The 72,089-nt window shown below is 40.7% G+C and overlaps 1 protein-coding gene across 1 annotated transcript; it reads left to right on the top strand.

Annotated features, from left to right (window-relative positions):
* Positions 1-33,951: 33,951 nt before the first annotated feature.
* Positions 33,952-69,876, top strand: LOC124268200. The gene is made up of 15 exons (XM_046703229.1): positions 33,952-35,438; positions 53,799-54,534; positions 54,988-55,057; positions 56,386-56,466; positions 56,755-56,848; positions 58,422-58,646; positions 60,951-61,150; positions 61,357-61,454; positions 62,103-62,138; positions 62,975-63,079; positions 63,993-64,105; positions 65,365-65,607; positions 66,497-66,628; positions 68,143-68,209; positions 68,778-69,876. The coding sequence occupies exons 1-13, from the start codon at positions 35,269-35,271 to the stop codon at positions 66,513-66,515; spliced, it is 2,190 nt and encodes a 729-aa protein (XP_046559185.1). The 5' UTR covers positions 33,952-35,268; the 3' UTR covers positions 66,516-66,628; positions 68,143-68,209; positions 68,778-69,876.
* Positions 69,877-72,089: the final 2,213 nt, after the last annotated feature.

Genomic DNA, 72,089 nt, shown 5'->3' with positions numbered 1-72,089 from the left:
AACACGTGGTTGGGGATTCTGCGCCATTGCTCTTGCAAGGCAGCGCCAAGTTCCTGCAAATTCTGAGGTTGGTTCCTAAGACCAACATCGCGGTATGCGGCCGAGCATTATCATGCTGGAACTGTAGACCTGGGCCATGAGCCGCCATGAAAGGAACGAGTTCAGGGGTGAGCACCTGGTCGCGGTAAGCAGCAGCTGTGAGGTTTCCACGGATGACCAGAAGTCGGGAACGGTTGTTCCCACAGAAAGCACCCCACACCATGCAACTTCCGCCCCCGAATCTGTCGACTTCCTGTACACAACATTGGGCATACCGTTCACGACGTCGTCTCCAGACTCCATGCCAGCCGTCCGCGAATCTGAGGGTAAACCTGGATTCATCGCTAAAGACGACTCGATTCCAGTCTCTCTGGGTCCATCGGAAGTGACGTTGGGCCCACAGCAGACGTTGACGTTGATGAAACGGCGTCAATATTGGCCCACGATATGGACGTCGAGAATGGAGATTGGCAGCCCGAAACCGATTTCGAATGGTCTGTGAGGACAGTCCACCTCTAAACATCTCAGCCCTGGTTCGTGTAGCCGGCAGAAATCTGTCACGTAGGTGACGTAGGACGATTTGACGGTCTTCTGCTCGTGACGTCACACGTGGACGACCCAACCTTGGGCGATCAGAAGTGGTGCCAGTTTGTTGTAGACGACCTCGCAGTACGACGGCTGCATCCCATCGCTCTTGCGACGTCAATAACTGATCTTCCCGCTTGCAACATGCCAACGGCACGTTCACGTTGCACATTTGACAATCGTGGCATTTCAAGTACCGTTAGAACTGTGGTTTAAAAGTGTTTTTTCAATTCTTGAGGCCAATGCAAACACGTGCATATGAAGAAAACTTCGATGCGAAGATCACGTGATCGACTGCACGTGCAAAACCCTGATTTGGCACTAACGTCATTTGCACGACGAATGGATGGGTTTGAGTGGGTTTTGCTAACGTTTTTCTAGAGTCGACAGATAGGGATCCCATTTCGGATGCATAGATGTATTATCAGAGAAAAATTATTAATTTTTTTTCAAATTACATTTTGTGAAGTTTCTTTTTTGACTCAGTATTTGACAATACAATGACAACTATTTGACAGTACACACACCCGAATGAAAACCTAAATGGGTTGTCAATAAGTTGTCGGTTGTCAAATTGACAACTTATATATTCATCTCAGGCACCGTCCGACTACTTCAGGCACAACTTATTAGTTGTCAAATTGACAACATTTTTTTCACTAAGTTTGTCGATACAGCAACAACCCGTGAAGATCTGGGTTAGAATTGGTCTTCAGCAAAACATGATTGTACTGACCATGGTTTTACGCGGATTTTCGCAATAGTCCAGCGATACCACGGCGGGGGTCATCAGAAATGGGCTTCACATGGTGTACCCATGTAGGGACCGCCCACTTGCACACACAGTAATATATCCATACAAAACAGTCACCGGTAACACAATGTCGCACTGAATAAAACCCTGATATGAGCAATTCCTTATTCATTCCATTCACATTATAAGTGTACAATCTGAGAGTAGTGAAAGTGAATCAGGAATTTCCTCAGATTCCAGTCCGGTGGAATAATACGCACCGTTGGCAACGTGATTGCTACTGGAATTCCGCAGTGTAATGGGGAATACAACGGATTGTTATGGGAAGTTCCGTTTTGGGTAGGTATTTACTTTAGCTCAGGAAAAGTTAATTTCACTTCTTTTAGTCGTGAAAATGCACAATGGTGTAAACATGATGATACATCTTTACGGAATGGTTGTTTTTGCTGGCATTAATCATGGCAATTAAATGTTTTAGGCAAAATCGCTGCTGATTTGTTTAGACTCAAGGTCTCTCAATGAAAAGAAAACTTGAAATATCCTAATGTGGACAAAATAATCCATTGAATCTTATACCATTGAAAACCATCAATATTCTTTGACAATTTCATATCATACTAACACTTATGATTGTTTTAGTTGTTGATAATTGATGTTGATTAGGGGAGGGTGTAATTGTTTGGTGACGGTTTGTTACTACGTTAAGTATAACCGTGCTCCGGATTGTGAATGTGCATGTTACGGGTTGTTATCATGGCAAGTAATGTTAAAGCATAAAAAAAAATGTCTTTAGCACTTTGACAACAAACAGTTACAGATTCGTCAATATGTAAGACTGACTGACTGACTGAGTTTGGTTTTATGCCGCTTTTAGCAATATTCCAGCAACATCACGGCGGGGGACACCAGAAATGGGCTTCACACATTGTGCCCATGTAGGGAATCGAACTTGGGTCTTCGGCGTGACCATTGGCACTGTGGAGCTATCGGGATTAGAGGAGCTTTCTCTGCATGACCGAAGATAACATCATGATGTTCCTATTTCTTTTAATGTTCTGAGACCAAGTGCGTCCAGTGACTTTTCCTTTCTTCCGAATGTTTTGGCATTCATCTGTTCTTTGTTTTGTGAACCTGCTTTCTTGACAGTCTTCATTGTGTAAACTCAAACATATGAAGTTTTCTTGTTCATGCAAGTCTCGAATGTTTGTTTCACAGAATACATTTCGACTTTTGTTCAATTCGGATTGTATTCCATGCAACCCATCACGTGATTCCACTATCGACTCGATTACTCCGGACATCTCGCACAGCGATGTTTGGATACTGCTTATTGCATTACTTTCCCTCGAGTTATCTCCACTTAGGGATTTGAATCTGTCCAAAGCTAAGGTTCTCATGACCTTGCATTGTCGCAGTTCCTTGAGGCGTTTTGAAAGTATGACATGGATGCTGTTGATATGCGTACACATACAACCCCGCATTTTGTTTGGGATATCTTTGATGAACTCAATGTCATGCATGTTACTGACCTTCTCTCACACACCCTGTATATGTTCAAGCTCTTTCTGTAATCTTTGTTGTCTGTCTTTCAGGGTTGGTTTGTCCTCAAAGCCACTTGGTGTCAAACCGATCTGATGTTTCCCCATCAAAGCAATCTTTATAAGAGCAGTTCTTGTTTTGTTCTGCCAGGGCATCTAAAAGAGCTGTAATAATCCCGGGTTTGATGTCCATTGATAAACTGCTCGCATCAGAGTTCATGACATTTATGCTTGGGACAGCAACGTTTATCCTTCATGCAAATGGGTCAAAACTGCCTTGGTTAGACTCCCCTAGAACAACTTGTCCTGAATGTGTATATCCACACATAAATCGAATGAAACGACCATGAAATAACCAGTAGCCGATTTTCCATAAATCTTTCACCTGTTTACTGTATCTCATATTTGTTGTTGTACTTGCTGAAAACCACTGTGCAACATCGAGGAACAATTTGAAAGCAATATTATCGGTAACATGACAACGAATGGTATGGATTTACAACTTCTTTGATATTTACAACACGACGTTTCTGGGTTACTTCTTGCCCAGTTATCAGCTGAATGACAGAATATGATTACGAGCAAAATATATAGTATGTACAGGAAGCCAGTGAGATAGTAGTACAGATTGAGATGTACAGAGATCAAGTGGATTAAGTGACGTGTTTTGATTGAGATGTACAGAGTTCAAAGAGATTAAGTGGTATGTTTATGCAATTGATGTACAGAGTGTTTATACAACGAAAAGGATTGGATATGCATGACAGGATTGATTGGAAACTTATGAAAACAATGATAGGAAAACATATATATGAAGACCCACATCAAAGCATGTACGGTAATTAAGGGGAACATGGAAAAACATAATTTTTATACATTGATTGCTTTTTTGTTCTATGCACCACGCATTCGGTAGGAAACCACCCTGATCCCGGTTAATTTCAGGTTTGGAGCGGTGGATCCAGATGGCCTCCATCACCTTCCGCTCTCCGGGCGGACGCTCTAACCACTACACCACGGAGGCGGTTTTTGAGAAACGAAAGGTGCACACGAAAGGGGGTGGGGTTTGCACACTTCATTATCACCCGTTTTCACGAGAGTTTCAATGGTCATTTATGATCAGGCATACCTCATTGCCTGACTGCACGGTAAACTGACAGTCCATTCCGAGTAGCATCAAAAGCATGACGAGGACTACTAGGCAAATACAACTTCTTTATATGCCTGAATGATAAAGACCAGTTCACTTTTCCAGCATAAGAATCCTAGATAATAAAATTGTAAAAATAATTAGATAATAAAATTCGTTGATATAATTTGCATATGTAAACAACCGTCAGATGGCGTGGTATTTCCGTTTTGCCGATGTTTGCACGTGCCGCGATAATAGAGAGTCCCAGTATACTCACTGTGGTACTGACTACTCAAACCGCAGAGAATTTGTTGATAATATATTAGATGCGACTGTCTTCAAAGTCATTTTCTATTCTTTCTGTTAAACAGGACATTGTATAACCTTTCTATATCTGTACACGGCTGATGATGAGCATTAATCGCTGGATTCTCAGGCACATTCTGGTAGTAAATCACTGGGTGGGTGGGTGTGTGCGTGCGTGCGTGTGTGTGCATTTAAAAACACAAAACGTTACTCATATCACATCTGTGTCACCTAAATAGATATGAGATATTTCGGGGAAACCTAGAAACATGGCTACAAAGTTGTTGAAACATTGAAATAATAGAAACTAGTGGCAAGATCCAAACAATAAATTTCGCAAAATAAACACAAATGGTTGAAATAACGAAAAATCGATTTTAGCCAAATAATGAAACTACCAAATTGGCAGCAGTAATTGTTCGTACATCCATACCGGAAGTGTCTTGTACCGTTGAAAAAAGATGGTCAAGTGATGTGTGGGCGAGTTACTCACAGTGTTGAGGTGTTTGTACCGTTGAAAAAGATGGTCAAGTGATGTGTGGGCGAGTTACTCACAGTGTCCCCACAAAGCAATCCAAGAAATCATTGACACTGCGTATGCCAGTACGGCCTGAGCAACAGCAACCACCCGACGTCGGAGGGCGGCGTAACTACACGTCACACGTTCGGACCACCCATTGTAATAAGGAAAGTGTGCGATCAAATACCTAGTACAACTTACATGAACGGGCAGTGGGTGTCATATAACAAATGATCATGATAAAATCAACAGAATCAATCTCATTAACAATTTCTCATCAAACACACTTGTTTAAACCGGAGTTATAATGTGGTGATATATATGTGCTGCATTTGGTCGATGTTCTCTCTCAAATGTATTTTCATTCAACTTTATCTTAATATTACAATAAGATATGTGGCCACGTGATCTGCATAAACGATTCGCAATACGTCATGAAAACGCAAACCGGAAGCACGTCATTTTCCGAAGAAGCGCGGGTCTGCCGATAACCATGGTTGGTAATATGACAAGAAGTCATTTTATGAAGTAACAACTGCTGAAATTGTACATATTTATATATCGCTATTGTGAAGTGTTAAATCTTCGTTTGTGAAGGTTCTTATCAGTGCGTATCAGTTAGTCAACTGACCTATAGATTGTTTCAAATTTTGATATGATCACTGCATGACCGATTTGTAAGTAATCAGTGATAAACATGGACTTACGCTGGTATAAAATCACAACCTGTCATCTTAATATCTGATAATAATAATAATACTAATAATAATGGCTTCCTTTTGCTGCTCAGGACCAGTCACTTCCCACTCGTAATCGCCTAAATGTGATTCTTAAAGAGAATATTAACATGAAATGTCGACTTTGCAATGAATTCACAGAGACTGTCCAACACCTTGTCAGTGGATGCCCTTCCTTGGCACAAACATCATATCTTAAACGACATGATGGCATGGCTCGCTGCTTTTACTACCGTCTCCGACATGCCTGTGGCTTTGACTCGAGGTCCATCCATGGTACGACCCTGAACATGTCCAGGGCGTCATGGAAAATGATGCTTTCAAACTTCTGTGGAATAGGCCCATATACAGCCTCAGAAGAATTCCTGCCAACAAACCTGATCTTGTCCTTTTTGATAAAGCCAATGAATTTATATATATCATTGAATTTTCTGTCACAGGAATGTGATTGACAAGATCAAGGAAAAGCATGATAAATATGCGGACCTCGCCTTTGAAATGTCTCGCTTGCATCCCAAGTACACTGTCGTCAGGCTCCCCATTGTTCTCGGTGCCCTTGGTTTGGTACCTCCTGATCTTTTGGCACAGATCAGGAGAGTGCCCGGGTTCTCCACCGGGAGTACAGCTCTTCTGACACTCTGGGTAATGCAGAAGGCTGCAGTGTTGGGGAGCCTTCATATTCTCCGGAAAGTTCTTGGTGGGTTCGACTAGGCAGCGTTTCCTGGGAGAAGTCCCATTCGCTGTCTGGGCTGCGTGTAGAGGGGGCAAGGGCCCTGAGCTGATGATGAGCCTTACCAGCCTGACTGTGCCAGGATCACCCAAACCCTCTTGCTGCATATTATCTTTAATCTGTAAAACATAATAATAATATAATTTTGCACATATTTATTTATCGGATGATCCTCTGGTGATGCATGTGAAGACTCATGATGAAAGCAAGGAATTCCACAGCTATTTTAAGCGTGCCAAGGTTGTTGGACAGAATCTGAAATTTGAGGTTGACTTTGCTGATGGCGATGTACTGCTGGACGGTACAGCGATGGGAGTAAACCAGGTGAAGTCCTTCACCAAGTCTGCCCAGAGTCGGTCTTTTGTGGATAAGCTTTCTGAGAAGCCATTGCATCGTGTGTACATGCAGTGTGTTGAACAGAATAGCAATCCCTCCGACTCCTTCGCCTGGATGAAGTCGGCTGGTCTTAAATGTGAAACTGAGGGCTTCCTTTTTGCTGCTCAGGACCAGTCACTTCCCACTCGTAATCGCCTAAATGTGATTCTTAAAGAGAATATTAACATGAAATGTCGACTTTGCAATGAATTCACAGAGACTGTCCAACACCTTGTCAGTGGATGCCCTTCCTTGGCACAAACAGCATATCTTAAACGACATGATGGCATGGCTCGCTGCTTTTACTATCGTCTCCGACATGCCTGTGGCTTTGACTCCGAGGTCCATCCATGGTACGACCCTGAACATGTCCAGGGCGTCATGGAAAATGATGCTTTCAAACTTCTGTGGAATAGGCCCATATACAGCCTCAGAAGAATTCCTGCCAACAAACCTGATCTTGTCCTTTTGATAAAGCCAATGAATTTATTTATATCATTGAATTTTCTGTCCCTTTTGACAGCAATGTGATTGGCAAGATCAAGGAAAAGCATGATAAATATGCGGACCTCGCCTTTGAAATGTCTCGCTTGCATCCCAAGTACACTGTCGTCAGGCTCCCCATTGTTCTCGGTGCCCTTGGTTTGGTACCTCCTGATCTTTTGGCGCAGATCAGGAGAGTGCCCGGGTTCTCCACCGGGAGTACAGCTCTTCTGACACTCTGGGTAATGCATAAGGCTGCAGTGTTGGGGAGCCTTCATATTCTCCGGAAAGTTCTTGGTGGGTTCGACTAGGCAGCGTTTCCTGGGAGAAGTCCCATTCGCTGTCTGGGCTGCGTGTAGAGGGGGCAAGGGCCCTGAGCTGATGATGAGCCTTACCAGCCTGACTGTGCCAGGATCACCCGAACCCTCTCTGCTGCATATTATCTTTAATCTGTAAAACATAATAATAACAATACTGGAAATTTATATAGCGCTAAATCCAACCACTAAGTGGGTGCTCAAAGCGCTACAAAATAATAATAATGTTTGAATAGAGTTAATAGTGCAGTGAAAAGAGATGCGTTTTAAGATGCGATTTGAACGCAGCAAAAGATGGGGACAGTTTTAAGGAGAGGGGCAGTTCATTCCACAGCGTTGGAGCACAAACACTGAAAGAACGCTTTCCATAAGAGGCCAGTCTATAAGAATTAGTAGTACTAGTGCAATCATTTCCTGATTCTGAACTTAAGCCTGAAGATTGCTTGCTGTGGCATTGGCTAGTGAGTGAGAGAGTTTAGTTTTACGGCGCTTTTAGTAATATTCAAGCAAATATCATGCTGGTGACACCAGAAATGGGCTTCACACATTGTATTGTTTTCGGCGTGACGAGCGAACGCTTTAATCACATGGCTACGCCACCGCCCCTTGGTTTGACTAGGTACTCACTTTCTGGGTCGTGTTCCATAAAATGATTTTGGTCCTTATAAATATAGATCGTAACTCCTGTTCATTAACATTACCTAAAGATCAACTCAGCGATAAGATCACTTAATCGAACGGGTCTAGCATAGAAACACATTGTACATGAAACAGTGTAGACGCACAAACCTGGATACTACACATGTAGTTATAATATAGATGATATAACGCTACTCAAAACCATTAACCGTAACAGTGTTCTTGTTTTCACACAACTGCAACATATATACTAGTATACACAGTGAAACCATCCAGCAAAGTGTATCCTATTGTATATTGTACCTTACATATAATTGAGTTTCTTCTAAACGTTAAGGGGCGGCGGGGTAGCCTAGTGGTTAAAGCGTTCGCTCGTCACGCCGAAGACCCGGGTTCGATTCCCAACATGGGTACAATATGTGAAGCCCATTTCTGGTGTCCCCCACCGTGATATTGCTGGAATTTTGCTAAAAGCGGCGTAAAAGCGGCGTAAAACTAAACTCACTCACTCACTCTAAACGTTAAATACTATGAAGTTACGAACACGTTTTAATTGAGTGTAAATGACATATTCAGTAACGACTGAAAACTGCCTGACCTCAACCGAAAAATAACTGGTTTCTACTTGTAAAATCAACTATAAATCACATCTTGGTGAACAACCGTTCGTAGGGTTTAACAACCATGCAAAGACTCCCCAGAGCCTGTCCTAGACCTACATATGTACATGCTACAAGACGATAGGATATCAATCATGTTAATTTCATCCCAAAACACGAACTATGGACCAATCGAAAAGCGATTAGGAATCTATGTTACACTGATTTTATTCACATGAAACTACGACGGTCGTTGGTCGTGTTATCGGTAATAATTCACGGTAACACTGGAGTCATTTACCGATACAGATTACAACGACGCCCCGGAAGCTCAGAAAACTGCATTGTGGGGCGGAAAGACGTCATCAACTCGATATGATTAGCTAAGAGGCAATGTAGGTCATAAATACTGATGTCGGTAAACAGGTCAGAGGTCAAAAAGGCTTCGTGCATATCAATTGGCAGTAGTTATAAATAAGCACAACCCAGTGATACGAAACTAAAATATACGAAACTAAAAATAACAACTCCTGCTTTGTCAGAGAGAAATTATGGCTGGATGTATGGCATGTATATTTTTGTTTCAAATCTTATTAAAAGTTTTCAACTTAAGTATCTCTGTCTGTGCTTACTAACGTATGTTTTACAAATTTGGGTTGATCGTACGTACTGTATGTGAATTCATTGAACAATCCCAAAGAGGTGTTCATGATTTAAGGGTCATGAGATGTTATTATGTAAATGTCACCTCCTACACATTTACGCCTGTATAGCTGATAGCGTAACACTGATCACACTGTTTGAAGCTGTTGATTGGTGGCTGATATACATGTAGGTTACCTGCAAACTAATCATTAGTATTAAACCCGGAAATGTTGCAAACTTCTACCGTCATACTATTAACGTATCGTTAAAATACAAACTTTTCGTGATAAATCTTACATTAGATTCATTGTTAATGCTGGTTGTGATACCAAGGGCTGGAGCCGACTTAAATGAGCGAGTGCATGTCGTTATACGCCGCAGACAGCAAGCACTGTTTCAACTTAAATATATCCGCTTATGAATAATTGCCTGTCGGTCAGGTTGATGGTGCTTTCCATAATAATGAGCAATGTCAAAGGAGTGAATGAGTGATTAACATTTAAAGTCACATGGCAATATTTCAGTCAAATCGTGACTTTGAAACTAACAGAAAAAGTGAAAAAAACATCTTTGCCAATATGAAAACCTGTCAAGAAGGATAGTAAAATAGCTTGACTATCAGAGCTTTTGATTTAAAACGTAATCATAAAATGGTATTTTCACAACGCCACAATATAAAAGTGGGCTATATATCGCAAACAACTAAAGGTAGATCACCACACTAGAGACCATTGGGACTTTCACTACATTTGCTACGTGAATGGCTCCCAGTTGGAATTACACCATTAAATCAGCTGTTTGCGATTATGGACAACGCTAGCCGTGAACTAAAATTACACATATTCTACGATTAAAAACCTAGAAGCCTTAAACTTACTTTGAAGGTCTTACATGCCCTCTCAGCAACGTCAAAGGCCAATTTATGGGGTGTTTTTTGCCAACTTATTACCTTGGGTAGATCGCCACCTCTAAGAGAAATTTTATGAAATGTAGTACCAATTGTTTAGATTTGTATAGCTGAATATTTATATATCTGGTATATTGGGTTTTTGTTGATTTTAATGTGTACGAATGACCGAGCTGACGTTTTCGTGGTTTCCGGCAATATTCCAGCCTGTAAATATCTCATACATTCTATTCATGTACACAATCGAACCCCTGTATTTGCTTCAGCATGCGTGCAATCAACAAGCTGGTTATTATATATATGACGTACATACAAAATAAAACGTCCTGCTGAAGAGGTGCCCAATGGGTAGTCTAATGGTCCCTCCGAACACCGGGCTCGATCACCTACATGGGCACAGTCTCTGAAGGCCATTTGTGGTGTTCCCAATCGTGTAGTGCTGGAGAGACGTAGAATCACACTCACTCACAGACAGAGTATCATTATAACACGGGTAGCCAGTACGGGAGGGTATAAAGCGAGTGAGTAAGAGATTATGATGTGTTTATAGGAAAGTTCATGACAACTTGTAACAAAAACGTAAACATGGTTACAAACCATCGAAAATAAATACACTACCCTGTTTTACTTGATCGAAAGTATAACCTCTTACAAAAAATCATATCTGTACTTGTGGATCAAACTCCAGAAGTTTATTGTATTTTCACCTCAAATGTGGTAATTGTATTGAAATTTCTAAATTTGGCATACAATTGATCTTCATGATAATTTTATGGCAACACAAATGACACTGTTGTTTACATACTGATTGTAAAATTTGAGGCAACACCTGATTGAACGTGATATCTATGAAACCATTCAAATGAATACACTGAATGAATAAGTGTTCCGTGGCCTGCATGTTCGTCTCTCCAGTTCAGAAAACAATGTGCACGTGCATTACAGGTTTTGGTCGTGCATGCAGGTGAAATGCATTTCGCCTTACGTTGTTTTGAGAGTGGTACTGTGTAAGTTGATGATTCAGTAATATGGGTCGCAACCAGTTATCTGAGGCCACAAAATAACAAATTGTAGGCACGATAGAAGGTGGCATGTCCTTGCAACAGATTGCAAGGTACGTTAGTGTCTGTCACAGCGTCATCAGCACGTTGCTGAAAAAAACACCACAGGAGAGGTGAAGTCAAGGTTACCGCTGGTCGAGATCGACCCTAAAAGACCAATTTGAGGGATGATAGACGGCTGCTACGAATGACACGTAAGGAACCATTCTGGTCTTCAAATCCACTCCGTCAATGGTGGCAGCAAACGACGGAAGTGAATGTGTCACGGGAGCTGGTCAACAAACGTCTCTTAGCTGCTGGTCTACGAGCTCGTCGTCCAATGAAAAGGCCCAGATTGACCGATCATCACATACGCCTTCGTCTGACTTGGGACAGGCACGTCAAAATTGGTCTGATGAGTCCAGGTACGACCTGTATGTTGCTGACGGACGTTTACGTGTCCAACGTCATCCCAACACTGCACTCAATCCTCAAAACATTCTGAAAACGGTAGCCGGTGGCGGCGGATCGGTCATGGTATGGGCAGCTTTCTCACATGATCAGAAGGTGGACATCAAAGTCATACAGGCTCCCTGAAGTGTGGCTGTGACATCATCGCGAACACTCTGCTGCCTTTTCTGCATGCCAATCCTCATGTTGCGCAGATCTACCAGGACGACAATGCACACCCTCATCGTGCTGGCATCATTACCGACCTTAAGAGGCAGCATAACATTGAATCCCTAGATTGGCTAAGTGTAAGTCAAGATCTTAATCCGACCGAACACGTGTGGGACGACATTGGTAGGCGTATTTCCGCCAGGAACCAGTCCGTGGCCGACATTCGAGAACTCAGACAGGCCGTACTAGACGAATGGTACAATCTGCCAATGACTTTGTTCATAAACTCGTGCTATCGATGAGGAGACGCTGTCATGCTAATGGCGGATACACGCACTACTGATGACCCAGTTATTGGTTCAAATGTCAATTTCAGGGATTCCATTTCAAGAAGTTCTATTGTTCCACAAAACATTACAGAGTTGGCCAGCTGAAGACATTTTTTTATGAAAATGTGAATACCTTTTGTTATGTCCATTTTTTGTGAATATACACAATGGAATAAGTGATCTTGATTTCATGAACATACTGTGTTGTGTCGCTGCAGTTACTTTCCAGATAGTGTAGAATGTATTCACGTACCATTTTTGAAAGTCACGTTACATTTTGCGTACCAAACATGCATCTGAAAGCTTTCGTACCTTCAAATGTGAGGTGTTACTTCAATTGATTGATTTAGTGGTCAGACTGTATTTGCATATACTGAGAGAAACAAATAAGGGAACACCCTTTCATCGGAGGGCTCCTGTATTTTTATTCCCAGATTTTCGCGCATTGTGCAAGCTTGCAAGGAAACCCGGAAACGAATAATGTGTTTCACTTATTTGTTTCCCTGAGTATAGAAGGAGTGACACTAGGAAGCTATCGGAGCTTTTCAAACATTCATACAGATTGCATTCAGTCAAAAATGAATGAAAGAAAGAAAGAATGATGAATAAATCTACGTCCTTCTTACCTTCGGGTCATTGTGGGGTCCTGAGAATATAACTGTTTAAAAATGTGTGGCCACATTCAGCATAACCCATCATGTTTAAAGTTGGCACTAATTATTGAAAATAACGTAGTCAATTATAATTACTTTGTACATTTTCAATAATTTAATTTATTATATTTTGCAGTTTAATTTTAATTGGATTTACATTTAAAAAGAATAAAACATAAGAAATAATCCGATAACAGCTGATTCACCCTGCATGCTGTCTACGATAAAACTCCCGGTTAAACAACTTTTTCTGATTTGTGTTGTAGAACCTTCAGACAGACGCTCTATTGAATGGACGAGGAGGCGGTCTTCCATTGTTTTGTTTGTTTGTTGTTTATTATTCCAGCTATATGACGACGGCCTGTAAAAGAAAGGGTCTGACCCACACAAACAGTGACTGACTTCATGAAGATGGAACTACGCAACAGCCAGCGTTTCTGACAACCAGATCCCGCTTGGAGTATGTTATGCCATCTTCATGTTTTCACCGTGCTTCGTCTTTATTATGAAACCACATCATCTCACACATACATCACCACACATACAGGGGAGAGAACGGGACCTTTGACTTCAAGATTTATGTGCAAACCCCTTCTTCAAAATCCTGGAGTGAGTGAGTGAGTTTAGTTTTACGCCGCTTTTAGCAATATTCCAGCAATATCTCGGCGGGGACACCAGAAATGAGCTTCACACATGGTACCCATATGGGGAATCGAACCCGGGTTTTCGTCGTGACGAGCGAACGCTTTAACCACCAGACTACCCCACCGCCCCTCAAAATCCTGGATCCGCCCCTGACATACTTACTGTTACGAACCCCATATCTTCCTATGAAACCAACCTGTTATTGACACTGTCCGAACCAAACACTGTTAAGCCTAAATAGTTCAGCAAACTAACCCCCAAGCAGTGGGTATACATGTGATTTGCTGAACAAAGTCTAGAATTCGTATTGTAAAACGAGTATCTCCAAGTGTTATAAAACTAATAAGTTGTCAGTCTGTCTAATATACCCCTGGGTTTGAACATCATAAATTCACCATACTGAAATATCTAGACTTGCTGTGAACCTCATATTATATATATGTATGCTGCTGAAGACGTTTGTCTTTTTGTTTGTTGTTTAACGCTGCATTCAGCAATATTCCATGTGTATAACGATGGTCAGTACATAATGGAGTCTGGACCAGGCAATCCAGAGGCTGAAATCATGAGCATGGACCTGCGTAAATTGGAGTGAATGAGTATAGTTTTACGCCGCTTTTAGCAATATTCCAGCAGACGCGATAACCATTAGGCTACCCCACCGCCCTCGCAAATTGAATACGATTGCATGCATTAACTGAGCCTGACCACCGATCCCGTACGTTGTCTGGAAAGGACAAGTGTTGGTTGCCAGTTCCAACCAATTTCTAACTCTGATCTTGACGGGTTTCTAAGCAGATATTAACAAAACAACATTTATAATACCTACCGAAACGCTGTGCTTCTTCATGCAGCTTGTATTTGCTGACAGTTTTGGAAAACATGTCAATGATACATACAAGGTCACACCGAGGTCGGTGAAGGCGCGGTATGCACGTGCACCTCGTGAGCAGTTGATGTTTCACTTATTGTATCGCTCAGTTGTGTTGAGTGAGTTAATGTTAATGAATGGGTGTTACGTCAATATTTAAGCACGAGTGAGTGAGTGAGTGACTATGGGTTTACACCACTTGTAGCAATATTCTAGCAATATCACGGCGGGGGACACCAGAAAATGGGCTTCACACATTGTACCCATGTGGGGAATCGAACACGGGACTTGGCGTAACGAGGGGCGTCATCAATTTTGTACGCAAGTACTAGGCGGGGTCATCAATTTTGTACATTTGAATGTGAAAAAAAAAAAAATATTTGGGGTGGATAAGGGGTGTCATTGATTGTACATGTTCCTCCATAAAAGCATCATTCCTCCAGCCATAAATTATGAACGATACCGGTCACTCAGGCTTTATAAAAGGTATATATCAACATTCACTCGATTCACTGATGTATAGGGGCGGTGGGGTAGTCTAGTGGTTAAAGCGTTGGGTCGTCACACCGAAGACCCGGGTTCTAATCCCCACATGGGTACAATGAGTGAAGCCCATTTCTGGTGTCCCCCCGCCGTGATATTGCTGGAATATTGCTAAAAGCGGCGTAAAACCAAACTCAGTCAGTCAGTCAGTTATAAAAGTCCTGTCAGATATCGTCCATACTCATCACCATGTAACTCATCACATCGAATACAAGAGCCGGTTCATGCTTACGTGTGAGTGAGTGGGTGGGTGTTAAACGTCACTATAAAAGTATATCTACATGCTTATTCACACATCACGTGGCAAGTCCTGGTTCAAGCAAACTCCACTTGGCGTCAGTGTCATAAATTGTTCTAGGGGCCGGTGGGGTAGCCTAGTGGTTAAAGCGGTCGCTCGTCACGCCGAAGTCCCGGGTTCGATTTCCCACTTGGGTACAGTATGTGAAGCCTTTTTCTGGTGTCCACCGCCGTGATATTGCTGGAATATTGCTAAAAGCGGGGTAAAACTAAACTCACTCACTAATGAAGTGTGGTATATACTCACTTATACACACAGTGCTGCAGTTGTATGACTACGACCAGTAAATAACTGTGAATGATCAGTCAAACAAGGACGACATTAAGCGGTATATGGCTCGAGTTATACAACAGTGAGTGAGTGAGTTTTGTTTTACGCCGCTTTAGCAACATTCCAACAATATCAAGGCGGGGGAACATCAGAAATGGGCTTTATACATTGTACCCATGTGGGGAATCGAACCCGGGTTTTCGGCTTGACGAGCGGACGCTTTAACAACTAGGCTACCCCACCGCCCCTATACATCAGTGAACTGAGTGAATGTTGACATATACCAGACATAGCAATACTACAGTTATATCACTGCGACCAGTAACAACTGAGAAGGAACAGACAAACGAGTGGTTGATATTATGAACAGCTTCCTACTCCGTAGCAGGACGATGACGTCACGAACCAACGCAGTGTGACCACCAGAACAATTTAGTGCGTGAGTGAGTTTAGTTTTACGCCGCCTATAGCATATTTCAGCAACATTACGGCGGGGGACACCAGAAATGGGCTTCACACATTGTACCCATGTGGGGAATCAAACCCGGGCCTTGGGCCTGACGAGCAAACGTTTTAACCACTAGGCTACCCCACCGGCCCCCAGAACAATTTATGACACTCTAACGCCAAGTGGAGCTTGCTTGGACCAGGACTTGCCACGTGATGTGTGAATAAGCATGTAGATATACTTTTATAGTGACGTTTACATGAGATTCATGAGGAGTTTATTCAAAGCAAACAACCTTCTGCACTTCGTCTACTTTCTGTTGGTGGTGACGATGACACTTCTCCAGAAAGATTTATGCGCGCAGGTGATATTTTATAGTCACATTATGTGAACTGTGTTTGCAGGTTTGCATACCATTGGAGGTGAGTGGTCGAGAGGAGACGGTTAAGCATGGGGAAAGATCACTAACACGATCGACAAAATGTTTGTCTACATCTAAAGGATTACGCGGTTTTGTTTGGATTTTATTAGTGTTGTTTTGCATTCACAATCGTTCCGAATCTACGATGGCCGGGCAGCGATATCGGGTTTCCTGAACAACTCCCTGGGAGTGTCCTGGTGTCGTCACCACAATGTCCTGGCAAAGAAGACGGATAAGCAGGCATGGTGCCCCACGTGACGATGTCAAGCACGTCAAGCACCAGCGACACCCGGTGTCTGATGATATTTCTGCTCAACTGGCGGAATGGGTGCGGAGACAGATGTTAAGGAAAGAGTAAGTAATTCGAAATCATTCATCACATATCTTATAACTTTTTGAAGGAAGGGCGGCGGTGCTGTGTGGAAAGAAGTTACCTCCCTTAGACGTGACAGGATCTACTGGTTGTTGGATTGAGCTCGAGATCTATGTCTTTGGTCTATATCCGTATCCATGATTCACCAAAGTGGGAGACCTGTGTTAAAACGTGAGTCAGTCAGTCACTCACTCACTCACTCACTCACTCACTCACTGAGATATGGCTCAATGGGGGGCAGTTCTAAAGCGATCAGTTGTCACTCCATGACATAACTTTAAAATTGTTAAATCGTGAAAAGGTAAAGTATTCACTCACTTTGTGTATATACCCTTCATTTTCAGTGCAGAATGTATTGTATCACGAATATTTTCCGACCAGTCTGTATTCACAGTTACTTCTTCGTGATATGACAGATTATTCACAAACTTTTCATTATTTGGCCACTGAATACCTTCCTCCAACACAACGACGAGACAAGATAGCAAAATCTAACAACTGCCCAAATGAGCTGAACCTCAACGCAGACACACCCAATTTGTTCCATTAAAATGTTAAAATATACTTTTCTACTCAATAACCTTTTGAGCCCAATATCTCTCTTCCTTTCGCTATACCTTCCATCTCTATATTCCACATTCCCTCCCATCCCACCCGGGAACCGGGGAGATCCGGGTTAGAATGCGCAAACGTTGGTCTTCAGCAACCCATGCTTGACAACGGACAAGCTAGCCATTAAACGTCATCCCGTGAAGATCCGGGTTAAAATTGATCTTCAGCAACCCATGCTTGTCAAAAGAGGCGACTAACGGGAACGTCTGAACGCCCCCAGTTGCATAGATCGATGCTCATGTTGTTGATCACAGGATTGTCTGGTCCAGACTCAATTATTTACAGACCACCGCCATATAGCTGTATTATTGCTGGGTGCGGCGTTAAACAAACAAACCAACCAACACTAAACCCGCCCTATTACCCTCCAACCCCGCACACCTATCGCCACGTAGCTGTCCCATATTGCAATGTCTACACACCTGAAAGGTGACACACACAGCAAAGTCTTCATCAGCACTGTCGCCGACAACTCGCAAGGTTGCCAGGAGCTTATGGAGAGGTGATCTAGTTTTCAAGAGGTCTGTAAGCTCGAGCGAGACAACGTTAGTAATTAGATATCTCAAAATGATACGTTTACTTTCTGTATAATTTACAATACTACCAATGGTATGTTGACTGGTGTTTAAGTGAAAAACCAATATTCATTTGACCCAGGATCATAGGATCATGACATATCTAAGGAACGCAATTATACACACCAAATGCCTGAGAAATTACATGCTTGCAGCGAGAAGTGTGAGCGAGTTCCAGATTCTCACAGTCGGGCACAGACACATTAACATTGGTTATCAGGCGTGTTTCTACAAGAGGTTTCAAATAACTTTGTAACTTTGGTAAATACGTTATTGGTTGTCATTGTTTAAGAGTTCTTAGTTCTTAGAATATCCCTTGGTACCTTCTTTGGGACAAGGGGGCGATGGGGTAGCCTTGTGGTTAAAGTGTTCGCTCGTCACGCCGAAGACCCTGGTTCGATTCCCCGAGTTCGGTTCTCCTCTTGTTATGCGTGAAGCCCCTTTCTCGTGTCCCACGCAGTGATATTGCTGGAATATTGTTAAACGCGCCGTAAAACCATACTCACTCACTCTTTGGGACCAGTGTTTCATCAGGACTGATGCCGTAGACTGTTGTGATATCTAAAACAAAGGTGTAACGACAGGGATAGAAATACCCTTTTTTCTAAGTGTGCCTTAGGGCACCAGACAAATATTTTAGGTGAGCCTTTCTGAAATTGAGTATGTTCACATATTTTTAGAATAAATGACAATGATGATGATTATTTAAAATTTATTGTTAAATAAAGAAATGGGTTTATGAGCATTCAAATATGTATGGTACATGTATTATTCAATTTGGAAAAAAATAATTGTTTTGGGGATTTAATGACTAAATGTGAGTTAAAAAATTAGGCGTGTCAAAAGGGCACCAGAACATTTTTTAACCGTGCCATTTCTGTATTTACCGTGCCATGGCACACTAACATATGGGGTATTTCGAACCCTGAACGATAACCACGTAAGTGATCCATGAAAATCAACAGTGATCACAGAATTGTCCATGTTCAAATATTAACATCAATATGCAAATGAATTTCAAAAAAGAGAATGAAAAATAATATACAAGGCATTTCAATGCGACAAACCCTCTGGTCGTCAAACTGACAATGTAATAATCAACACAATACCGGTTTCAATTAATTCTCTGTTTTACGTCTTAGAGCATGTATTTGACCTCCCAAACAGATTTATATGAATAATGTTTCTCTCCAAAGCAAATGGGAGCATCGCGGTGGCAATGACTAATTTTTATTGTCAACGCGTAGATGCGGTGACTGGGGAACTAGCTCATAACTCAGACGAACAATACGTGTTGACGAAGGAATATGTTGAGTTCAAACTTCTTTAGTTGGTTCCACAAGACATGACATTAACAAATATACATGAATGAGGTGAGCGGAGTTCCAGCTCAATCCCAGGGCGTTTCCTACGAGCGGCATTATCCTGCTCGCGGTCGTCCCAACACTGGCAGTCGGAATACCGGACTGGTGACAATATAGATGTGAGCTTATACAGTTTTTGACAACAATGGACAGACAGAGAAACAATAGCATTTCCTTGGACGAGTTGATGTGATGGCAGACACGGCCAAGGGGGATGACCAATTAAGGCGATAATTGTCATATACAGTAATTAATGAAATTGACAGAGTGGTACAGGGTGGCTGACAGGTGTCCTCCCATTACGCAGACAGCCAGTTCGCAGACACCTTAAAACAACAACATTTACGGTTCAGTGAACAGATTATCTACTACCTGATACCTACAAATTATAATGGAATAGTCTAAATAAAAACACAGGAACAAACTGAAGCTATATATATATATATGAGACGAGGGCACTTAATTACGATTTATTAAGAATAAATATTTAAAATATGACGCATCATGTCAATGTGGCCATGGATGTGAGAATGTTTTTCAATTACTTACTTGAATGTCCATTGTATACTACTCAAAGACATAAACTGTTACAATCTTTAGAAAGTATTGTTAAAATTAGAACACTGATTGGTATTAATTGTATCTTACATGGCAATGCAGGTGTCTCATTTACTGCAAATCAGAATGTTTTCAAATACATGTATGTACATATCTATATCTCTCCAACAAAAACGTTTTCTCAGTTAACTTCTTTTGTACATATGGTATTATTGGGAGGGGTATTTTCTATCAATAAACACAATCAAACCTCTCAGTGACAAACCTGTTTTTATATTCGATAGTAATTGATAGTAAAATCAATTTTGAGAAGAGAAATCATTTATCTTTTAATCACAACAAAGTTCTATTTACAATCAAACTTCTCAGTAACGAGCCTGTTTCAGGTTCACCCTGCTCTACTCACTAGACAGTGGACTGTTCCATGTTACCCTAATTAACCTTCTAGTTCAGTGTCTGTCAATTCGGTGTCTGTCAAATGGGTGTCTGTCAATTGGCAGATAACCCAGACCGGCTGACAAGACTACTGCGGTAGTGATAAGGATTAAGAATGCAGATTAGCGTCATATAACTAATTCTGATTAAGTCCCACGTGGCTTGGCTACATATACTACTCACACTTTGCTAAGGATCACAAAAAATCACAACTGTACTTAAACGTAGATTTATAATTTGAAATTGTATCCATTTGAAATTGGATAAATAATGATATGGTAACATATTTATAGGCAAACAGTCACTTTAGTCTAACCTTATGCACGTGATACATGAGTAACCATAGAAATTGTTTTCATGGCACCAGTCAACCATTTTGCAAATCATGGAACGAGTCATTGACAAGTACACAACACCTGTCAATAGCAGGTATGGGTTCCACAAGATGAAATGACAAACTGAAACCAAGGATCCATGCTTACAATAAGCTTAGATGTTTAAACCAAATTTTACCCGAAATCATAGTTTTCTGTTGAATCCATGATTTTATCCTTAGGAAAGTGTCAAAGTATAGTTTTGGTCAGAAATATTTGGACGATGGCGGTCCTAAAATAATCGCTATTACATTATTATACGGGCGCTTCTCTGAATTGGCAATCTTGTATATATTTTCGCTCATGTTCCTGATGAAAGTGGCCCAACATAGAAGAATTCCCCGACACCTCGTAGGGACAGAATGTTAATGGTGATAATTGTCGGAAACCTTGCTGACTGGCGTAAAACAACATTCACACACCTATTTCTCTCAACATGTTCGTATCTCGAAACTACAAATATTTTCCATCTGATTTGTTTCGTGAGTGAGTTGAAATTCTTTTCGTCACTTCGGCAATATCTGATCTCTTTAACTGCTACATATCGGTTATTAACAGCATAATCACATCATATGTTTTGTCCTGAAATCAGCCGTGTGTACAAAATCATAATATGGCACATCAAACCTATAATACATATCAATTAATCACCTATCATAAACTCGACCTGCTAATCAGTACAGTATGGGCAATGGAACATGTATGTAATGTTATGCTAACTAATACTGCAGTGATTCCAAATATAACTCGGATAAATCCATCAGGAGACCGATAATCTGAACCTGCTAATCAGATAATCCATACATATAGCATTAGTGAGGAATCTCGACTGACCACTCTCAGATCTCGATGTGACGGAACTGTACGAGACTTTCTGGTAGTTGCCTCAACGGTTTTGGTCGCCTCACCAACGTGGAATAATGGGGACATTTGGGAGGTAGGATATTTTATTATTCCATTTGTGTTATTCTCAAAGACCCGAGAATGTAAATGACGTGCACGTCGGTTCAAAAATCGGAATAATAATATTGTAGCGTCATTTGCATTCATTTGCTAATGGAATTTGGCGCATGATATATTATCATTATCTGTGGGGAATTGAAGCTGCTTGTTTCTTTTCTAATTCTCTTCGATATGACGGTGTCCTGGGAACAATCGATCTAAAATACTCGACAAACTAGTGGTTGATATAATGTGCAATATCCCATAAACGCGGGAATGACGATACCCCGATCCAAGTCACAGAACCAGATCCACCTAACTGCCCACTGTTACCGTATAGGTTACAGTGGTTCTATACGAACCCGGAATCCAGGTAATCGACTGAGAGGTGCACAGAAGCGATGTCTCTGTCTTTTTGTATTGTACGGTAATATTTCTTTTTGATTAAAACCACTCATACCAGGTACGAATTCTACAGGAAATGTTTCAAAACAGCAATACGTGTTTCCTATGATAAAATTGGAAGGTTTTGTTTGCGGCAGAGTGCAGGCCATGCTACAAAATGTGTCAAATCAAGTTGTGAATATTTACTGGCGTACATGCTGTTCACCCCTTCGGGCCACCACCCCATCCTCGCAATGTCCACAGCTCAGGATCCGCCACAGACATGCCACTTTTAACTCGCTCTTGTAACAAGACGCACATCCTGGACAAATTGCTTTTCGTCGTGACTACTCGCGTTACCATGGCAACGGATTGCCGTTTTCGTGTCTGTTAAAGAAAATAGTATAATCATCGATTTCCATGATGTCAAACGTAAATAACAAGGTATGCATCGACCACCATTTACCTGTCTCGTTTGTGGAACAATATGACGACCAGTATAGCTATGGCCGCCTAAGCTTGTTAAAAGGTAGGTAAAGTGACGATATGTTGTTCAGTCACCAGCACACTATGATATGATTGTTGCTACAAATATGTAGTTGTCTCTGACGAGGCCTAACTTGAAGACCAATAATTTCCGGAATAATTGTTCACTTATTATGCGATAATTATATGATTTGATTTGAGTGTTGTTGTTGTGGTTGTTGTTGAAGTTGTAGACGTTGTGCGCGTCCATTTGTTACTGGTAAAGGAGGATGGCGCGATCATGGGGGGAGGTTGGGGGAACCACCTGTGATAGAGAATTCCTGAGAAACAATCTTCGCCATATGAACACGTGTTAATTTAATCTGGGTCGACTCATCTTGGACATGTTGAGAACCAATAAGGACATATTTAGAAATTCAAATATGTTTATACAAATATATTCATGCTTTTAGATTTCGATATGCTCTTGATGTACAGGTGTGATAATATGTCGTCTTACCATCGTGTTAAGATAAGGTTCGAATTAGTGAACACGTACCAATACGTCAACATGGTTATATGCCAGGCTGTCAGAATGATTTGACAGCTGTTCATGTATCATCGTATGATTACTTTCCACTATGTTAAGATGTTTGTATTGAAATATATTCACATTGTTAGATACCAGTCTGTTAATATGACTACATACCAGTCTCTTGATATGTATTGTTAACTGATACAAGGTTCAGGTCTATGCTTGTCTCCACCTAGGAAGGTTTAAGGGGACAATAGTAAACTACGTTTATAACAATAACGCTTATGACGAACTGATGGATATAACGAACTGATGGATATAACGAACTGATGCATATAACAAACTGATGGGGATATAACTGACTTTATAACGAACTGGTGGATATTTGTTTACTTTAACGAACTGATGAAACTTTTTTGTCCTGGAACAAATGAACAATGCACTGCGTCCATTTGAATTCGTTACAGCCGTAATTTACTGCTCCTTTTTAGAAAATTACTTTGGAGATAACTTTGACAACAGGCAAACCACAACTGTAGATCGCCTATGCTTAATATCTATACGAATAGCCTAGCCTATCTATCACAGTGCGGACACTTTAGGGGATTATCATCGGGATGAATCAGTATCATCAGGATTCATTCAGACAAATCTTCCATGGGAATACTCGACAATGTACACGTTAATATTTGTGGAGGGGATCATGTTTAACATATTTGTGGTGGGGATCATGTTTAATGTTGAGTGTAACAAATAAACTAAAACATGTATGACTGCATAGGTTGGACAAATAGATTAAAGCAATAAAACTAAGAATTACAGAACTTACCCCTAGATAAATATTGTTGTACACTGGTATTTTCAACATTAACTGTTCTAATTATACATGTATCTTTCGTGACAATTACCTTTTGTGTTTGAGAGTAAATGTATAGTATCTTAAACCCACTCGGGATTTAACCAGGGGTCTGTAAGTAGCTTAGTTTTGTTGCTAATTAGACTTACGAACAAAATCAATACTGATAATCGGCCAGAGCTTGAGCAGAGGAAATACCTTCCCCGAGGATATTTCATGTAATAATAGGCAAGAAGAGTTTTGTCATGGGTGCGTATCCTTGTTTGGGGACGTGACGTTGTATCTATGAACCTGGAGAACTATCTTTAGCATATTACAAGGATGCTGTAGTTTACACAATGCTGCAATATCCGTAACTTGTGATGACCGTTGTACACATTTCACATATTTTCGCTGTCAGCAGAGACCATATCTATTATATGGTCTCTGCTGTCAGTATATGTACTGAATATCCCTGAATGTCCTTAGCCCCACGTAATGTCCTAGAGTGTACCAACTAGAGGTACCAGAACTTCCAATCCAGTTTTAGGTCTGACCAGCGTCCGGGGTGCGAGGGCAAACCCATTCCATTTGGTACCAAGTTGTTTTCATATTCCGCAACTGAATATCGATTTCTTCTGTCTTTAACAATATGCTCATTTTATATAGTGGTTTATTCAGCAAGAGACGTAGGCCATCGGCCCATCACACAGCAGTTGTACAGCAGCCACAATACATATTGCCTACATTAACAGATTTTTTCTTAATTGCATAGAATTCTCAACATACATAGCCAACTTTCTTATAAGATCACTGTTCTAACTTGACATTAAAAGATTAAATTTAGCTAATGTTGGAAATACGTAGTATTTCCTAGGAATAAACTGTTCACGTAGATCGACATAAGCCTGGCATACTAACCAGAAGTGGTACTCATCTTCGACATAGTTCATTTTACAAACATCACAAATCGTTTATTTCTTGGAACATTTGAATATCTGCCCATCTCAATTTTAGAACTACATCTAAACTTGGCTAAAGCGACACGGAATTTCCGAATAGTTATATGCTTAATATAATGCTCTGGATGTAAGTTTGACTTGTACATAGAATAATTATATGTTTTAGAACCTTGTGACAAAGATGTATGCCAAACTTGCTGATAAATACATTTAGCTCTATCCATATATTTTGATAAAAACGACTGAATATTATCAATACACTGGTTATCCCAAACAGCCAAATCCCGTTTATATAAAACATTTCTCAGTTTTGAAGCCTAATTACATTTACCATGACTTATATCTAATATTAACATGTTACAACATTTTTTGGGCAGGCGTGAGTTTGGCATGGATAGCAGTTTATACCAATATTTTAAACAAGGCTTATAGGCAAAGATATACCGGGTATCTCACACACTCGCCACGAACAACATGGTTTGAAGCTGACGTTTTCACACCAAGAAAATATTGACATGCTTGAACATGAACTCCTTCAATAACACTGCTAATCTTACATTCAAAATCAAAGTCGTCCCCATATTTCTGAACCATACAATAAAATTGACATCACTTTACTTTCAAAAACCTTAAATATCTATAAGATAAGACACATTCAATAACATTGCCATCAAAATACCATTTTTCGCCCCTCGAAAGAACTCCACCGTTTTTAAAGACAAGCACTTTAGTTTTATCTAAATTTACAGTTAAATTATATTGGTGACAATACTGTTGTAACACGTTAATTCGATTTTGTAACCCTCCAATCGTGTCAGATATAAGCACGGCGTCATCCGCAAACAGGTGAGGTGAGGTGAAATTGGGTTTTACGTCGTGCTTGAGAATATTTCGCCCATATGTCAACGTGCATGCGTGTGTATGTGTATGTGTGGCTGCTTGTACTAGCACAGACTGAAGCTGGTTTTATAGTGCTAGCCCACTGAGATACCATGCCCCAGTGAAGCATGAATACCCCACTCAGACACATTATACTGACCCAGAGCCGACCAGTCCTTGTTGTACCCATTAATGCCGAGCGCCAGGCAGGGACCAACAAGTACAATATTTTAACGTCTTTTGATATGACGCGATCGGGATCGAACCCGCGACCTTCCGCTCTCCGGGCGGACGCTCTAACCACACCACTATACCACGGTTAGGTTCGGATCCACCTAGGTTGTCACATAGTATCTTTGGAGAAGATACTTAGATCCACATTGTCTCAGTTCACCCAGCTGTAAAATGGGTACCCGTGAGGATGTGCGGGGAATGTGAGTGTTTAGTTCATTGCGCCTTACAGGCAGCATGGCTGTATGATCCCCAGGGAGTAGAAAGAGTATCGGAAAGTACGATAGTGTCCTATGACCGGGGATAGTAATGTACGTAGCGCCGTGAGCAGGCAATGTGCCTGGATATGAGCGCCATATAAGCAGACTATTACTATTACTAAAAGAAGCGAATGTTTCATGCACAGGGAAAGAGTTTGTAAGGAGAAGGCCAACAACTCATCCAACGATTTCATGCATTTATCTGTGTCGTGTCGTCAGCAGAATAGACGCTGTGTACACGGATTAGTAGTTTCTTGGGACGAGCGCAGACGACTTCAGTTTAATTTGGGTCAAACCAGTTTAACTCATTTTTTACAAACGTTAAAGGTCACATGCAACCAAAAAATCAAACATAATTAAAACACAATTATCACTTATTCATGACATATAATATACATTGCTGGTTATGAAAAAACATATAAACAAAATTATAAGCGTACAATCGCAAATCAAAAGTGCAATATTGTGTACTTGGGTTTACTTCCCAAGAAACGAAGCAGCCGGGATACCGAACCCAGTCAGAGCGGGTGGGTGTGCACTCAAGTGTAACGGCTGGTTCATTTGCAGATGCCCTCACGGCTCATTGTGTGTGTATATATAGAGATGTTGGGTTTTGTAAATACATGCTCATTTTTTGTGTACAAATGTATAACATTTTACAATCAACAGACATCATAACATGTCATGTGTTCAAGTATCACACCTGCCTGTCTGTGTAATTACATAATGTGACAGAGACCGAACTCGGGCCATAAATCAATGCATTTTGTTTATGGTGTATAACCTGATTGGTGTTAAGTTCAAATTGCATGTGGTCAGTGATAGCAGCTGTGTATTGAATATTGTCATTAGCAGACTGACAGGCAGACACACAGGTGTCAATAAAACAAGACATTGAGTTTTGTCTGTGACAACGACATATCTATATCACAGTTAGAAATTCTGTCAACGCTAAATAATGACATTGCTTTCAAGTATCGAACTGAGAAAGAGACTCGGTAAGAAGAACGTGTGGTGAAATAGACAAATGAAATTATATAAACAGTTAATTTACTGTCATAACATATAAAAAGCTCGCGCCTGTGAGATATCAACAAAACATTAGAAAAATAGCTCACACCAAAGCCTTCACCGAGTATTCACCGGACAACCCGCTTTCCAAGCTGCGCGAACCTATTTCACTGCGCACGTGCTATGAGCGCAGCCCAGCTCTTGAAACGAGTTTTACCCCGAAAAGTCGGGGGAAAATTAGTGAAACGTTTGAACTCCGATTTCGCGCGTTTTTTTTCATCGCGTTATTTTTCAACTTTATAAGTTGAATTTGCATTTTTGACGATTTGTTTCGGTAAGTCCATACCGAAAGGTATCAGAATCTGCAAAGTTGTGTTTTACGTTGCATGTGACCTTTAACGATGCGACAAATTAGATTTGAGGAGTGTTGAGCCCTAAGCCAATATTACATCATCCATTATTTCTCAGCAGATGTTACATATTCATAATTAAGCGTAGGTGCATCGTGTTGTTTCGTATTGTATATGGAATACGGCTTGTGCAGGTTTGACTGCAACTGGTAATATGCAGGGTATAAGTCATTTCTATATTACCCATTATTTCCCCGCAGATGTACATAGCTATGCGTAGATACATAGTATTGTTCATGTTGTATATGAAAAACGGCTAGTGCAGGTTTGACTATATCTAATAACCTTCAAAGCATAAGTCATGTTTACATTAAAGTATTCTCTTTGGAGTTTACATGTATATAGTGAAATCACAAGTCTAAAAATAGTGTGTGGAAAGAGGATCAAAATGTGAAGAATTTGGTCTGATTATTGTTTGTTACTGATAGTAACATAATATTTCTTCTTGGATGCTTTTGAAATTGGGATTTTCCCCTTTTCTGCTCATATTGTAGATATTTTGTTTCACCATTAGACAAATGGCATTAAGTGGATTATTATTTGAGGAGAAATTGTGAAACGGAAGTAACTGTAGATTATGTTTACCACTTCTAAACAGACTTAACACTCCTCGCGACAAGTGACATAATTCTTTGTGCGTTCTATATTCTTAACTCCCTTGCGGACACGATTGTTTATAAATAAATATTCTCCATCTTAGTGTATGAAACCTTCTCCCGGTAACATTGATAGTGTAGAAAGCACTCCAAACGATCTTCTCTGTGAGGGGCTTGATAAAAAAACAATAAATATTCACGTTTGAGTTTTAGTTCGTTTAACTGAGAAAAGCTAAATGGCAACGTCATCGGTAGAGAACGAACTTGTGTTTACGGTCAAAGCGAGACAGGTCAATCAAATGTCTCATGGACTCGTGTCTGTTTTTTTTACATGATATGATCACCTATATAGTCACACTCCGGCACAGCGATGACTTAACATAACATCACTGCCACAGGCTAATTTGCATATCACGTGACCGGACTTTTCTCTTGTTTGTAATCAAACGCGCATATTCATAATAAGAAGAGACTGGACTCACGAATCTTTTCGGCGCTCTCTTCATAATGATTTACATTGTTACATATATATTCTTCCACAACTGCGACAGTTAGGTCTATGACAGTACATATTTAGATATCAAACTGGCTGCATCGTTTGCTCCCCGTCGGCTTCGATGACAGCACGTGGAGCCGTATAACCTATGCAAACAAAGGATCGCTACGCAAATCGAAATAGTCTTACATGTTTTTGGATATTTTCTCAGTGAAACTAAACCATTCTATTAAAGATGTGTAGTTAGATGTGTAGAGTAAAAGAAATCTGTACATTATATTGAATGGACATTGCAAGATGTGACGAATCGTCACATTTTTCTGGCCTGTGATAGAGGTACTATGCTGGCTTGCCGCATGGAACTCTGGGTAGGAGAGTGCTATATAGTTTCATTCGGGTCTGACCTTCTCATTACATAACATACATAACATACTTACTACATCGTTTCGACTTATTGCATTCGTTGTCGTGGACTAGCTTCCTTGATGGCCAAAGGGGAAGTAACTATACATCCTGTATACCATTTGCTTTACAGAATTACCTGCCCAAAGGGACATTACTCTTGATTTTGTTTCACTCGATTCGCCCCCTTTGATCAAACAGACACGCAATGTGTGAAGTTTTAAGTTTAACATTGCACGGAGTCAAGACCATGAGGCTAACTTTGCTAAACACACGATTACTTCCCTTTGAAACAAGGGCTCATAGTCATCACGACTGAAGATAACTTTCCAAAACGTTGGTTCCAGAATTTCAGCTTGTGAGCGCGATATTAAAGTAAATATATTTTGAGACTTCAGCACAGTGCGTAAATGAAAGCCCTGTGCTTGAAAGTTAGCAAGTCTGCTTGTTATTTTAGGGAAGGGAGATAAGTTCCAGGAAGACACCGAAAATGGGAATGCAGCTGGTTGTCAGTTAAATCAGGGATAATCTACAACGTCTTATAGTCTCCCTGGTTAAATCTAAAAACATCTATGCAGCAATATATATATTCTCCTTGTTTCAACTTTTTGGTACCACTTGCTTGTTAACGGTATTAGTACCTACGCCGAAACGTCGCACTCATTGCAATAAAGAATTTGACTGTCCATAGAACCTGGTTTTCCGTCATCTGAACAACTTCTAAAATGCCTCTCAAAGAACTTTAAAAATCTTATTTAGGGGATTTATTTATTATTTCGTAACTCGTTTACTTTAGTCTCGTTTCGCGAGATCACGTTATTTCTTGTCAAACATGTTTAACATACAGTTCACCCACTGACCAAAACATAAGGGATCTGTATTACCTTATAAGTGTTTGATAACATACTATGGATGGATGCGTCAGGAGCATGGCTATCAGATGATGGTTCACGAACAAGTTGCCGTGTTTAGGTTGTCTATAGACTTTGAGACGAAATTACAGTTCCTTTCTTTAGACCGAAAACGTGCTTAGATAAAACAAGCACATGTGCATTCCGTTGGGGTTCAAACGTGCTTCTTGTTTGTTTGAACAATCTATTAAAACACAGTTGGGTTTTTTTACAGTGTAACCCGTCCTATATGAGGTGCCATGGCTTGAGATGTTACATATATGTAATATGTTGAACTTCGGCCGAACATGAGATTGTGATCCTTCCTTAACCCCTGGCGGTGGGGTAGCCTAATGTAAAATGCGTTCGCTCGTACCGCCGAAGACCTGGGTTCGATTCCCCACACGGGTACAATGTGTGAAGCCCATTTCTGGTGTCCCCCGGCGTGAAAGCTAAAAACAGCGTAAAACTGAACCCACTTCTTTAACCCGAGTCTTCAAATCGCGCCATTCCAGGACGCGTTAAATGGAGCCTACTTGTTTGCTACAGAGAAAAACGAGTGGTGACGAAATGTTTCTGTTACCATGGTTCGAATATTCCGTTGAGCAAATCCTAACACTTTTATATTGGTTTTGTGATGAGTAAATAATGGTAATTTTCAATTAAAAGTGAGCGAGTGAGTTTTACGCCGCACTCAGCAATATTCCAGCTATATGGCGGCGGTCTGTAAATAATCGAGTCTGGACCAGACAATCCAGTGATCAACATCATTCGCATCGATCTACGCAACTGGGATAAGATGACATGTGTCAACCAAGTTAGTCCAGACCACCCGATCCCGTTAGTCGCCTCATACGACAAGCATGGGTTACTGAAGATTAATTCTAACCCGGATCTTCACGAGTCTTTCAATTTAAATAGAATATCAAAGAAAATTGTATGTATACTGAAAATATATTCGTTTGAAGGATTGACGTTGAATGTATTGGTACCACTGCACAATGTTTGACATTTTTATATATTTATGAAAATTCTTGACACGCGTAAACAGTCGAACGAAGCCAAAACCAGTGGTTGATAGCGTTAGCATCAGTCCACTGTCAGCCAGGTCACCACTTTCACGTGACCATGTGACCTTAAGAGAGGAGTGTATAGAACAGTACAATACATTAACAATAATGCAAAGAGCGATATTCGTGAGTAATCACGTGATGTTATCTAATAAAACACCCAGATTAGTCTCTGAGAGGAGACGTAGTGCATACTCCAACTTGTCAGACAGGTTACGTTTACACAAATATAATCAGTTATTTTGAGTGTTTTTGGATTAGTAGCGGATAGATTGATAATGTAACCATGGTTACTGAGATTAACACCGTTTTATCATTAAGCACTTGCTGACCATATCTCTGTTTTCCTAGAGCCAGCAGGTGTAGCCATATGTAACGGGGCATCCTTGGTAAGGGCCTCAGAATCCTAAACCTTGGCCCTGGTCATGGAAAATTCACATTTTGTGGGTGCTTTGTGTTTCACGCATTGAAAAGTGTTTAAGTATATTGAGGCAGTTATTCTTCGTATCAGAGGTCACTATGCAAATGGTAGATTTTTACCACTTCGCGGAAAACTACGATCGTGATTTATAATCGGAATCGAACCAACGACTAGGGGATTGTGGCATAGCCAAGGGACGTTATTAATTGTAGTGTAGTCTCTCACTCTGTCTCCCTCTTTCTGTCTCTCTGTGGCTCCCTGTCTCTCCATGTATCTATTTGTCTCTCTCTCCGTCTCCTTGTGTGTCTCTCTTCCTCTATCTCTCTCTCTCATGGTTACGCTTGATCTAGTGTCCACAACGTCTATTAAACAGTTGTGTCAAATATTCACACCTTTTAATCGTCTGGGTACATTTGAACTTGACCAAATAACGTAACAGTGACGGCCAACAGAGAGCTTTGAATCCTCACGATTACATGCGGCTTGATCACCATATTATGAATATAAATCGTCAGAAGACACAATTAGGAATAATACCGGAGACGGATAGGGAATAATGACACCTTTAATTTGTTTTACACCTCAGCAGACGACAATTGTCTCCCGCTTCGCGCTTCATCGATTGAGCAGACGACATGTATCTACCCAATTACAGGGTGTTGGATACTGTGTTTGTCTCATTAGGATACCACTAACAGGCAGGAGGCGTAAGGTTTAGAGATTGTCCACAGATACTGCGTCTCTGTGTAAGACATGTCAAGCGCTGACAATGACAGCTCGCTGGAACACCAGTTGTCCTGGTTATATGTCTGAGGACAACCGTCCTGGCAAGTATCAGTTTGTATATTAACTTCGACCAGTAACCACACTGGCAGAACTTCTCTTATGAACTTTGGAAAGGGACTCCAATACAAGTGTTATTCTGTTTCGACGCTCCTGAATACTTCGTCTTTGTCGCTGCTATGCTGCTTGATCTCATCATAAGAACGATGTTCATAACTACAAGATTTTCAAGTTTGGAAGCATACCACGATATAGGATCTTCTGGTATCTGTGAATTATTATTTTCAACTGTGACCATCGTGACAGACATCCCAAGTGATTGCAACCCAAATGTACGACTTATCATAGGAAGGATCTGTTGATGATTTGGAGTGAAATGACGATACCGTAACATTACCATAGATCGGATGGAGGCTGTGAACTGAATCTGTGAATTAAATACTTTCAACTGTGACCATCGTGACAGACACCCGAAGTGTTTGCTACCCAAATGTGTGATTTCATTTTGTACGACTTATAAGAAGGGTGTGTTGATGATTTCGAGTGAAATGACGATACCGTAACATTACCATAGATCGAATGGAGGCAGTGAACTGAAATCAGTGTTTCATCGTTTGTCTCTGCCGTTACTTATAGCAATACAGAAACTAATAAAACAGCATCTACAATGATAGGCCTATTGACATTTGCGCTGATGGACGTCCCGTGTACAGCTGAGTATTTTGCCTGTTCACACGCATGGTCGAACCTTCGCAAAAACTTCTGTTGTTCATTTTGGATTTCCATGATTCGGGTTAAATCCAGAGTAACAAATATCAAGGGTTACAGTCGGAAGTTTTTCTTTGGAGTGTCGATGATATATGATCACTCTCACCGATGCATATTATACTACTGTTTGATAAATATCCATAGTTTACTTGAAGGTGTCAACTAATCACAAAGGCCCAAGAAGGACGGTGGGGTAGCCTAGTGATTAAAGCATCCGCTTGTCACGCTGAAGACCCGGGTTCGATTCCCCATATGGGTAAAATGTGTGAAGCCCATTTCTGGTGTCCCCCGCCGTGATATTGCTGGAATATTGCTAAAGGCGGCGTAAATTAAACTCACTTACTCACAAAGGTCCATGAAGGTGTCCCATGCAACCATATTGTGTTTTGTTTTAGTTACTGTGAGACACCCATCCTTTGTATTTTTATCAGATATAAGATTAGATCTGTCACAGTTTGAACGACTTATCACAACAGAGCTATCCGCTGAAGTGTTTGAACGGCAATATCTGCCTCACCAGTTGAATCACTATCTGTGAGCACAGCTTGAATGACACGCCAAGGACCATCGGGGAAGTCTGTTTACGACCTGGAGCATACCAGTAAATTACTGCATGTGTGACAGAAGCAATCATTACGGAGATGTACAGATAGTGTTGGGTGAATGAGCGGTCATCACAGTATTACATAAAGGAATCACCTCAATGTTCAGTTTGTCATGCTTGAAACTGATTTTGATGGTGTCCGGTCCTTATCACGACGCTTAGGCCAGAGACCTGTGTTGAGGGGAACAGGAAGGTTGTGCATCTTCATGGACACCACAAGCACGTGTTTCCCGTGACAATCTGATTCTTCAACAACGGGTTTGAATGACAATGGTTGGGGTGGTGTTCCCATGTTAGGATATACCTGTGATGAATTGTTGAGTGGTGCTGAAAAAAGTCCAAGACATTCTCGGATTTCGGTTGGTTGTGTTCAAATCAACATTCTCGAAGAAGAACGTCATCGCACAACAGTCGTCAGAAACGATGAAACGTTATTCTAGGGCACTGACGACTAAGAGAAGTGTTGTGTTTACTGAAAATACTTCAAAATAAGGGTAGTATACTTTATAGCAGTGCAAAAGGACAGTATGAAAACTATTCACTCGAGAAATTCAAATTGTTTCTTTGTGTGACAGACGTATTCCTTTTGCATGACTATTCGGTACCCGGTGGTATCTAAACAAACGTCACAGAACAGCCTTAAAAGGCACGCAACGAATACAAGACAAACTGCTGTACATGCAAGTCCAGGATATACGTCCGTTGTCTGGTGTTACAGCGTTGTTTGTCAACGATATTATTAGTGGGATATTACAGTATAGCACGATCCAACTGGTGTTATCTCTACTGACAATCAGCCATGTTACGCCATCATCAAGGATTGATGAATACATGTACCCCTTTGTACCCTGTCAATGAAGCACATGTATGGTGACAGCTATACCTGCGATTTGTTTTTCCGGGTAAACGCCAAGAGGTATAGCTTCCTGCTAGGCACCAACAATAAGATACAGTTACAATAACATAGAAAACTGTGGTCATCCGCATGATTTATAGTATTGTTCCTTACAGAGTACGATCCTGTGACAGCTCCATATGAACTTAAACCTTTTACTGGTAGATTTGCCTCTATCACGGAAGTCGGACATCAAAGTGCATATCGATAGTTCCGTGTTTCCCAATGTAATACATGCACTCTGGTCGTCGGGAGAGGTTGATATCGTGTTATATCACACGGCTGAGACAGCCAATGGAGGCTTCTGTAGACGTTCGAGGAAGTTATTGTAATTGGAAGCGGAAATCATATAATCAAACAGCGCTATTACTTTTATTGTCCTTTGATAGCTGCGTGGTATGATTGTTCGTTTAACAGCAGTTGTACTTGAACAGGTGCTTTCTCTTATTATCGATCCCCACCAATCGGCAATACGAAGTCTTGGTTTGCTAAGGGATTGGAGGATTTCGAGTGGGCCCTTTTCACGTTAACATGATGGAGACATTTACTCCAGGAACAATGCAGATGTCATTGACAAGCAGATGGTCTGTTGTGTAGTAATAATCTCTGATAAGGTCAACGTACAAATATTGTACTCCACTTATTGATGGTATGGCTGTAATCCGGGACATTAGATAAGAAATATTGACTATAATGACTATGAGTTATTCACGCCATCTTCGGAGACCAAGAGACCAGAGGGTACACTGTTCGTCCTCTGGTGGCAGATCGTCATCAAAGTCTAAGGCTGTGACATTTGAAAATGATATTGGACGTGACCTTGAAACATGGCGCCTACTGTGGCAGAAACTTCTTCAGCAAAGGTGAGTGAGTGAGTGGGTGGATTTTACTTAGATTCCCTACATCGAGTTAATATTCACACTTGATGGATCTAAAAACGTAATAAGAATAATAAATTTTGATATATAACAAACATGGATAGAAATAACAATGTTACTTCTTTTTGACACAGCTTCTGGCCATCGCTATTACATAATGACGTTAGCATGATTTCTAAAAAGAAAAGAGAAAAAAGTGACAAAACGAAAACATAATGGAGAAAACTACGTTTACATCATACCAAACGCTTGTAACTAATCGATGGATATTACGAATCGGTTTTGGTCCCGGTCTCTTGCTGTATGTATAAGTCGAAGTGTATATAACGATCTACGGTTATAACGAACTTAGATTATTGATCCTTGTTGGTTTGCTACAATCGTTGTTTTTTTACTTAAATATTTTAGCATGGCAGCTGTCGATAGGACCATATTTGTGCTTGATTAAAAATCTTAATCATTTTGACTAACCCCGAGACTAACACTTAGTCTCTGAATGTCTATAATTTTGATTGTATCAAATAAACCCATTTAAATTGAAAAGAAGCCCCAGGGAGACCAGAGATTCAGAATCTGACGAAATCTAGACTTTAGCATTGCAGGGAGGGTTAGACTGTAGGGGAAATAATGAGGTTCAGGGACTGTCAGACATACTATAGTCTATAACTTACCCCGTATAACTATCAATATTAGTAAAGAATGAATTAAAAAGCGTGTGTCCTATATTCCTACTTACGGGCCCTTCAATCACTACTATAAGTTAGCTCATGCTTTCTCTGTATTTCCTCATCGCATATTACAGTGTATCTGAGAAGCTTACACAAAAAGCATGTGTTCTCATTGGCTGGCTTCGGGCGCTGCACGGTCACTGCGATTACGTCACCAAAGCTATACTCTTTACATCCGGGCAATGAAGTAACCTAAACACCTGGCTGCTGTTGTACAAAACAACCTTCACTGAGGTTGAACTGAGTGACTACAGTTACCCTCAAGATACCCTTAACAAAATGATACGTACGTTGCATAAAGCTATCTTTGGTCAACCTTAACGTTGGAAGGATACTTAGCAGCAACCTTAAAACACACACACACGCACACACACACACCACCCCTGGATCCACCTATGCGTATCTTAATGTGGACGACACGTGCTTCAGTTTGGCATTTAACGTAAATGAAACAGAATATTTCATAACACACGAATATATTTTTTTAGGATAAGACTTTTCTTTGGTTATGATTATGTGTCCATTTCTCTTCATAAGTATGTGTGAAGCCCATTTCTGGTGTCCCCCGCCGTGATGTTGCTGGAATATTGCTAAAAGCGGCGTAAACCAAACTCAGTCAGTCAGTCATAAGTATATAAGGGGCGGTGGGGTAGCCTAGTGGTTAAAGCGTTGGCTCGTCACGCCGATGACCCGGGTTCGTCCCACATGGGTACAATGTGTGAAGCCCATTTCTGGTGTCCCCCGCTGTGATGTTGCTGGAATATTGCTAAAAGCGGCGAAAAAACAAACTCAGTCAGTCAGTCAGTCATAAGTATACAAGTCTACAAGAAGCTAGCTCTTTTTGTATGGAACTGTCAAAATAATGATGTAAGGTTTGTCCAAAGGAAGACATGGTGTGGTTTATAATATTTTTATAACCCTTGTAGAAATATAGTTCAACACTGTACATTTTTATATCCTGTCACCACAATATGCGTCTCCAATATAAACTGATTTTTAATTATCAAAAACAATGCGAATGAATCGTAAAACGTTTGTAACAAAGGCGCAACTGGCCAATCATCATTGCTTTGTCCATAAAACGACATAAACAAATTCAAAGAACAAGACAATTCCTTTAAAAATGTGTGCATATCCATTTCATAAAATATATCAGTCATTTTCATTGATATTGTCAGTTTTACTTATAAGGTTAAATTCAATCACTGTTTTATCAACCTATTCATATGAAATCATATTATCGACTATTGTACATTGTAAGAACTAAATCACAAATTGCAATTATACGTTTCATCTTCTAACACTTGTGTAAAGCTTAACAATATCGTCTACTTTGCTAAACATGTCAATTTACTGTGTAAATATTATTCAAACAAAACAAACAAAAACTTTGAAAGAATAAAAAAGCGTATTGTCTATATCCTTGTATGATCACAATAGATGACTGATTTCTAAGAAATTACACCGCATTTCTTTACATAGTTGTCAAACAAGGCTGAACTCCACATACTAAAGCACTCTACTCTGTCGGGAAATAGGTTCACAACCAGATTTACCACTGAGCCTGTCTCATAATGATCAGAACATAGTGCTAACTGCTTTATACATATGAGATGAATTAGACTGACCTCACAGTAGCCTCTCATTATACAAATTTGTATCGTTTTGTATGCTGGCTTCGCGTATTTTGGCACGAACTAACATGAAATTGGGCTTAACGTCGCCAATAAGATTGGACTCGTGACTTCAGTGAACATACATGTGTGTCTTGAGCTGCTTGTAGTCCGACAAATACCGGTTTTATTCTGCCCTCCCACTGAGATACCATGCCGCAGTTTAACATGGAAACCCGACTCAGACACAGCATACTGACTCTAAGCCCACCATTCCTTGTTTTATTCTCTTAATACTAAACGCAAGTACTTTCTTTTGACGACATTTGATATGATATGCGACCGGGGAATAATGAGTGAGTATGGTTTTACGCTGCTTTTAGAAATATTCCAGCAATATCACGACGGGAGACTCCAGAAATGGGCTTCACACATTTCACCCATGTGGCGACTCGAGCCCGGCGTGACGAGCGAACGCTTTAACCACTTGGCTACCCCACCGCCCCCGACCAGGGAACCAAGCTACATATAATCCACTCTCCTGGCACATGCTCTGTCAACTTGACCACGAAGGTTGTCAGTACATGAATTACGATGCTATAGTCTAGTGTTGGGAATTGGTTGAAATCTCATGATTGATGATTGGTTCATTACTAACGAGCAATCATCGAAAAAAATGGTTAGCGTCATCTTTCACACTTTCCTGTTCAGGCTAGCTATTCTCGAAACGTTCGTCCGGGAGCCCTACGAACTTCTTTAGCCCATTCTTAGCACACTCAAAGTTAAGAATTCTTAGGGCTACGAACGTTTCGAGAATAAGGACCCAGGTTGTTATTGCAGATAAGTATAAAGAAAAAAAAACATGTTGTTATCTGTTGTTGTTTTTGTTATATTTAGAAACTGCATAAGTTGCATTTGCAAATTTCTCATCCAGTGTACAATTATGCAACTTGCTACATAAAGTGATGACGACTATTAGGACTGCACGGTATTACCGGAATACCGGTATATCACAATACGCTTTTTAAACGATACCTATTGCAATAATTATTCTGAGAACCGGTATATTGGGAAAAGAACATAAATGAAGTTTTTTGTGATTATCTTTATGGTTTAAGTTAAAATCTACACACTTTCATTCACAACAGCTGTTTTCCTTCGTTATTCAATTACAATACGGCATACTGTAATGCAATAAATTGTATAAAACAAGAAAATAGAATCCATGACTGTTCAACCTAGCTAATTTTCAGATTGCTGTTATCAGAACCATAATATGTATGTTTAGGATATAATGTTGAAAATAGGATCGACATGTGCAGTTAGTGTCACTTACTGTCAAACACTAGAGTTCCCAATATATCGCAATACGGGTACCTGAATTTGCCAATACACATCCCTAACTTCTATATCATAAACATAAACTTACCAGAGTCTTCAAGAAATATTCAGTCAAGTGTCTAAAAACCAAAAACAGTAGTTTCAAAATTGTTTGTGTTGAAAATGTGATCGACTGCTTGGTGGTTTGGTCATTGCGACCATTCTTCGATTATTTCAGTCAAGCGGAACACCACTAACTGATACTCTCATGTTGGCATGAAAAATATCAGTGGAAACGTCTTGTAAATATCACCTTTCTGGTGCGGACACAGTCAGGCTCGGTGACTCCATAGATTATATGTCATCGCGTTGAGTGTTGCTCATGATATCAACCCAGGGTTTGTCTGGTCCAGGTTCGATCCCACAAAGTAAATCTTAATCATTTCTGACTGTAGCGTATAGCAATACACAACCACAGCATATAACCGGTACTTCAGTGAATCGGTACAGTCCTTCAGCACCTTGGTTCGCTAGATATTGGAAAAAAATATCCTATCAAGTTCCCGTTCGAACACACAGCACAAGAGTACCCGTACAAAACCCTATCTGATTAAACTACACAATAAAACCATATAGTAAACATAATATAAAGCCAACCTTTATTACACCCGGTGAATAAATAACAATAAATATCAAATGTAATGTTAATAAGAATATCATACGCTGTGAGCACGAATCAGAACTGGGTATTAAGACTGATGAACCACAAAGAACACAGCTGTATACAGCCCCGTGTGTATGTTAGTGGTATGTGGGGTTTGAAACTAGCCTACACAATGGTATCTTCCGCCTTTAAAGTGACCCCCCGAGATCGTGTCCGCTTAAATCCGGGTAGTTATACACAAGGTCAAGTGTTGACGAAAAACATCGGGGACAATCTCAAAAAGATTTTTGGGTACAAACGTGTGCGATCAATCGTGCGATTCTTAACTAAAAGTTCGCTGCGTGATGGAATCTTTGGTGTGTCAGGTTTTATAACTTTTCAAGAAGCGTTAACTGAGATAAATAAAAGATAAAATCCTGTGATCTAAAATCATTAATATCTGTTCTTGGTATAAATCTGTTAACCACTATCAGGGCCCTGTATCGAGGAGAGACTAGTCCATATTATATAAATAAAGAGAACGAGTGAAAACTGTGCTTATAGTCTGCAAATACATTTTAGAATTAGTTTAAAAGAATGGAAATTGATACAAAAAAGGACATTAAATCCCCTGGCTTTTGGAATATATCAACACCATTCTACACGTACAGAAATGAAATATATCTAAGATGCTGATAAACATTTTGTTTGGGTTTGGGGTATTTTTTCTATTTTAACAAGGTGCTTGAAACTAATCACAAAAACAAAATGAACTATGATCATATTTTTCATGTTGTTAATATCTAGAAGCACGTATAAACATTCTTTCTTATACTCCGAAAAGTGTACAGGTGTCATTTGGGTCCCACTGGATTTTTTTCAAGACATGTTTTCAATATATAGTTTAATTAAATAAAAATGTTCAATTCAAATTTTGCCTCTGGAGTCCTTTACAGAAAACCGTGTAATTTCCGTTTTTGCTTAATATATGTAGAACTAACGGGATTGGGAGGTCAGGGTCGCTGATTTGGTTGACACATTTCATCGCATCCCAATTGCGTAGATTAATGCTCATGCTGTTAATCACTGGATTGTCTGGTCCAGACTCCATTATTTCCAGACTGCGGCCATATGGAATGTTGAGTGTGGCGTTATACAGACATACAAACAATACATGCTGAGAGAAATGAGATTCGGGGTTTGATACATTCCCCAGAGCGGCCTCGTGGAGCCGCATTATTGGGTTGTATTGCGGTATTGTGGTGTATATATAAGAGAGTAGATGAGAGAGTGGATGTTTGTTGGAAGGTATTTGTGTGTAAGACCCGTTTGTGTGTGGCTACCATCAACTTGGACATGATGGAGTTCCCAACGTTTGGTCAACCGAGGACTTTAGCGGATGTTGTTAAGCTAATGAAGTGAGTTTTAATTTAATTTTGATGTATAAAGTCTAAAAAAGTTATGTTTATCCTTAGTTGTTTGAGAGAAACGTGTTACAGAATGTCACTGGTTAGGAACTATTTTGGTTTGGTCGCTTTTAACAATATTTCAGTTTTAAAATTCACACTGCTCAGACATCAACACAAAAAAGATGAAAGTGTAATGGTGAATTTACAAAATAGTCATTTCTGATTGGCCCATGAGAGGTTTTCTTACACAAAAACAACTCATTTGACTCCAACTTTTCCCGTACGGTGGAATTAGTAAACACGAATTCTTTCTCAAATATCGCTAGGCACTTTGAAACAATAATATGTGCAATAATTGGTAAAGAAATGCAGAGGTACAACACTACCAATCGGTTTCAATTCAGTTTTAGCGCTTGTAAATCCTCAGGTAATCGAGCTTCAATGTGGTCGTAAGCAAATGCTATTGATGACGTAATGCATTTATTGTAGTTGACGTATGTTTAATGACATCACGATATTGAAATCCACGATGATGACGTATCATGGTCGGATCCAGGAATTTTGAAAGGTGGGTGTGTGTGTCAGGGGGTTGAATGTACGCTTGTCACCGGAAATCTGGCAAACAATGTTTCATACCTTATGGAATGGTCTCAAGCTGACAGTTGGGAACCAATAATCCTTGCAGGAATGACAAATTCCCGATCTAACTATCCCAAATTAGCCAATCATCAGCTGTGACAGCTAAGCGTGGCATATCGCAAACCAGAACTGGTTCTTGAATGTAAGCTGGCGCGCGCAAAGGGAGACGGAAACCAGTTTAGCACCGGAAGTATCGCATCTCGAGCCTTACAGGCCCTATAGGCTTACGAACGCTTTGTGGATAGGATCCCTGTTCAGAAGAGTGCGTAAAATCGTGGATGTCATTTTGGCTGCATTGTAACGGACACTAATGTACACTGTGAAATTCGTATTTGGAATAGCACCCTGGAATCAATAAATCAATATATTATTTTATATATTATAAGTACGAGGCGACTTCAAGGGTGAATGGCTGGATGCCATTGTAACACAACGACGTGGGTTGTTGCAAGTAACACTTATTTGTCTGGTCGGGACTCGTACAAGCCGTTAAACACCAAACATATTATAACGTATTATACGCGGACAACATAAATATTTACCATTCGTGTTAGTATCCCTTCATGTAGAAAGTCGTAAATATGGTACCACACACAGAGTGACGTAATAAAACCTGAAGTATTTGTGGCATATTGAATCGCAGACGTAATAATAGCTTTACCATTTGTGAAGCACTGAAGCGATGACGTAATAATAGCTAAATTATTTGTGATGTACCGAAGCGATGACGTAATAGTAGCTAAAGTATTTGTGACGTACCGAAGCGATGACGTAATAGTAGCTAAAGTATTTGTGACGTACCGAAGCGATGACGTAATAGTAGCTAAAGTATTTGTGACGTACCGAAGCGATGACATAAAAATAGCTAAAGTATTTGTGACGTACCGAAGCGATGACGTAATAGCAGCTAAAGTACTAGTATTTGCGACGTACCGAAGCGATGACGTAATAGTAGCTAAAGTATTTGTGACGTACCGAAGCGATGACGTAAAAATAGCTAAAGTATTTGTGACGCACTGAAGCAATGACGTGATAAAACATAAAGTATATGTGACGTACTAAAGCGATGGATTTGATAATAAATGTTTCCATAGGTTAGGTATTGGCAGCAGTTTTTAGTAAACGGATCGTTACCCTATTGGACGTTGTTTGAGAAATATATTACTATCTACCAACATACAATCCTTGAGGTAAATTATTTTCATTGTAAGACCATTTGTCAACAATAGCTGGATTTGATTATTTTACTCAATATTTCAAAACCCTTTTACACGCATTTTTCTTTTCATTTTAGATCTCAGTGTGGGGTTAAGTTTTTCAACTGCTTACGAACATATTTGTTTGTTTGCCATGGCACAAGTGCTGTTTAGAATACCGTAATCAATAATAATGCAATTGACACAATTTAAACATAAGTGCTGAAGAAAGTTTTAAAAAGGTTATTTGGAATTCCCACATCTTATCTTGATTTATTGCTTTAATTAATGAGAACCTTAAATGGCAACTATGAATATGAGTTCTGAAAGTGGAGTGGGGCCTGTGATGTGTGAGCTGCAAAGTGATTTATAACCATCCTATAAAGAGAACGCGTGCTTTCATTGGATTGCTCAAACATGTTCCATTAATCACGGCTATGTCTTTGTTTGCTGAACGATTTATTAACGTTTTGTAATTGACTGTTTGTTTACACAAATCCCGTTGGTATAAGTGGGTTGAGTTTGTCATCACCCTTGTTAGTGCGGACCCTCAGTATTCCGATCTTTTTTATTGACTGGGTGGGTGCACAAATCTACTATTTAGAAGTCTTTGGGGCATGTCTTCAACCTCGTTAGTGCGGACGTTTAGTATTCCGATCAACTTTTACCAGCATCTCCTCGGTGTTTTCATTACTTGACACGTCACTACTGAGTGAATCAATTTAGTTTTACGCCGCACTCAGCAATATTCCAGGTATATGGCGGAGGTCTCTAAATATTCTAGTCTGGACCAGACAATCCAGTGATCAACAACATGAGCACCGATCTACACAATTGGGATACGATGACATGTGTCAACCAAGTCAGCAAGCATGACCACCCGATCCCGTCAGTCGCCTCTTACGACAAGCATGGGTTACTGAAGATCAGTTCTAACCCTAATCTTCACGGGTTGATACAGTGCCAAGGTGATATACTCATATATTGATGTCAAGGTATTATATCAAGGTATCAGAGTGTCAAGGTGGTTTATTGATACAAAGATGATAAGGTGATATACTGACATAGTGAATACAATGCGATAAATCGATATGGTGATGACAAGGTGATATACGATATATAGATGATAATGTGATATATCGTTATAATGATGATAAGGTGATATTTTGATGTAATGATGACAAGGTGATATACGACATATAGATTTCAAGGTGATATATCGATACGGAAATGACAATACGATATCGCCATATACGACATATAGATATCAAGGTGATATATCGATACGGAAATGACAATACGATATCGTTGATATGCGATTACAGGGCGACATATCGATGTTGAATACGCTAGCCAGTCGATAGTGCCTTTGAAGTGGCACATTGAAAAATATCGATATTATCACCTCCTTCAGTGAACAGTGAACTCGTTTTAATAAGGGCATTACGAAATCCCCACATGTACTGTCACATAGGTGCATCTATTATTTCTCCACAACTTGGGGCCGTGAGTTAACCTAAAGGTTAAATCGTCCGCTCCTCGCGCTGAAGATCCGGGTTCGTTTCCCATCATGGGTACATTGTGTGAAGCCCATTTCCGGTGTCCCCGCCGTGATATTGCTAAAAGATGCGTAAACACACACTCTCCACAACTTAATTTGCTTTCTTCTGAACTGTGGAATGACGAACTACTTTGACTTGAAACCATAGACATTTACACTGGTGGAAGTTGCAAATATCACAGCATGATATATGAAGGGAATAGCCTTCAGTACATTACCTCACTCCACTCCACCCCACCCACTGGCAGAAGATTAACGACCTTCCTTGACCTTTACACACAGTTCCACACTCTGTTTACAGTATAACAATGAATTTCCACAATGACATCAGTCAACACTTCATGAAAGTTTATACCTCATAAAGAAAAGACACCCCACCCCTACCCTCTCTTCAATTCCCCACGTTCCAACGATCAGGTGAATCATGTTTAAAGCCTAACAAATCACATGTACACAGTCAGGTGCGCTATTGTCTGTGACAATGCATGTTGTCGCTTCAGTGGTTGCCTGTACACGGCCAGCTATTGGAGCCGAAGCACTGTCCTTCCTGAAAACATTAAAGGGTCATTGAATTACACTGGTCTTGGTATGTCAAATCATATTGTTGATTCATTACTGGTCTGGTACATAGTGGATAGCATTGACGACAATATCGTGAGTATTAGATCAGGACACAGTTAAAATGTATGTATGGACGAACAATGACACTGAATGTACGAGTTCGTGGGTTAAGATTAACATTGCAATTGCTGCATTTCAACCTGATAGTGACTGCGTTGAACGTACGGACACACACCTGTCTAACACACGCACCTGTCTAACACACGCACCTGTCTAACACACACACCTGTCTAACACACGCACCTGTCTAACACACACACCTGTCTAACACACGCACCTGTCTAACACACGCACCTGTCTAACACACGCAACCTGTCTAACACACGCACCTGTCTAACACACACACCTGTCTAACACACGCACCTGTCACACGCACCTGTAACACACACACCTGTCTAACACATGGTATATCAGCGCAGTATTACGTATATCAGCGCAGTATTACGTATTCCAGTGTGGAAACAAACCCCAAATATCGTGTGGTTAGTCTGGACATCGGTCACTTGGCTAACTGGACATCATGTGATGGCCACGACATTGTCAATGGCAGATGTATAAGCGTCTCCAAAGCGAGAAGTAATACTTGTGTCAGTACAATGGTCTTTTTACTGTAATTCTGCTTTTGGTATGTATGCGTTTACAGAGATTCACATTAGATGTAAACATAAAAACGTCAAGTGAATTGTAAAATGAGCTAAGTGCAAACCGCATCGTGTAGCACGGGCAGGGCTTAGACGTCATGTATAACAGTGTAATAACATTAAAGGTCGCATGTAGACCTGAATGACTCGAGTAGACCTGTCTCAGTTTGTGTCTCTGGACGCCAGAAATCCACATCTTAATGCATATTTTGTGGGGTGAGGTTGGATGCGGTTGTGAGAGGTGAGGTGAGGGTGGTAAGGCAAGGATACGTTGGTAGAGTGAGATGAGTTGAGGTGAGGGTGGTGACTTTGGTAGAGTGAGATGAGGTGAGGTGAGGATGGTAAGGCGAGGATACGTTGGTAGAGTGAGATGAGTTGAGGTGAGATGGAGTGAGGTGAGGGTGGTAAGGTGTGGTGACTTTGGTAGAGTGAGATGAGGTGAAGTGAGATTGGGTGAGGTGAGGGTGGTAAGGCGAGGAGACGATGGTAGAGTGAGATTAGGTGAGGTGAGGTTGGGTGAGGTGAGGGTGGTAAGGCGAGGAGACAATGGTAGAGTGAGATGAGGTGAAGTGAGGTTGGGTGAGGTGAGGGTGGAAAGGCGAGGATACGTTGGTAGAGGTGGTGAGGTGAGGTTGGGTGAGGTGAGGGTGTGGTAAGGCGAGGGTACGTTGGTAGAGTGAGATTAGGTGAGGTGAGGTTGGGTGAGGTGAGGGTGGTAAGGCGAGGATACTTTGGTAGAGTGAGATTAGGTGAGGTGAGGTTGACTGAGGGGAGGGTGGTAAGGTGTGGTGACTTTGGTAGAGTGAGATTAGGTGAGGTGAGGTTGGGTGTGGTGAGGGTGGTAAGGCGAGGATACGTTGTTCGAGTAAGATTAGGTGAGGTGAGGTTGGGTGAGGTGAGGGTGGTAAGGTGTTGTGACTTTGGTAGAGTGAGATTAGGTGAGGTGAGGTTGGGTGAGGTGAGGGTGGTAAGGCGAGGATTCGTTGGTCGAGTGAGATTAGGTGAGGTGAGGTTGGGTGAGGGGAAGGTGGTAATGTGTGGTGACTTTGGTAGAGTGTGATTAGGTGAGGTGAGGTTGAATGAGGTGAGGGTGGTAAGGTGTTGTGACTTTGGTAGAGTGAGATTAGGTGAGGTGAGGTTGGGTGAGGTGAGGGTGGTAAGGCGAGGATACGTTGGTCGAGTGAGATTAGGTGAGGTTGGGTGAGGGTGGTGAGACGATGGTAGAGTGAGATTAAGTGAGGTTAGGTTTGGTGAGGTGAGGGTGGTAAGGCGAGGAGACGATGGTAGAGTGAGATGAGGTGAGGTTGGGTGAGGGTGGTGAGACAATGGTAGAGTGAGATTAAGTGAGGTGAGGTTTGGTGAGGTGAGGGAGGTAAGGCGAGGAGACAATGGTAGAGTGAGATGAGGTGAAGTGAGGTTGGGTGAGGTGAGGGTGGTAAGGCGGGGATACGTTGGTAGAACTGAGATGAGGTGAGGTGAGGTTGAGTGAGGTGAGGGTGGTAAGGCGAGGTGACGTTGGTAGAGTGAGATGAGGTGAGGTGAGGTTGGGAGATGTGAGGGTGGTAAGGCGAGGATACGTTGGTAGAAGTGAGATTAGGTGAGGTGAGGTTGAGTGAGGTGAGGGTGGTAAGGTGTTGTGACTTTGGTGGAGTGAGATAAGGTGAGGTGAGGTTGAATGAGGTGAGGGTGGTAAGGCGAGGATACGTTGGTCGAGTGAGATTAGGTGAGGTGAGGTTGAGTGAGGTGAGGGTGGTAAGGTGTTGTGACGTTGGTAGAGGTGAGGTTGGGTGAGGTGAGATGAGGTAAGGTGAGGTAAGATGGTGGTGAGGTTGTAAGGTGTAGTGACGTTGGTAGAGTGAGGTTGGGTGAGGTGAGGGTGGTGATAAGGTGAGGGTGGTAAGAGCGGAGGATACGTTGGTCAGGTGAGGATTTAAGAGGTAGAGGGTGAGGTTGAGTGAGGTGAGAGAGGTGGTAAGGTGTTGTGACGTTGGTAGAAGTGGGTTGAGTGAGAGTGAGGTGGTAGGTGAGGCTGATGGTTGGGTGAGGTTGCTAAAGGTGTGGTGACTTTGGTAGAGTGAGATTAGGTGAGGTGGGATTGGGTGAGGTGAGGGTGGTAAGGTGAGAGTGACGTTGGTAGAGTGAGATTAGGAGGTGAGGTGAGGTGAGGGTGAGGGTGGTAAGGTGAGGTGACAATGGTAGAGTGAGATTAGGTGAGGTGAGGTTGGGTGAGGTGAGGGTGGTAAGGTAGGAGGTGACGTTGGTAGAGTGAGATTAGGTGAGGTGAGGTGAGGGTGAGGTGAGGTGTGGTAAGGTGTGGTGACTTTGGTAGAGTGAGATTAGGTGAGGTGAGATTAGGTGAGGTGGGGTGAGTGACCTAGGTGTGGGTGAGGTGTAAGGTGAGGTGAGGTGAGGTTGGTGTGAGGTGAGGTTGAGGTGAGAGTGGTAAGTGGAGGTGACGTTGGTAGTGTGAGATTAGGTGAGGTGTGCGAGGTGTGGTGACTTTGATAGTGTGAGAGGAGGTTAGGGGGTGAGGTGAGGTGGGCGAGGTGACTTTGTGAGGTGAGGGGTGGTAAGTGTGAGGTGACGTTGGTAGAGTGAGATTAGGTGAGGTGTGGTGACTGAGGCGAGGTGAGGTGGTAGGGTGAGGTGTGGTAAGGGTAGGTGGATTAGGTGAGGTGAGGTGGGGTGGGGTGAGGTGTGGTAAGGTGTGGTGACTTTTTGATTGTGTGTGAGATGAGGTGAGGTGGGGTGGGGTGGGGTGAGGTGTGGTAAGGTGCTATACAAGTATGTAAGTATGTATGTGAGTTGAGGTTGGGTGTTGGGGAGAGGCTATGTGGGTTGAGATGAGGCGAGGTGGTTTTCTCAAATATGGCGACGACGTGAACGTGGCTGTGTGTGTTTGGCAGGATTTATCCCGGTTTAAGTGTTAGTCCACTGAAATACCATGCCGCAGGTTACACGAAGACATTATACTGTCTCCAAACCACTAGTCCTTGTGTAATTCAGTTAATGCAAACACCAGGCAGCGTAACAACAAGGAATCGAACAGTCGACCTTCTGCTCTCAAGACGGACGCTCAAGTATACTACCGTTATGAGGAACTCAAGGGGCCACTGATGTTAGTTCGTTATAACCGTAGTTCGTTATAAGCATTTCGACTAAAATATACAGCAAGTGGGCGGGTCCAACACAACCAGTTAGTAGTATCTGTTAGTTCGTTATAACCGTAGTTCGTTATAAGCATTTCGACTAAAATATACAGCAAGTGGACGGGTCCAACACAACCAGTTAGTAGTATCTGTCGGTTCGTTATAACCGTAGTTCGTTATAAGCATTTCGACTAAAATATACAAGTGGGCGGGTCCAACACAACCAGTTAGTAGTATCTGTTAGTTCGTTAAAACCGTAGTTCGTTATAAGCATTTCGACCAAAATATACAGCAAGTGGGGTCCAACAGAGCCAATTAGTAGTATCTGTTAGTTCAATAACCGTAGTTCGTTCTAAGCATCTCGACTAAAATATACAGCAAGTGGGCGGGACCAACACAACCAGTTAGTAGTATCTGTCAGTTCGTTATAACTGTAGTTCGTTATAAGCATTTCGACTAAAATATATACAGCAAGTGAGGTGAGGTGGGTTGGGTGTGGTGACTCCAACACATTATACAAGCCAATTAGTAGTATCTGTCAGTTCGTTATAACCGTAGTTCGTTAAGTAAGCATTTCGACTAAAATATACAGCAAGTGGGCTGGGTTATGAGGAACCAACACAACCAGTTAGTAGTATCTGTCAGTTCGTTATAACCGTAGTTCGTTATAAGCATTTCGACTAAAATATACAGAAAGTGGGCGGGTCCAACACAACCAATTAGTAGTATCTGTCGGTTCGTTATAACCGTAGTTCGTTATAAGCATTTCGACTAAAATATACAGAAAGTGGGCGGGACCAACACAACCAGTTAGTAGTATCTGTCAGTTCGTTATAACCGTAGTTCGTTATAAGCATTTCGACTAAAATATACAGCAAGTGGACGGGTCCAACACAACCAGTTAGTAGTATCTGTTAGTTCGTTATAACCGTAGTTCGTTATAAGCATTTCTTTAAGACTTCGACTAAAATACAGAAAGTGGGCGGGTCCAACACAGCCAATTAGTAGTATCTGTTAGTTCGTTATAACCGTAGTTCGTTATAAGCATTTCGACTAAAATATACAGCAAGTGGGCGGGTCCAACACAACCAGTTAGTAGTATCTGTTAGTTCGTTATAACCGTAGTTCGTTATAAGCATTTCGAGTAAAATATACAGCAAGTGGACGGGTCCAACACAACCAGTTAGTAGTATCTGTCAGTTCGTTATAACCGTAGTTCGTTATAAGCATTTCGACTAAAATATATACAGCAAGTGGACGGGTCCAACACAACCAGTTAGTAGTATCTGTTAGTTCGTTATAACCGTAGTTCGTTATAAGCATTTCGACTAAAATATACAGCAAGTGGACGGGTCCAACACAACCAGTTAGTAGTATCTGTTAGTTCGTTATAACCGTAGTTCGTTATAAGCATTTCGACTAAAATATACAGCAAGTGGGCGGGTCCAACACAACCAGTTAGTAGTATCTGTTAGTTCGTTATAACCGTAGTTCGTTATAAGCATTTCGACTAAAATATACAGCAAGTGGGCGGGTCCAACACAACCAGATAGTAGTATCTGTTAGTTCGTTATAACCGTAGTTCTTTGTAAGCATTTCGACTAAAATATACGGCGGGACCAACACAACCAGTTCGATACATCCGTCAATTTGTTTAAAGCGTGTTCGTTATAAAAGTAGTTATATGTACTTGATCACGTCTGGGGCAACATTCTCCGAGATATAACATGGTCAGTTTGTATGTGCACACAGTCTCAGTACCATGCTAGCAGTTCGTGTGTTGCACCTACTCTGTTAGATTATGTCTCGTCTGGAGTAATGTCTTTAGAAATGTCTTCAAATATACACCCCATTCCAGTACGTCTTTAGTGCCCCTTAGTCGGCTATAAACAAGCCCTTGACTTCTACCGGAAGATGTCGCGTAATCCCCACCACTCGAAACATGTCACGAGTCGTATTTTGACTCGACCGAAGAGTGCTGAATGATGTGGAGTGTTGATTTAAGATTAGCGAAAGAGGTTGAAACTGTCTGAAGGGAACCACGGTGTTCAACTTAAGGTTTGAAATGGTCAAAGATAACTAAAAGATACAAGAAAAATGTTGTAAGAGTCACACACAAAATGGAAAAGCGAAACGACTCCAATATAGCTGATAGAATGAGAAACATCTGTCGAGTACGGTGAAACACAATCAGACAGGTTGTACGTTGTAACTGTTAGAAGATTTATTATTGTGTGGCATTAAAAGGTTATAACAAGGACTGGTAAGGTTTGAGACAGTATACAGTGTGTGAATGGGGTATACATGTTAACATGAAGCATGTAATCTCAGTTCGCTGGCAGTATAGAAACGCCCTAGGCCCGGACTAGTACAAACAGCCCTACAAACACGCATGCACGCACACGTACACCTACGTCAACGTACTCTGCCTATTTGTCAACATTCGCTGGGGAATGAGTGAGAAGCGTTCAACGTCGCTTTCAACAGTGTCGCAGTCATATAATCACATCATCCATGTGATGCCCACAAGCACAGATACTGTGCTAACACACGTAGAAGCATCGTCTATTTTTCAGCGAAATTGGGATTCGAACCCTCGACCGAGGAGACGGCTCTCTCTGTTTTGTGTATTGTGTCGTATAATTAGTATAGTAGAATCAATATACATAATGATATCGATTATTTTCACAAAAATATATAATTTTGATATGGAAGAGGATTAAACCAAACAATGATAAATGCACTGATAATCAATAACAGCTTCAGTGTAATCGAAATGACGTTGTTTCTATTGGTTTAGTATGAGATACACCGGAATGAGATAAGGCAACAAACCTACGTAACACGAGATTAGTGTTTGTCTGTTATAATCGACATTATTCCCTCAACCTATACTTATATTATACCCATTCACAATCGATATAAGCCTTACATAACACAAATAAGTTATTAAAATCAATCAAGAGGGCTGAACATTTACAAGGGATAGTTTGCGACATGCCCCGGGCACTATGAGGGTACGGAATGAACAACAAGGGGGGCTTACAAGTTTGTCTTACTAAGACCCGGAATATCTATCAGCTACGCTATAAGTACCGCTTCAAAGTTGTAATACCTGATAACGCTGAGAAGTATTAATTTCATTTCAGTCGATAAGTAACCTTTTAAAGCTTGGCTCGTAAATCCAGTGCATGATTTTGAAGACATTTCGCGCCACATCCAATGAGTTAAGACTTTTTGTTAAGTCTTGATGGGATAGACCTAAGACAAGGCGAGAGCTGTCCTTGTTGTTGCTAGCTCCGTACACGGAACATACCGAACATACGGTTAGATCCGTGTGGCGTTACACGGTTAAAGATGAGTACTAGACAGGGACGCCATGGAAAGAAAATGCAGAGGACGCGGCGATTTCTTTTTGAGTTTCGGTAAGTCAAAATGTACCTCACATACTCTGTAATCCTGAGCTGTCAGATTATCGTAGAACACACTGATGGATGTTTTAAAGGATGTCTAATTGACTGCGATTTTGCTTGCAATAATGGCGAACATTTAATATCGTAAAGGGTACACAGGTCGTTTTAAGAGTGTTCGTCATAAACATAGTTTATTGAATGCAATGTTGTTTGCAATAATGGCGAACATTTTATATTGTAAAGGATGCACAGGCCGTCATGGGCACTGGAACTTGCAGTGCAGAGTTGCGTCCCTTAGGCGGGCCAGGAAGTCATGTTCGAGGGTTCCAACCCCGGTTCGACCTGATTATGTGTCATGGGTTGTCAGTACCATACATGTGCTGCTTTGCTTTAACCACAGTTGTCAGCACCATACATGTTCTGCTTTGCTTTAAACACAGTTGTCACTAGTAGGAAATCTCGCATCACTTTTGGCGTGACTCCCATATCAAGATGATCTTGATATAATTGAACCACCGTTCAAAGTGGCATTGGACCCCAACACTCATGTTGTTAATAGGGTGTTAATGAGTTGGGTTTATGCCACACTGAACAGTGTATCACGGCGTGTCAGCACGATGTCACAAAAAAGCCAATAGTGGTACATTTCCAGTCTTGGACGATAACTTCTTGGTGAACGCAACAAACATGTGTAACACATGATATATTTGGGATTACACTTTCTCAGCTAAGTACAAATTCTAGAACTTTGTTAGGTTGAGTCAAAGCCCATACCCTCAGAGTCAGCTACCTAATCGCCAGTGTTACGACGTAAATTGTCCAGCACAAAAAAAGTCAGCGATCAGCGACTCACTGATATGGTAAAACTTTATCGACAAAACGTCATTTATCAAACACAGATATCACATATCAATAACAATCAATAACACATTTATATATGTACTGGATATTTTATCATTATGATATGTTTCCTATCTATAGAAAGGGCAGAGAAAATATTTATGATCGTGATGTTAGTAGACTCTGAATTTGACAAAAACTGTCACACTATCGACATTGTGGTAGATATGTAGTTTATATGCTTACGCTATCGGCCACATGTTTTACCTACACTTCGCATAGGTGATAACACCTCCATATTAAAAGTATTGTATTATAAACATAAATATTTAGAATATAACATGGTCGCATGTACTTTGTTTCTATCCAGTGAATTGTAAAGGACACAACAACTAATGGTTTTGAACTTGTCATACAATCTTTCAACGCACGCTTACATGATTTAGTTGATAAACGTCTGTCTTGTTACAAGTACTGTTTTAACGAAAGACCTATTAATAACTTCACTGTCGTTTTGATGAACGCTTGTATTCGTTCTATTCCTTGTTCTTAATCTCAGAACTATATTTCAGGCGTATGCAGAAGATGGTGGACACCGTCATGGAGTCGCAACGCTTCTACGAAGACTACGCCCGCCAGAGAGACAAGGAAGCGGAGGAATACAGAGAAAAAGACCCACCTCCAATATTCAACAAACGTCTGTTTGTCTCCTCCGGAAATGTCGTCATCACGAACGAAGCGAGAAAAATAATGTCACGTAATGGACGCGCAAGACCAAACTGCGAACCGGAACAGCTCACGAAATCAGATTTAATGGTCATGCGCAGTGTGGTAGAAGGTTTAAAACTCGTACACAAAGGTCACGACTATGTCAAGGACGCATTGAGCCACGTGATAACGTTTGAAACGTATGGGGCGTTTCAGTACATCGTGAAGCGACCATACGAGGATTGTTTGTCGTGCTATTACATTCTCCAGGGAGGTGTGGAAGTGACGTATGACATGAAAATGGCGGAGACACGGAGTGTTTACCAGCCCAACATCATCTACAATCATGGTACGGGTGAGTTCCTTGGTTTGGTGTCGCCCGAAGGACTGAGCGAGGATATGTCACCTCCCGCTACTGTCTATACGAAGGAGAGGTGCGAGTTTCTCAGGATAGACAGACAAAAGTTTCATTCCATTGTGGAGAAGTACTCAGACTTGTATGATGAAGAAAAACGAGAATTCATGTCACGTGGTCACTGTGTCCTATCGCGCATGCCCGAAGAATCGAAAGAAAAGATACTGGATAAGATTTACCGGCAGGTGGGGCATTATAATTTAACTTCTGTCAATGTCAGTTTAGTAATAACTAAACTATTATTCACTAGTTTCAATCTAACATACGCGTATTATCACACATTTACTTTGTCACATGTTTAAGGTATAAATAAGAAAAACAAACAAACTCTTCTAATTACGTTAAGAAACATCTTCCATTTTAGAATTGAATCATAAGCATGTGTTTATGGATCACTGTCAAACAGTTTTGAATTCAGACTGTCGCCAAAATGTATGCATGCACTGGCGACCAACAAAAACACATGCAAAGGCATTTCAATGATCATCTGATCACCTGGCATGTCAAATCTTGTAAACATCAAACACGTGTCAACCATTTAACCAATTTGAAGGTTTTGCAAGTTCTGATAGATTTGGCGACTAATATATCAGACGGGTGCAAACAGAAAATATTAATTATCAAAATATTTTTTTCAGGACTTCGCACCTAATCGTCAAGTCATAGCACAAGGGGAATCGTCGGATTTCATCTTCTTCGTGTATTCTGGTATGTGATGGAAATATGTACACGCAATGAGTTGAATCTTAATGACAACCTTACCATACCACATTCGGAAAATCAGCTATTATACCAAAGATGTGAAACCTGAAGGCCAAACCTGTGTCTGGAACTAATGTGCAAAACGATCTATTGGGTTAACACATTTGTGTCAATACTATCTCGTCAAAGCCTTTATTGCTTTGGGTAATATGTGTTCATCACAAACATAATCTGTTGTGTATACCAGTATCCTTGGTCCATATCTCAGCACCGCTTCTTTGTGAGTCCGGTTCAAATGATCCATTTAAAAATCTTTGACGTTGTTTCATAATTAAAACAGATCGACACTGGAACCTAACTCTTCTTATTTCACACACTTTCAAACTGGGGACGACTGATGTTTGACAGGACAAGGATCACTCCCGTCTTTATAACTTTCTCTTCAAGGGAAATATGCGTGAAGATCCGGGTTAGAATTGATCTTCAGTAACCCATGCTTGTCGTAAAAGGCGACTAACGGGATCTTCACGCTCGCTAACTTGATTGACTCATGACATTATATCCCAACTGCGTAGATCGATTGCCTATGCTGTTAATCATTGGATTGTCAAGTCCAGATTCAATTATTTACAGACCACACCCATACAGCTGGAATATTGCCTCTGATTCTCCTTTACATTAAATAAAAGACGGGCGTAAGATGCCTCCACGTTGAATATTTGAATACAGATGTCGAACTCTCGTTCATTTTGATTGGTTGGTGATTTCAAGCCAATTCGCAAGATAAATTCTGTGCTTGTATTTCATAGTTTGTTGTTTAATCATCGATATTTCAACCATGTGATGATGGTCCGTAAATAATCAGATCTGGATCAAATAATCCAGCAATTGACATCATGAGCATCGATCTACCCAATAGGGATACGATGGAACGCACCAACTAAGTCAGCGAGCCTGACCACCCGATCCCGTTAGTCGCCTCCTCCGAGAATCATGGGATGCTGAAGATCAGGGCCCCGTTCCTCAAAGTGATCGCTGCTCTAAGATGATCGTAACTCCCATACTTTAACAAAGACTTACGACTGTCGTAGCGCTACCATCGCTTTGAGGAACGGGGCCCACTTCATACCAAGATCCCAACGGGCCCTGTACTACGTGAGTGCTAATTTACGAGACAAAACTATGATGGTGAGTAGACCAGGAAATGTTATCTTCAGTCAAAACACCTTCGTACTGTCTTAATCCATCAGAAAATGATAACGATTTAGCTTATGAATGTTAATGTCATATCTTGCATCAAATTTATGCCACTTATGTTTGTTTACTGAATACAGGTCGGTGTCAGCTATATAAAGAGGTGTACGTCCCGGAAGCTGGTCAGAAGTCAAATTTCCTTTTAAAATCTTGTGAAGAAGGTGAGTTTCTCAAGGCCATACACATGATACAGGGTGGTGGGGGAGTCTAGTGATTAAAGCGTTCGTTCGTCACGCCGAAGACCCGGATTTCATTCCCCTCCCAATTTTTGGTATCCCCCGCCGCGATATTGCTGGAATGTCGCTAAAAGCGGCGTAGAACCATACTCATGGTCGGCTCATTGTCGAGTGAGGGTCCGGCCATGGTCGGGTTATGGTAGGATCATCGGTAGTCGTGGTTCTATTCAAAACCCCATCTGATGTGAATTAACCTCTAGTGTTTGGTTACAGGGAGTTTCTTCGGCGAAGAGTGCATCCTCGATAAGACAGGGAGTTACTGCACCGCTACAACAGCCTCGCATACCGCCATCTTCAAGGTACACAAGTAAGTATCTCAACGTCAACAAACGTCAGAGAGGAATATGAATTGAAGAAATGAAAGAACATCGATCCGATTCTTTCCATCTAGCGATTAGTGGTGGATCGATTACTTGAAATAATCGAAGATTGGTCGCAGTGACTAAACGACCAAGCAATCGATCATGTTTTCTCATAATCGAACACAAACAATTCTAGGACACTTGTTTTCATTAACAGTATTTTTCACTAGGTTGGTTTTGTCTGTTACATTTCATAAGCACTACAAGCTCGTTCCAAGTCATGATTGAATTTATCTTAAAGACTCCAAGAAATTTATGTTCCTCCATACTAGTCATCCTTTAAAGATGTGAAATTTTGCCAAAAAAACCCCAAAGAACTACATGTTTTTTTCCTTATTTTTGTGTGCATTAACACATTTCATAAATGACGCTATCATCAATTATGAGATTTTAACCAATTCCCAACATTACTAGCGATTATGCCATGTCATGTTCATGTTATTGCAGCAACTATGAAAGTATAGGTGTTTAACTCTTTGAAGTTTTTAATATGTCACTGTTATAAGGTAATATGATTATGTGTTTATCATTATCTCAAACCTCAAACAGCAGGAGAAAGTAAAGAAAATCAAAACATATTTTTTTAAAACTGTTTTTCACTAATTTTGATACTGATTTTATGAGTTTTTAGAATTGGAATACGTGATAATAGTCCTAAAATTAATTTACAAGGTAGATCGAGTCGCTTCGGAAAGATGTTATAGTTAAATATAGATGATGAAAGATCAAGCAAACGTAGGTTGTTATGAGTGTGTAAGAGTAAGAGGTTCTTTTTATATTGCATCACGACATAAGTTTCAGCTGCGGCGAGGAAAATTGAAACAGACAGCCTAACCAAGAAACAAATTTAAAAAAATATTTTTTAATTTTTTCTCTCACGTAATTTACAAACTAAGTATACATTTTCAAAAAAAGAATACATTTTTCATGACAAAATAGATTGATCTAGACATGATACGTTCGTATGTTCAATCAGAAAGCATTGACATATCCTGCACTGAATGTCAATGGTGAAACTGATTCATTGTGTCGGAGATTTTCCTTCTGTGGCGCTTCACCAAAAGGTTTATATAAGTGCCTGCAGACTAGATTATGTGTTTAATTGGTTTTGGGGTTTTATATGAATTTCTTGAAGTGTCACCTAAGTGTAACCCTAACAGTTTACTCGAGTGTACCGGTATAACCAGTGCTTCGAATTAAGGGAATACTATGAACTTCACGATGGAGTAAGGGGTATATTATTTCACGCCTCATTGTCAACTATGTGATGATTTATCCTTAACTCGAACAGCAAGTGGAATTACGGTGAAACTACACAAGGCGATTACCACAAACATACTTTCAGACAATGTGATAAAATGTATTCCCGGTCTTTTATATTTGCTGGAGACTGGTATCTACACAGTACGCACGCACTACGGATAACACGAAAGATGACTGTCGTGTTTACGACGTTTCACCGTGGTGCAAACGGATATTTCGAACTGTCTTAAATACGTTTGTGGTCTCTCCCCGCAGGTCAGCGTTTGAAATAGTCAGCAAAGATCATCTTCATAATCTCATAGAACAACATCGTAACGACTACCCCGACGAGCACGATCTGCGTGAACGTGGCTACACTATACATACATGGAATGACTTCAAACACAAGGCTGTCAGACAGTGTCTGGAAGAACGGGGGCATTTGAAGTACATGTACGCACGCGACCCGCGCATTGTGCGCACAAGACCACCGACAGCATGGTAAGCATGTGTATTATCATAAATTTGATTAGTTAATGCAATAACAGTCCAGGACTATCTGCCGAAACAGGCATAGTGGACGTAAAAGGTAAACTCGCGGCAAACATTATATGAATTGATTAAAGAAAACCAGTCATGATACCAGGTGTTCACGAAAAAGGCAAGCATTTCTGATCGACCAGTAACACTCACTTTAAGAGTTTGCACGTTGTATCGTACCCGGGCCAGGCAAAGCCCTTTCAGTTAATACCGGAAGTAAAAGTCAATGATTGTGTGACAGCCATGACTATAGAAAGGCCACAATAATGAGCAAACCACATCAGAGAAAGAGGTCCAATGTGTGTAGGTAAAGCTGATTATGATAAGGTTGACAAGATGTTCTTTGTTGGAACGTAAAGTGTATTATAGGAAAAGAAAGGGCCTTTATGAAAAGGATAAAATGTATCATATAAAAGTATAGGTCCACTTTGTGAGAGTAAATGTTTGCTATGTGAAGGTAAATGTTGGAAACTTAAAGGTTCGTAATGTAAAGGTAAAGATTCATGTAGAGGTCAATGTCCATTTTTAGAAGTCAAGGTCCATCACGTGAAGATAAATGTTCATTCAAAGACGGTAATTGTTCATTGTGTGAATCTAAAGGTTCATTGTGTAAATGTAAATGTTTATTCAAAGAAGGTAAATGTTAATTGTGTGAATCTAAAGGTTCATTGTGTAAATTTAAATGTTTATTCAAAGAAGGTAAATGTTCTTTGTGTGAATCTAAAGGTTTATTGTGTAAATGTAAATGTTTATTCAAAGAAGATAAATGTTCTTTGTGTGAATCTAAAGGTTCATTGTGTAAATGTAAATGTTTATTCAAAGAAGGTAAATGTTCATTGTGTGAATCTAAAGGTTCATTGTGTAAATGTAAATGTTTATTCAAAGAAGGTAAATGTTAACTGTGTGAATCTAAAGGTTCATTGTGTAAATGTAAATGTTTATTCAAAGAAGGTAAATGTTCTTTGTGTGAATCTAAAGGTTTATTGTGTAAATGTAAATGTTTATTCAAAGATGATAAATGTTCTTTGTGTGAATCTAAAGGTTCATTGTGTAAATGTAAATGTTCATTCAAAGAGGGTAAATGTTCATTGTATGAAGGTAAGTTATTTGGCATAGGTATTTCGTAAGGGAAAGGTACAAGTTCGTTCTTTGAAGGTACATGCTGACTATCGGGAGGCAGGGTTGAAGGTTGTAAGGAAGATACTCACTGCACCATCACGTACATTACTATGGTGTAAATGTCCTCAATAGTCGTGGTGGTAAGGCCGGGGATGAGGTGCGTTCGGCAATAAATCCTGTATAATAATTAATCTAACATTCAACATATTGTCCGACAAGGGGCAAGGTGATAGTAGGGCAGCCTTTGTAACACTTTAATAAATCCCAATTTAACAGGCACTTCCATGTTGACAGTAACATGTAACTTCAATCAAACTTCACATAATGTATATCACACACAATATACATTCAGTAGATGATTTACTATCTAGGCGTCAATGGCATATGACTCTCAATACATGGCCTATTGACATACTCACTGGGGGTTAATATCAGTTATACCACACTTGAAGTGTAATAACGTTTGTATTGCCTTTCATGTTAGTGGTGTTTACTACTTCTGGGGGGTTGTCAACATAATATGTACGTGTTTATTTAACTCCTGCTGGGGTATTTTTGATACGTGACAATAACACTAACATAATAGCACTTATGGGTTAATGGCCGACGCTTCATTCTGAATGACAGATACTAGTGAGTGAGTGAGTTTAGTTTTACGCCGCTTTTAGCAATATTCCAGCTTTATCACGGCGGGGGACACCAGAAATAGGCTTCACACATTGTACCCATGTGGGGAATCGAACCGGGGTCTTTGACGTGACGAACTAACGCTTAACCACTAGACTACCCCACCGCCCCGAATGACAGATACTATCTGTGTTACTGACAAATTAAATAACTAATATTTTTAAATGTCATGGACTCTACTTTCAGTATTAGACGATGAATCATAAGAATTATTGCGAATATTTCACTCACATTTTTTTCGAATTCCTAGATCCGATTCTGAAATGTGTATATCCGTCTCTCGTCTGTGAACAATAAAGTGGGAATTGTCAATATATCTGTAATAACTTTTACCGTGCTGAGAAATACTCTTTGGCATTCAAACTTAATGTTTTAGGAGATACCATATTTAATGAATTGATCACTTGATACTTTTACGTTCCTTGCCACCAGAGTTGTATATGTATTTAATCATTTCAGTGAGAGGAACAAAGAAAACATGTATCGGTTCATGGCGAAAGGTGGACGATACGAACCAATGCGCGTGCGTGAAATCACATCTCACCCTACTTCCGGTTCCTCCTCACGTGCATCTTCCCGCCCTCGCACTGCCATCGGCCTTCGCTACAACACACCCCTCTCCAACCGAAGCGTGGACGCACGAGATAAGGAACTGATAGGTATTTTATTATTTACTTAAATTTAACATTTAAAAATAATACGATAATAAACATGTTGAGAACTATAAGTCAGCCTTTCAGTCCATGATCATTCGATGAAATGTCTTTTTGATAACTCCACCATACTAGGTACCTAGTCTAATATTTGATTCAAATTGATTCTACACATTACGTTAAGAAGTATTTCAATAGAAACTACGTTGTAGATGACGACCCTGACACTGTGGACAACGTGCGACTGAGTGGCTCCATCACGCAGATGCCATCTGACATGGCACGTGTACTCGCAAAGCATGTAGGGAAGGTGTGTACTTCCGCATAGCGGACAATACAAACTTGGCAACTCAGGACTTCTTTGACCGGCATTCCAGAAGTTGAGGAGATGAAGAATGAGGACAATTTTATGGATATACAACTTCTTTATTCTGTATAGATGACGTTTCGACATAGATTCTAATTCTCACTGGCTTGAGAAGGACATTAGAATCTATATCGAAACGTCGCCTGTACAATATATACACATACAATAATGTTATATGTTGACTGACCCATTGATCTGCTATGTGAAAATTCAGAATAGTCTCGTATATGTTATTCTTTGTATTAAGTGTTATCAAATAAATGAAATAAAACCGTCAAAGTAAGTCAAGGTTGAAAAAAGCAACAAATCTAAGACAACTTTCCCGCTATTTCAACTGACGACTTTACTTTCTAAAATCACATTTCTTTTCACGAACGACGATATTAAGCGGAAAAAACCATCTTGCACATCATTGTAATAGATACTAAAATCATTTATCAAGTGAATACTATATTCATTAGTGTCATGATAAAGTTTTATGTGAAGTATTTTATATGCACTCTAGAAAAATGTTTCTATTGTTGGTATATGTCCCAACCCGGGTGAGACACATCACGAAGTTAACTGACACGAGATATCTTCCACTTTCAGCAAATGTCAAAAGACCAGATTCAGCAGATACTGCGGGTACGTACACTCCACTGTCTGACACCATATACAGGTGGGGTGAAATTGGGTCGAACTCACCTTCAACATCATTGCACACATATATCCACACACATGCACGTGTGTGTTTGTTTGTGTGGGTCTGTTGCTGTAGACGGATACATCTTACAGTTTAATGGTACCCACACACTCTGTTCCGAATCGATCACTTTTGGCGTCTTTCACTATGTTTGTTTGTTTGATCCGCAATATTCCAGCTTTATCTGTAAACTATCGAAACTGGAGCAGACAATCTCAGAGTCAGGCACCTAATCGATCAGACGCCTAGACCACTCAGCCATTGGAGCCACCGGGAAGCCGCGGTGGCTGAGTGAGTCTAGGCGTCTGACTTTGTGTGCTGGCGATTAGGTGCCTGACTCTGAGGGTGTGGGTTCGAATCCGGGAAGGGACTCAACCCCCAAAAAGTACTAGAATATATCCTGTACCTTACTGAGAAAGTGTAATCCCAAATATAACATATGTTGCATTTGATCACTTTTAAAATGGCATTGTGTATTTCACGTCTTTCACTATGTTTGTTTGTTTGATTAACGCCACAATCCGCAATATTCCAGCTATATGTGTAAACTATCGAAACTGGAGCAGACAATCCAGTGATCAACGTCATGAGCATCAATCTACGCAATTGGGGTCTTTAAATATTACGCTGCCCGGCATCGAACTTAGTCTACCGGGCCCTAGAGGGCACGGACACATGATATATATAGAGAGGTATATTCAAGCGTCCACAAGTTATTCCATTTTGGCGTGGTATTGTGGTTTCCACTTCTCTACAACACACAAACTGTTGTTCACAGGAAGGAGACTGTGGAGTGCTACTGAAATTACTGGATGAGAGCAGTGAAGTGGGGAGACAACTCCGTATGGCCATAGAAGCACCTTCGGGAAAAGAGGGATTTACAGTAAGACAAATTTGTGCATCAGCTCCTGTCTGATTAAGTTAAGTTTGTTTTGCCGCAGTTAGCATTGTTACAGCCATGCCACGGCGTTGGACATGGACAATTGCACCCAATGGGTAATCGAACCGGATTTTTAGTGTAGGGAGCTAACGCTGACCCTTTGGTCCATTGCCTTTTTGGGATTTTTGTTGTTGTTTTTGTTTTGGGGGTATTTTTACGATTATTTCATAATTATGTTTGCAGGATTAACAATAATCATTACCTGTCGACGCGATGATTAAGTGGTTAAAGTCCTATTATGTTTCTCTTCATTATGTATTATCAGTTTATTATGTTTGACTTGTCCTCTGAAATTTCACAATGTAATGGCTATCACTGGGACTGGTTTTGTGAGAAAGAAGGAGTGAGTGTAACACCGCTTAAACACTGTCTCAGTCATGTCAAAGAAAGTCAGGCTTATATAGCATTCGTCACCACTCGCCCCTTTCCGTAACTTGCATTCGTCACCACTCGCCCCTTTCCGTAACCTGCTTCTCCCGGAATAACACGAGTTGGTCACGAATGGCTTATATAGGAGGAAAGGACCTTAGTGGTGGTGCAGGTCTTAGACCTTCTCGTTTAAACCCGTGAGCTCGGATATTGTGACAGTAGTAAACTTGCTATTAAAGGAAATTAGAATATACAAGCAAGAGATGTTTGCACAGAAATACAGCTCCGAGTAGCACTATAAATAGCACATATTAGACATATTTTAGCCAATGAATATGTAGCATGACTGCGTCAGGGATGCCCTGTCGGTTGTTGAAAATTTTAAGAATGGGCAATGGCAAGGATCGTTGGCGGGCTCATATAAGGGAAGTAACTCTTGTTTAGTTGCCTGTGAGGCTTAAATGCATATCTTCCTCAATCTCTGTAGAAGACGACCGTTTTGATGACAATGAAGACGGATGACATTGTGAGGAAGGCGAAAGAGCTGGCCGAAAGCAAGGGCGATAACCCCAGACATGAAATAGAAGATGGCGGCCAAGAGTAAGTTAAACTCGCAAGCATGCTGGTTTTACACACTCACTGAGTTAGCAGGGGAGTTTCTTTGGCGTCATGTTGAACTTGACGTGACAGTCAGCATAAACTGGTTCGTAAAGTGACATCGTGTTCACTATGTCCAGCTGTTGTAGTGGATGAATTGTATTTCTTCTTCTTATTTTCTAATCATAATCATTCCGGGAGTTTTGCCAAGGACATTTGCGAAACAACCCCCTCCTCATCATGTACTGAGCACAAAGCTTCCACAACACGTACACATACAGAAATCAGTATACGAGAAATAGATCATTGCAGAATCTGTATCTCTATGTGATGGATACCTACATCCCTCAGTGGCTTGATAAAATGAATCGATCCTTCTCAGTCGAGATAATTGAAAAGTAAATGAGTGACTTGGTTTTATACAGCTTTCAATGATATTTCAGTATATCTCAATAACAACTCTTCTTACATGTGTACCTTATTGGAAATGGAACACGGATCTTCAGAATTAGGGGCGGTGGGGTAGCTTAGTGGTTGCAAAAAGGGGTAAAGCTAAACTCACTCACTCAAGGTTGAAGAAATTTAACATGTTTAAAATCACCTTTTCTATATTTCAACTGATTTTGACTTTTCTTTTCACGACCGACGCCATGAAGTGAAAAAATATACATCTTGCACACCATTGTAATGTATACTGAAGTTCTTCAAGTGAATACTTTATTCATTTGTGTCATGATAAGATTTTATGTGATATAATATATGCAGTCTTAAATGTGAGATTTAAAGGTTGGTATTGTTCGTACATGTCCGAACATGGGTCACACACATCGCTAAAAGCAGCGTAAGCCATACTTACCCACTCTTCAGTTTTCACAGAACAATGATGATGATAGGATATTCATATAGCGCACATATCCACGCAACTAGTTCATGCCCAAGGCGCTTGAGTGTTCCCTTGATCAACGGATATCTTTTTTTCTGGCATTCTTTTAACCATCTCAACTCCCTAGGAAGTATTCAGCTGATGCAGCCCGTTAGGCGCAGTTAGTTTTCACACAGCCACATCTTCACAAGGTACCAATTTGCAGCTTGGTGAACTGGGACACATACAGTATTTTGTCCATTGATACTGCACGTTACTATATCCGTAACTAGGTGTCTGCACGTGGTCGTGTTTCCAGCATCTGGTCAACTACCATCGGATGAGTTGGTTCTTATAAGTGCAGAGGGTTGTGTACTGCACACTATGCTTCGTGTTTCAGATGGAACACTGTCCTCCATGAAGAAAACAAACACGCTAAAGCCCAGATAGCAGCAGACCGGTTCCGAGTCGCGCATCTCTCACGGAAGATGAAAGCCCTTACCAAGAGACGGAGGCTCTCAAACAGAAGCTTGCGCCCCAGCAGACGACAGAACCGCCGCCAGAGAAGCCACCCAAGACGTTCATCCTGGACAAGATACAACAGGATTACCAGGGCCTCCATCCAGAGGAAGCCAAGAAGAAGGTAAAACTAAACTCGTTGAGTAGCGTCCAGTGATTGAGTAAGGAAATCCAAAGTAACGCAAGTTTATAGATGTTTACCGCGGTAATAAAACGGGTCTGACGGACAATGAATCATAGATGGAAACTTGAATCAAGGATTTGAACCCGCAATCAGTAGATACTGGTACGCCTGAATTAAGGCGCCAAAGGGCCTAGACAGACGCAGTTACTGGACATGTTCCTCTTTAGTAAAGCGAAATTTGTGAATGATGGACTATTTTATGGGATCGTCAAAATGTCTCAAGAGTTTTTTTATAACGCTGATAATTCCTCTTTGAGTGAAATTATGTATAATTTTAAGAATAGCATGGTATGATAAATAGATTTTTACCATCGCGTCACCGTGGGTAAATAAAATACCACACTCGGTCTCATAACGTACGAATTATACGAAACTCGTGACCATAATACACTTTGATATGGTGTATATTCATCGCGTACTAAAGTACACCATAAGACGCAGGTGGTTAGTATCTCTATTTATCACTATTTATCACCTGTGAAACCCAGGGACGAGTGGCGCATTTACATTGAAGGTTTTATTTGCGGAATGAATGTTTGTTATCAAACCTGGGAAATAACGGTCTTTACACCTTAAAGAGGCACGTCCACACCTCTGGTTAAAACATTGTTACTCAGTCTGTAATTCATATAAGTTAATGATTTGTAAGTTATGGAATCTAAGTCAGTACGTCTCATTGGCAGACTCAGAGAATGTAATTGAACCAGTAAAATACCGAGCATTTCATCTGAAAGTCCACAGCTCTGGTTAAAGCTTTTTCACAATAGTCATGTAGTTCACTTAAGTTTATACAACTTGTGGAATCTAAATTTGTACTTCCCATTGGCAGACCGAAACAATTGGATTGACCGCCCTTTTCCTGGCCCGGAACCTCTCTAGGAGACACCGCCAATCTTCCGACACAAGTTTACTGAAAGCTTCCGGCGAGCGTAGGAACGAGGCTGTTGAAACGCTTGCAAAGGTATGAAAACCACACATCTACTGACTACTTACAAGTTTAAGTGTAATATATTTTAGTTGATTGTTTAACGTTGCTAATAATATCCCAGCTGCTAAAGGCCGGCCAGTATGTAAACAATAGAGTCTGGTTCAGACAATCTGGTAATCAGCTTTGATCCCACGCGGGGTACATTGGCTAACCTTTTACTAACACCCATTCTAACCAGAAATCGTAACAGAGTGAGTGAGTGATGTACCCGTGGAGGTGATGTTAGATCACAAGCCACAACCGGAAATCTGTCTTTGGCAATGGTTCTTTACAATGGCACACATGTTTAAGACACTGTTTGCACATTAACTGGGCTTGATATAATGACGTTTTAGTGCTAGCATGATCTTAACTCCCATTCATAGCAGGATAAACTCATATTTTCCCAAACACCTGGTGTCATCGCTATTTGATCGTGTTTCATCAAAATATGGTTACGATAAGGTCGGAATCGTACTATGGACAAGATTTCTTGGTATTACGAAAAGGGTTTGTCCCCAGTCTAAGTAAACTTAGGCTCAGTATTATTTGTTACACTGCTATACTGAGTCTAACAAAACCTAGTAGAAGGTCGCGTCAGCTAACCTTTGAGAGACCTATGACCGTCCAATCAAACGCGAGACGGCCGAACGGATTTAACCAATCAGACAACGACTACTTGTTAGGGTTCGGCGGGACTTACAACACGGTTTTTGGATTTTCTCTTAGCTGGTCGCTGACACTGATCTATCAATAAACGAAAATCCGCATAAAACACAGATATTTGACCTGCAATATATACGCTTATGGGTTTCTAATGGCATGGTTACTATTTGCTTATATTTTCGCAAGATGACATCCAAGAATATTGACAAAAACGATATTTTCAGCGACTGTTTACTCATTGCGTGTATCACTCGGAAGCGATCATGCGGAAAATAGCATTCGGAATCGTTCGAGTTTTTTAGGTAAAGGTTCAAACGGTATGTGCGAATGTTAACATTCGCGATTTGGTAATGAGTGTTTTGATTGGTCAGTACAAAGGTTAGATGACGCGACCTTCTACCAGTTTTGTTTAGACTTAGTATAACAGTGTAACAAATAATACTGAGCCTAAGTTAACTTAGACTGGTTTTGTCTGTAAGATGCTGATAGTTGTTCTGATAGCCCTATGACGCGTTCGTTCGTCACGCCGAAGACCAGGGTTCGATTCCCCACATGGGTACAATGTGTGGAGCCCATTTCTGGCGTCCCCCGCCCCGGTGATGTTGCTGCAATATTGCAAAAATCGGCGTAAAAACTCACTCACACTCACTCACTTAACCAATTTGAAGCATGCACATCGTTGTCTCTGAGTGTGCGCCAAATATGCGACAGCGTTGATTGAATGTACTCACGAGAAACCACCAGGGTATCGTGTGATGTAAACGAAATCAAAAGGCTACACTTGAACAACTGCTGTATTCCGATGTAAGGCTTTATAGATTGCGATCTTTTCATTTCTTCAGCACGACAGCAAACGACCAGTGAGCGCCCCAACATCTATTTCCCTGACAGGGCACACGGCAGTGCGTGGTAGGTGGTAAATGAGAGTGTGCGTTTAACGATGTTTAGGACAATAACTCAGCTGTATCACAGGGTATCAGCTTACTGTCGGCGCAGGGGCGGTAGGGTAGCCTTGTGGTTAAAGCATTTGCTCGTAACGCCGAAGATCCTTGTTTCATTCCCTACATGGGAACTATCTGGTATCCCCAGCCGAGAAATTGCTGCAATATTGCTTAAAGAGGCGTAATACCCAACTAACTTGCTACTATGGGGGGAAGTCTAAGCGACAAAGGTCGCAGACATTTTGATCTTGTACTGAAACCCAGGAACTGCGGATCCTGCTACAACTAGGGGCACAATTCAGCAGACCCTATTGCACGAATTTAGGATTTGGTGACATTAAATTTGTAAAAGAATTCAGTAGGGTAAAATGGAAATTAAAAGGCATTGGAAGTTTACAAAATTATGTGAAGTATTTTATTCCTGAAGCAACCGACAGATTACATTAAATAATTTAGTTATATTGTTATGGTTGCAGCTTTGTTGAAGCAGATACGTCGTTTGAATAAGAAATCTCCAGTTGGTGTTCTCATTCCAGATCTCCGGATCAAATCGAAACCAGACACTGACTTAGCAAAGGGGAGACAGTCCGGACTGACACGTGATCAGCTCAAACCACCAATGGTGGTCCGAAAAACCAAAACAGAACAAACAAGAATGGCACCACGTTCTGCGCAGCTCGGACCGAGACAGTTCCTGTCCTAGCACGATTAAACCCGGATGAAGAACAATTCTTGGCTGTATTACTGCCATTTCACCTCCATTGACGCCACTTTCTGAGCGGAAGATGTAATGTTAATACCTTAATTCTTCCCTTCCACAACATCGTCATTAGGTCATTACACCCTGTCCAGTCAGATTCACTGAATTCAGATTCAATTAGGCAGCCCCAACTGAAATTCACAAAGTCACATCTTCAAGATGAAATCATCCGGGACTTGTCAAGTGTGTGTTAAAACGAGGCGATTGTACACTGAAATGAATGTGGCAATCCCAGTCTTTTTGAGGAGACCAACCCTCCTTTAAAGATCAAACCGCCATCGGGACTTTAGTGGCGTGTGTGGTCTCGTAACAGTCTGCAGTTATCTCATCTTGGATTCCACAAACTCCATCAACCAATCAGGAGCAACCTTTACATTGATGCCGGGGGCGAAATCTTCGTGTCAGTCGGACGATAAACGACAGAGTTGATTAAAATTTCTCATCATAATATTTAATAAAAAGCAAAGTATGGAGACAAATGTGTCATGGAGTGTGGTAAGTGTTTACCATGTGGAGGTATTCAAACCTGGACTGTTCAAGGTCAAGTCAAATATTGTTGATGGTATCACTTGCGAAAATAAACGATCATAATATCAGAAACTGTTTTAACAAATGTAGTGATTCTTTACATAGATATTTGTTACCATATTGGAGCTCTAAAGATAGGGGGCGGCCTAGTGGTCAAAGTGTTCGTTCACGCCGAAGAGTGGCGGTTTGATTCCCCATATAGGGAAGTCTACTTCTGGTGCCGCCCGCCATGATATTGCAGGTATATTGCTAAAGGTGGTCTAAAATCCAAGTCACTCTCAAGTTCATATCCATATTTGCTATTGTCTGACGAACAACCATTTTACAATATTCGAACAATAGACACAGAATGAAGACATGACACGTTTTATAGATAACAACTTCTTTCTGTTCTATATACGACATTTCAGAGCTAATTCTTGCTCCTCCATCAGGTGAATGGTGAGACGGTGCACAGGAATATGTATAGATAAAACATATTTCCTCAAGCCAAGCTGGGAGAATGTACAAAGATAACATTTTTCAGACGAAGCCAAAGAGAGATTAACGGTATAACAATGTAATGTAAGGCAAAGCCAATAATTATGGCGAAAAAAAAGTGAAATTAAAAAATAATTATTATAGCACAATGGAGTACACACTGGGAAGGTACATGCCTTGGTCTAGGTTAATGGCTTGCTTCTTTTTGGATCTCGATGCATTCTTGAAGTTTTCTCTTTTTCCAGTGGTTGATGTTGGTATGTAGAATCTTGGATTGTTGCCAGGAAATACGTTGCTCGGGAATTTGATGAAGTGAGCTAAAAGTGCAGATTTCATGTCAAATATTTCAACAGAGGTGCTGTGTTCTTTTATTCTGCTAGCCGTGGGGCGTGATGTCTCTCCATTGTATAAAGAAGTTGTTATGCTTAAAACGTACCAGCTCCTAAATGCCTTTCAAGAACTTCAATAGACACAGGAGTTGACGGATTATGATCAGCTCCATTTAAATGTACAATAGAACATGGCCTTATTCAGTTCTTTTGAAACTATAATAAAAGTTATTAAGATCTATGTTTTTTCGCCATGTTTGTCTGTATACCTGTCAAGACAGGCTACTCTAGTAATGGACCTCGCACGGTATCACCGTATTTGGTCTTCATCAGGACAAGCCAACGCTAAACATCCTGGCTTTTCAAAAGTCTAGTTTCGTATTTCGAACTTGTGAACTGAAATAATAACGAAATCATATGATAATTCATGTAACAGTTTTGGAAATGTTCTCCAACTCATTTCGACTGACATCAGGCTGTTTTTAAATAAACACATAGGACAGGTTTCCATTGAAAATAGAGACGCAAAATGAACTGTTTTGCCTCTTTCCCGAAAACCTCGAACAAACGCATAATAGGAGATATTTGATTTTAACAGTTGGTGTCATAAATATTATTTTTACAAGTTGTGTTTCTTGTTTAACGCAATATTTCATTTTCATGATATATTCTAAAGTTACAACCCATTATCAATATTATATAATATAATTAATAATTTCCGCAATGTCTCAGAAACTACTCAAGCAATGTGAATGAACTTTCCAAGCTTATCTATGACATGCTTATCTAGTCTGAGCTTTAAAACTGGAGCCATGAAATCAGTACGATACCTTGTGTTTGTTGAAGAATAAATGGGCAGGTTTGGGCTCTAGAATATGCATGATATTTAAAAATTATTATTATTATTATTTTTATTTTTTAACATTTTTTAAATAAGTTTATCAATATCACTAACTCTAGGAAGTTGGGATATCTGAACCGGGCCTTTCATACAAACTTTCACGCAAATCAGTATATACTCAGCGGCAAAACAAACTTCAGTACGAATTCAAAATGAGATAGGCATTGTAATCAAATCATTACAGAAATGGACGTAATAAGCGGATCAAAACCATTTTTTGTGTACAATATCTTTACACATCAATGAATAACTCAGCATAATTTCAAGACATTTACGTAAACATTCAGATGCAGTCCATTCAGACTCTTGACTTCAGTATCTAGTGTGACCACCACGAGCGGCAATAACTCCAGCACAGCGTCTATGCATGGAGTGCACCAATCGATTGATGAAGGTCATTGTCACCTGGAACCACACTCTGAGAAAGGCCTGGCGCAATAAATCGGCTGTGTTCGGCCTTGGTATGACATTATTCAGTCTCCTCTGAATTTCATCCCAAAGATGTTCAGTTGGGTTTAAATCAGGACTAAGGGCTGGACACTGCCTAATGTTGACACCGTTCTGCTGTAGTAAATCCCGTGTAGCTCTGGCAGTATGGGCCCGACCGTTATCATGCTGGAAAATGTTGTTCCGGTGACGCGCGAAATGTGGTATGACGTTGGGTCTGAGAGCTTGGTCGATGTAGCGCACCGCAGTGATGCCGCCTCCTCTCCCCGGACCAAGGTTCTGGAACATCACAGAACCCACTCTCTGGTTCAGGCCTATTCCACCCCATACCATGATGCTTGCACCTCCCCATGAGTCTCTTTCCATAACACATTGGTCTGAGTAACGCTGGCCACATCGTCGC

Source organism: Haliotis rubra, unplaced genomic scaffold (assembly GCF_003918875.1).
Source record: "Haliotis rubra isolate DU_JTF1 unplaced genomic scaffold, ASM391887v1 Scf137, whole genome shotgun sequence".
Lineage (NCBI taxonomy): Eukaryota > Metazoa > Mollusca > Gastropoda > Lepetellida > Haliotidae > Haliotis > Haliotis rubra.
The sequence above is the reverse complement of the archived record's forward strand: the minus strand, read 5'-3'. Positions and strand labels throughout refer to the sequence as shown.

Coding starts and splice junctions, on each gene's coding strand:
- LOC124268200 (XM_046703229.1), top strand. CDS start 35,269: ATGACTATGAGTTATTCACGCCATCTTCGGAGACCAAGAGACCAGAGG. Junction 55,058..56,385: donor CATCTTCTTCGTGTATTCTG/GTATGTGATGGA, acceptor TACTGAATACAG/GTCGGTGTCAGCTATATAAA. Junction 58,647..60,950: donor ACAAGACCACCGACAGCATG/GTAAGCATGTGT, acceptor TAATCATTTCAG/TGAGAGGAACAAAGAAAACA.